The sequence below is a fragment of the Lottia gigantea genome, assembly GCF_000327385.1.
Source record: "Lottia gigantea unplaced genomic scaffold LOTGIsca_8, whole genome shotgun sequence".
Taxonomy (NCBI): Eukaryota; Metazoa; Mollusca; class Gastropoda; family Lottiidae; genus Lottia; species Lottia gigantea.
The window spans coordinates 3,222,522-3,294,610 of record NW_008710662.1 but is presented as its reverse complement, the minus strand read 5'-3'; the positions used below and the strand labels follow the sequence as shown (position 1 = coordinate 3,294,610).

The window sequence follows — 72,089 nt, the reverse complement described above, 5'->3', positions numbered from 1 at the left end:
AGTGAATAATCTTGCATTTTTATATTGTCTATTGTATTGACATTTACGTCTGGATGAAAAAGACTAGTGTTCGTATATTATGAGAACTTCCTGTTTAAAAAAAAAACACATAGATGTTATAAAAGATGCTAATATCAAGCTCGTTTTGAGAGTTCTGTTGGTTTTACAGCAATATGGAAGTTACAATCAGGAACATTATTTTCTAACTAGTTGGTTTTTGGTTTTTGGGAGCCGCGGTGGCCCAGTAAGTTAGACGCTTGCTCGCTAACCTGAAGGTCCAGGGTTCAATCCCCGCATAGGTCGAGATAATTCATTCGGATTTTTCAACCCGGTTTCCCCCTGTCAGTGATGCAGGTAAGAGTGACTGACATTTAAAAAAAAGCGTTTAGTCGTTCGGGACAATAAACCGAGGCCGACAGTTAAAATCGAAAGAGAGCAGGCTAATGCCGCTGTCCCAATTTGTTGAACTATTATGTTTAATTATTTTTTTCATATCAAAAGACAATCCCTATGTCTAAATACGTGGCAATGTTCTGATGACTTACCTGGATATCGGGACAGACATAGTGTTAGGGATAATTTGAAATAGAAACTTCATATATATCCAATTCCAACTTACTCCATAGTGATAGTGAATAATAATACCTCTTTAAGGTAGGCTTAATAAAACTTGCATTTGTTCCTTTCATGTATTATATTACAATATTATATTATATTATATTACAAATACTAAAAGTCTGAATAAGAAATAAATGGGTCTGACAAAAAGTGGTTGGGTACCTTGGACTGGTAGATTCCCAATTTTACCATTATATATGGTCGGATTTCAATTAGATTAACCAGACAATAGCAGACTATGGAGTACATATTTCAGATCTACTAAATCAAAATTAACAACAGTTATAAGGCTTAATTGAGTATGAAAGTTTTAAGTATATATAACGTTCACTAGTTGATAGATGGAAAAAGTTCACGATCAACGTTTTTAAGTACAAATGATTGAGTCTTACATTCTAAATTTATCTGTAAGACAATATCTGTAATACTTCAAATATAAATCGAAACGTGACATGTATCAATTTATATCTTTCAAGTATTATTTACACAGTCGTAATCATTAAAGATTTCAAATCTGTGTTGTATCAAATATTGTAACTATTAGTGCATCGTAGTGCAGCTCAAATTTTAGGGAGAGCATTTAGACTTTTGGTGCTGATGGTCATGGTGACAAGGTATTTATCAGAGACTTTCACTCGAGGCAAGACGTCCATTTAGATTTAGATACATATAGACATGTTAAACGGACATATTATTCTGAATATAGCACACAACTCATAACTAATGTTTATACCTCAAACACAACGACGGAACGTCGAATTGCCAGTTTAACAATCATGCTAATCCCGGAGGTAGACAAGCTGTACAACTTCTTTACTGTTTTTATTCTGGTTTTTCATGCCATTGGGAACGCTAGCATAACCCTGCCTTAAAGAATTCTAAATTCTACTAATCTAATAGCAGATTGGCGTGTTATATACATAAATAATTGATATTTCTTAAATTAACACCAATAAGATCTTAATTAGTTTACGTGACAAATGTCTATATTGTTTCCTCTGTTATTCTAGATGGAAGTGGATAAACTTGATAGCATGCAGTGCTATAACATAGTGTTTATCTTTCGACATATTTACTACATAAATCAGGATATAGTAGATGTCACGCATTCTGTAAGTCTGGTGGAATAACCAAGAAAACGTATATAATTGTATATATTGTCATTCTCTAATACTTTAATCTTTGTCTGAGAAGCTGATATAGGTTGATTAGAATGATATTGCTAGAAATAGATAGAGAAAGTATCTCTCACGAGCTAGCATTGTCAAGTCGTTTTATGAAGTATGTAACAGTTCGGCGAAAGTGAGAAACGTGTATATATCAAACATTAATGCATCTTGTGAAAACATGACCAATTTTATGTCTAATGCATTATCAATTGTACTATCCTTTAGGTTTTTTAGTACATCACACCATTGACTAAATCTGTTTTTGGCACGTTAGTTGAATAGAAATTTTCCATTGGGTCCAAGGCGACAAGATATGAAAAAAAAATTGATTTATTTCCACCACAACTTTCAATACATCATGCATGAAAGTAAATTACAGCTTCTTATTATAAAATCCATTGGTTTTTTAAAAGATTCATAGCTAGAAAAATGAAATGAAATGAATGGAGTTTTACGTCCTACTCTTCTGCACCTTGTGGGCTAATGAAGACGGGCAACACCATGCAGGTTGCCATGAGGGAAATTTTGCCAGGACAGCGGCATTAGCCTGCTCTTTTTCGATTTCCAACTGTCGAGGGATCTTTAACGTGCACAGTCTGTAGCACACGAGGCCTCGGTTTATTGTCCCATCCGAACGACTAGACGCTTTTTCCATGTCAGCCCCTCTTACCTGCATCACTGACAGGGGGAAACCGGGTTGAAAAATCCGAAGGTATTATCTCGACCTGTGCCGGGATTGAACCCTGGACCTTCAGGTTAGCGAGCAAGCGTCTAACTCGCTGAGCCACCGCGGCTCCCAGATTCATAGCTAGGAATCCAAACCTATTACATTGAAATTAACGGAAGAGATTCACCGAATCAGATTAGAAAGAAGCAATTTAAACTTAAGATTCTAAATCCCTCGATACATCACTCCTTTGATTTCACTAACTGAAGCCAAATTAACATTTCTGTATAAATTTCTTATAACTCTAATTCGTACAGTATATTCTTGTAAACAATCAGGTGACCTTTGATTAATCAGTTCCAAACCTTTCAATGGAAATTGTTATCAAAATGTACTAAGTTATTGCACCTCACGGACCATCACTGGCTGTTGTCCGATTTTATCGTTGAGCAATAAACAATAAATTAATTGATCATTCTAGATATATTTGAATTTCTCTTCTCTTCTATTATACCAGTACATGAATAATGCTTTGTATACATACAATAATTCCTCGTTTGGTTATTATTGCCAACATAATGACCGTAGCATGTTGTTCCTCTTTGCAACAAGGACTATGGACTTAGTAAAGATTTACACGTGTGTCTGGAACAGATACGAACTGAAAGTCTACAATTTGCCCAAGCTACACGGTACTGTTTCTACTTCGTTTCCTGAATCACAGATTGACTGATCAAAAAATACAACAGAATTAGAATCATTTTCATAGTTTTTGGTTATACTTAAGTCGAAGCATATTATATCAAGGCCGCATACCTTATTCGTCATTATCTTAGAAACGTACAGTAAAATTGAATTTATCTAAAAGGCTGATTTAACAAAAACAGCAAACTGACAATGGCATCGAGTGTGTAACATGTCCAGGAATCAGTACATATTGCTTTTCAAACTAATGTGTCATGATGTCACAGGTGCATTTCCTTAAAGTTTTCTTTTCTTTCAGTATAATTTGCCTGATATCATCATGTTTTTAAATATTTTTATTCAATTAGATACAACTTTAATATCTATTATATTAATCTTTTTCTTATAAATGACGTCAATTAGAACATCCTTCTTCGTCATTTCAATATGTTGCCAGATAAAAACTACAAAAACAGATGTTTGATTAATTTCTCTTGGACAAAAACTTTTAAATTTTAGATGGTTCTTCTGTTATTGTTTGTTTTGGTACAACCTTGAGCCATTTATTTAGAATACTCAAAAACAACGGTATTGTTATTTATTAGACATGGCTCGAAGTAAAACTGTTGGAGTATTCTTTTCTTTTCCGGTTGAATTGGTCAATGGACACTACTTCTGTTAGTTTCTAAGGCGTGATATGCGGATGAGATAGACACGTTAAATGTCACTTTTGGAGTTGCTCCGACCCAAGCTTGGGTCGCTAGTTTCTAAAAATTCATTCAATGTCCTTCAAGACATCACTGGGTATTTTACGATGCCCCACAAGGTACAACAAAAAAACCGAGGGTATGATTTTCCCTTCCTGGTATAAATCATTAAGTTAAGTCTGATTAATATGGCTTCCATCATTTAAATTTGTGTTGTAAACCAACTGAATGTCTATCTAGAGTGTACGATGTTGTGTATTGCTCCATTGGTTAGCGTTATTCGATTGTCTTGAATTCCTTTGCTTTGATAAGAAATTTGATCGTCGTGACCTCTCATCTTTAGCTTCATGGGGAAGTCAAAAGGCTTTGGATTATCATTACTACAGTCGAGTCGGTTCACAGTGGGTGATTATATTGCAGAAACGACTGTTTCCAAGAGTTTTATAAATGTACATGACTGGTACACATGACCTCAAACTTATTATTTGTTAACAATGTAAATACTTGTCCGTTGAGTTCTTTTGATGGTTTAAAATTGACGCTTTGTCCTCTAGTACATGTAATTGTCTTGTTAACTAGTAAAAAAAAAAAGTACAAATTTTTTCATATCCAACGCAGAAAGAGAAAAATTCTAGGGTTTCTATATTTCTTTCGTTCCTACTTCACGAGAATCTTTCATACATCAACTGTCTTTTTTTCTCTCTTGAGTTGATTAAGAAAAATAATTCCATTACAAACAACGCGTATAGAATAAGAATTGATTAGAATAGATGTTTGATCAGAGATGGAGAGAAGTAAAATATTTTTAATATTTCACTCAGATTTACTAGATAACATGACGTATGAAGTAATCTTTCTTTATGTGATGGGAATGTCAAATTTTCATTAAGGTGTAAAATATATTATTAATTTACTATGCTTCCTTGACAAGTTAAAGTATCCTTTTCACATGACGCAATGAATATTGATTCTAATGTAGACATTTATAAGGGCTGACTTGGGAGTAATAGTGCTACATTAGAGGAATAATGAAGCATTAAAACACCACGTCATAACCTATATTGATTAGTAGCCAGAAGGATATGGCAACAGTTAAAAGCCTTCCAAATCACTACGGAGACTCACCATTCCCTGTTTTTTTTTCAAACCTAATATTACAACGACTTATTTAATGATAATCCATTAAATTTGATATAAATATTTTTTATAGTATGTCATTTACACGTCATTACCCTTCTTTTATCCTCTTGTGTACGTCATTATTACCACCACAACTGCAGTCTGGAATAAGTTAAACCAGAAAACTTAAAAGCATTTTCTTACATAGATCGAAGGCATTATAGTTTAAAAACTCATCTGAAATTTCCAAGATAAGTGTGTTTTTCAGAAAACTACGAATGAGCTGTAATGAGCATCGTAATAACAGTTGTCGGTTACTATGTTGTTAGTGTTTCTGATGTTGTCTTGAACTGGAATAGCCTTGATAAGTAGTTTTTCTTCTATAGTCCCATCTTTTTAGGTACTGTCATTCCATAGCTCGCAACACAGTCGAGTTGTTTTCGTATGGTCAGCGACACAGAGTATTTTAATTGGTCCACATAATCATAATAACTTTCACAATCGTATTTGATAATCAAACATTTTATTCTGTGTTAAATGCCTATAATCCTGTTTGTACCAAGATTTGTCGTGAAATGTCTCGAGGTGTTACCAGTAGTTTGAGCAGTTGGCATGCACTTCAATGTTTGTTTTCTTTACATCGACTCAATAATAATCGACGAAACGAGTGTGATCTTATTCTGTGGAGAGTAAGAGTGAATGACAATGATGTGATAAACCATTCTAGACACATCTTCGTCTATTTTTCGAAGTATTTTCGTCATTAATCTTCCCACAGAGGTTATCTCTACCAATTAATCCTACCAGCTTTTCATTCAATTTCTCGTGAAATATTTGATAGCTTGTATTATTGAATACCCATGCAACAATCACCAAGTTATATATTCCCTTTAAAGTTAATATATGTCAATTTAATGTGATAACAATAAAGTAAAAATAATATTGACACTGCTAAAAAATAAAGTGGATTTTAAACTGAATGCAGAAAGTGGAAAAGTAAATAGAAGCACTTCAATAAATTTCGTTAAAAAGAATTGAAAGAGGGCGGCAAAAACTATTTGAAATAACTCAATCTGGCGACCCACTAGTTACAATACCGAACCAGGGACAAATAGCTTTTTTGCCTCGTGGATCGATAAACGTTTACATGCTATAAAATCTCAACAAAACTAGTGTAATAGAGGAACGTCAAACTTTGTAAAGATTTTTAGACTAAATTAAGTTACAGTCTTATTTGGTTAAAAAGTCTTTAGATAAACCTACTCTAGCTTGATATTGTTGTTTTTTTAATGTGTTTAAGTTAAACCATTGATCAACAACACGGAATGGTTTGGGGCTTCGTTACGATACAGGAACTGGCTTAGAAGAAAATAATCATCTTCACAGTTTGACATAAGCTTTAAGCGTTAAAACTAGTTCCGATTTAAACAATTTAGACGATGAAATTTATCAGGAGATGCCTTAGGCTTGAGCATTTCATTGCAATGGATCCAAATGTGGCATTTAGGCTAGTATTGATTTTATTTAAATGCCAAAAGTTGGATCTAAAAGTCAAATCTATAAACCGAGAAGGGCAGTTAGTGTTAAGTCACATTTCGAATGTATATACGTATTTTAGTATCGAAATGTAACTACTTATAAATCAATTAGAAGAATACATTTGGAAATTGATGTTCAATAACTGATTTAATGGTGCATATGTCATTTGGACAGTAATACACACAACGTTTCAACAAATTCTATGGTCATAATCACGTGATGATCTTCATTATTTTAAGTCAGATATCCATTCTGGTATACTCTATTTTAAAGTAATTATTAAATTTTGCCACATATATTCATCAACATACAAGATGTTATTTATTATTTGTTTATTGTAAATGTGGTGATGTGATCAATGTTTAGGAATTAATAAGTTTTCTGAATGACATAAGACTTGTATATAGTATTAGAAACAAATTCTTAGTATTAAATGAAGAAGTGCATTTTGGTCAATGTGTAGGGCTCAGAAAGTCGGATATATGTTGTCTCTTCAGAGCTTTCAGCAAATAGTTTGATTAATAACCCATGTGTTTAAGTAAACTTTATATATAATAGGCTTACAGATTGTTCCCGACTATAAATCACAATACTTTGATATTAATGATAAAGTTTAGTTTGACAACAACCTGTACATTGACATTGGTAATAAAGAGATAATTGTGTCTCTAATTGGACATGTTTAACTTCAATAGAACAATTCGATTGTAATCATAAAAACATTCCATGTCGAGCAAAAACATGGAAAATAAAAAAACCTCTTCATTTTTTCATCATATGGTAAATTGGTTCATCATTTCGTTAATTTTCCTGTTTACATTACATCTGATCATTCGATTAGAATAGTGTTAGATATCGATTATATAAAGGGTAATCTTACATATAATCATTAAACCAATTCATATCATATTCTACAACATTGAACGAATTCGAGATTCTCGAGATATTGACCAACTGACAGGAAACACGAGGAACCGTTACAGAACTACAAATTATGCAAAATTCATACAAGGTATCTAAAAGAACTATCGTTCCAAGTTTAATCCATCCGACCATATTTGTAGTCAATTGCATTAATAAAGTATGTATTAAATTTAACAACTTCGATTTCAGCTACTATACATAGTTTTTGAAGTTTCATCAAATCTGTACCATAACAGAAGTGTTTTGCGGATTCAAAATCCATGTATGACATTTCCGTGTGGAGACATATAATTAAGTAACTAAAAAAAGCTTCCCTTTACTGCATTAACTTGTTGTGATCTATATAAAACTACTGTAATTGAGATGGATAGGTATTATGTAAAATGTGAAATAGACACGCGAATCTTATAAGACGAAGTTGAATGATTGAGAATAAGTCTGCTCTTCCATGTTCCACTGTCTCAATCATATAACCCCGAAATTTTTCCGTCAACAAAGTCAATTAAACTATAATGTAATTTTAGGGCAATCAAACATATATTTTAAGAAATATGACCAATAGTTATCTCTTCGTGTGATGCAACCTGCATCGTTTGTAAGTTTGTAAATTTTGCCATATGTCAGCTACTGCAACACGTTGTGTTTTAGAGCTCCTTTTGATGATCAGAAATCAAATTTCATGCAGAAAATGTTTTCATTGATATTTTTAGTGATTACTGTTTGAAGTTTTGTGAAATTTTAGGAGTATCGTCTGTGGCTGGTTGAGACTGAATGTTATTTCTAGTATTAAATTGTTACTTGAGAAGATTTAAACACTAGAGACTTGTTGAAGCTCTTGCCGATAAATATTTAGAATGGAACTGGCATGTTAAAACCTTACATCTATTCCAGTTTATTCCCACAGGGTTGATGTACAATGAATTCGCAGTAAATGTCAATTCAATTGATACGGAGCGATCAGATAATTTGAAAAGAAACCCCCCAGATGGTATGGTCAACATCTCTATGTAATCACCATAATTAAGGGTGATTGAACGGATAGTCTTGAAGAGTAAAGTAAGTGTAATTCGTACCCTCTTGTTTTGTAAATATGTTTAATGAAGGTTGTAAGAGGAAAGATAAGGAAGTAGAGACCACTTTACATACATACTAACAATTAGTGTATAGACAATCAAATAGAAATCCGTTTATAGACCCCGATAGATTACTCCGACCATTATTAATTGGTGTTGTTCTCAGGCATTGTAACCTATCTGAAATCAGGCTATATACACAAACACCAACCACCATCAAAGATAACAATATAGGACAATATTGATAAAATAAAAGTAAGTTTATCTTATATAGGTATGTAGTCCGAAACATCTTCCTCTATTCCAGCCTCTGATTGATATTTTGACAGAAATACAATACCCTATTAAATGGAGATTTTTCACACCTCCAAATATGCGTTTTATAATATATTAAATTACCTTGAAGATGATTGTAAATATGTATTGGGCATCATCCTAAATTTATCAGTTATGCTTTTTCGGATTAGTATATCATATTATAATATCATATAGCTTTCTACATGTGGACATCGGGATCGAGACGAGTATTTTTTGGAAAGGTGCGAAGACGTTGGCTCATCTTTTTCTTCGGATATAAGAGAGGTTTAGTAAGACTTAAACGCGGCTCATCTTTGATAGATTAGTAAGAAAGCTGACGTTACTGTTTCGAAATTAGAAAAATATCTGAACTAGCGTCTAGAATTCGCCGCTGCAATGCGGCAATTCTTATAGTAATTGCACTTTCACATTTGTTCACATTTTATATCCAATTGCGTGCTAATATTGGTTAAATCTTACGGTTATTTTGTATTATTTAACGACTTTGTGTCAGTTTACTTTTATTCTGTCGGTTTACCTTAGAAAATTGTAGCTTTGGCAAATCACGAATGAGCTATGTTCCATATAAGTGAAGACCAAGCAAAGCTTCCGTACACTTTAATATTTGACTATAAAACAACCTTTTCTGCTTAACCGGGCTGAAGCGGTATAACTTCTTATATTATTTTTAATCGAATTTTGTGGAATTACTTATTTAAGTAAAATTTTAATACGAACACCGATTTTGATCAGTCTGTATATTCGACAGGGTCAAGAGCAACAATGTTGTTTAATTTGATCCAAAAGACGACATTTTCATATAGTTTCTTAAGCATCAATAAGTTAGTATTATTTGCACATTAATTTATTTGGCAGACGTGAATAAATTAAATGGATTGTGTATAATGTGATCAATCCTTTTTGTTGCTTTCCAGCGATTGTGATCTCACATTTATTGCATTTTTAAGTGCATTTTATATTAAAATGGCTCCGATCTTTGATACAGTAAAGAAAATTAAGTATGAAACTTAAATCACATAGCAAAAGCATTCTAATAAATTGGACTTTCTAGTACAACCAAAAACCCATCGATTGATATTCGCATTAGAGTATTACCTGTAATAGCGACATTCTTGGATTCAGTGTTTCTGTCTTAGCAAATTTAACTTCGAAATTATATATTTTCCTTATGTTTTTCTGTTTTAAGTGAGCCAATTCTCTACTACAACCATCTTTAATATTCTAGATACTACTTAATGGGTCAGCATCACAACCATTCATTTTGTTTTCATGATCGTGCAATGCATTTAAAGCTACAATTTCGAAATTTAATCAAATCATATTAATTTATGATGAGATTGATTTCAAAATCTTTTCTTTCATAAAAAAACACTGCTGTCAATATCATGTTGGAACTTAGCTAGTTGAATGTTTCTAACTTCCTGTGAAACTGAAGCTGGTAATCCATACGTTAAGATAGGAGATAAAAGGGATCTAATATTCTTCCACTTGTCACCAGAGAACACTTTCTTGTGTTATATTTGAAGAAACGTATTGGAAGCAAAGAGTTATAACTGTCTAAATCTAATTGATTTTGTTTGTTTTCTCATAAAATGTTCAGTTTGTTATTAACTTTGTTTAGTTTATCACATATTTAATAAGATTCCATTGTTTGCTGCTGATGTTTTTTAGAAAATGTCAAGGTAACATACATTCATATATAAGAGGTAATATTAGTTGTATTGTAGGTAGGTAAATGACAAGTTAACGTTCGCTTCCAGCGGATGCTGATATCGCAAACTAGGTAGTTGTTGGTAGTCGTAGTAGTTTGTAGTTGGATTGGTTCAAATCGGATGATTCTGCGTTGTTGATGATTCGTGAGATCTGGTCGGGTCGAATGACATGGCAGTGAAACTTGGCCCTGGATGGTGTAGCGTTAGTTACTCCTTCAATCTTCCAAACTCGTTCTGATCATTGTAATTCTTGTTGATTGGTAGTCGAATGATAGTCGTTGGTTTGGTTTGATTTGGTTAGATTATCTAATAACTGTTGAATACTAGAAGACCTGAAAAAAAAAGAAAAAAAGAAAGAATGTGAGAAAAGAGGAGAACAAAATAAATAAAAGGTGTGCTCTGATGTTTCTGCAGTGAAACATGTTAAATTGATAACATTCTGTATGGTGAGTGGTATGCCGTTGGTTTCCAGGTACTCTACCAGTGGCTTACGAGGTGGTATCAGCTAAGTGCATTGAATGTTTTGTATTGAAAAATAAATACACAAAATACCGACCCGACCCGACACAACATGCTTTGATGAATAAGTACATACACCTTTTTAGTAAATATTCAGTTCCATTAACATGTATACAGATATGAAATTGTAAGAAGTAAAGTATTTCTCTTATATCGATGGAAATAATCGACCTTCCAGCACAACCGGTGATTTTTTAAAGATAAAAAACTAAGCTAGAAAACAAGGAAATTAGATAATATGATCTTAATAAAATGTTTTTGATGATATTTCGATGAACATTTTCTCAACCGAAGAAAATTTATAATGCTTAGATAATGGTAATCGTTTCCTAAGAAATTATGTTCACGTTCTATATTTATGAATCAAATTAAGCCACAGGGCCTAGATTTTTGTCCAATCCAATCATTTTAAATGCCTTTATGTTAGCCCTCTTGCCTAGTTTTAAAGCCAGAAAAAATTAACATGACTTATTCAGGGATCGAACCCAGGACCCTCAGATTTGAGAGTGTTTGAAACATTTAATCGGAAAATCCGAAAACGATAAAACCGTGACTTCCATGCTGTGTCAAATTGTCAAGTCGCAGTCCGATACTACCTGTCGTTCTTACATAAAAAATAATAGAAATAAACTTAGTCGACCATAACGTAAGACAACAGAAGTCGAATTTTAGAAAGGTCATACACATTCTAACCAAGCCTTTAAATCACATGCTTATATTTGCAAAAGCTAAATCAGGCGATTAACCAAGATGGAAGCGCCCTGGAGAAAAAAGTAATGTCAAAATGTCGATTCTGAGACTTATTTGTCAATTCACACACACACAACATTGTGGTGTTGTAATTATGAAGACGTTGAATACGTTCACTTCATGAAATTGAGATGCCACCATGTTTATGTCTGAACGTCACATGGTCCCTGTGTAGAAAAGGAATTCTGTTCAAGTTCCTGTCGGTCAACTAAGTTCGTGATCCGATTTGGGTAACTAGGTCAGACGCATGTTTTCGATACTATCTTAAATTACATAGCGTACATTCCAACATATCATGTCAGATCTGACGTTATTTTCTGATAGAGAGAAATCAAATTTTACTCTCAGCATTTGCTCATGAAATGTTTCCATTGACTAGTTATTCATGTTGCTTTCCCACTGGAATATGAGGTATTTTTTGTACATAGCAATTTCCGTTCTATCGTCCTTTCAATTCATAGATGAATCAAAAGTGTTAAACGAAACGACATTCTTCTAAAGAATATATTTCCGTACATATGAGAACTTTCTTGATTTTCTGAATCGTAAAATATCCCAGTTTTGGATATGGTTACCTATAAGACGGTTATTGTGTGAAAAGAAAGGGTAGGGTATATTTTCATTAAAAAATGGTGTATTTTAAGTTGTTTATTTTGAATTTTCAAATTATGATCAATATGACACAAATATTAAATTATATTAAAAAAATATGATATATCATTTTAATTGGTTATACTTCAATGATTTCAATATATTATTTAGTTAAATTACAACAACTGAGTAATATAACGTAATACTCTATAAATACATTGTTTACTTCATTGATATTTGGCAATCAGTTTCGTATGAATTTAGATATCAACTAAAAAAAATACTACTGAAAGTCTTGGATTGTCTTTGCGTTGATGAAAATGTTAATCACTTGCAAAGTTATTATTTGTAAACATGATTTTACAGAGGGGAAGGAAGTGTATCTATTTCAAATGTAAAGTCACCGAACCTTATATTTCTATGGAACCGTATTATATATCATAGTATATCATTTAAAAACGAGTTTTATGAACTAGTCATTTCCTTGAGTAGCGAGTTAGTAGATATATCTGTTTAAGAATATGTTACAAACAGCTTATTGTTTTGTAGGCGTTCTTCATGGATAACGGTATAACAGTTCTCTCAATCCGTTTTATCTAAAATAGTTTAAATACAATAGCTGTGTTGATTCTTCACACAGAACCGCCCAGCAAATTAGGCTATCGATCATTAATTTTAATATTTCCATTTATTGAACAGCTGTTGAAGTTGATCAAACATTGACTGTTTCTTACTACATATTTATATTTTCAGAAAGAAGTTTGTATGCGAATCGGTGGACCAAAGACTTGAAGCACTGAGGAAGTTCGTATATCTCAAGAATTGAACTCCAAAAATGAATAATAGCACGACATTCACATCGGGGAGTTGTGGTGGAACGTCATGTGTTCGGAACATGACAGAATCGGACGAAAGGATTCTTCAGTTCGAGTTTATTGTTCGAGTAACTGTTCCTACTATATTCGGTGTGATATTTTTGTTGGGCTTAGTGGGAAACATAGTGGTGATTCTAGTAGTGATTGGTGATAAACACATGCGAAATACGACCAATATCTTAATTCTGAATCTCGCCATAGCAGATCTATTTTTTATAGTTTTCTGTGTACCATTTACTGCTTCTGGATATGCCATTCCGTTTTGGCCGTTTGGTAATATTTGGTGCAAAGTTGTACAGTACATGATTAACGTATGCGCGTACGCTAGTGTATATACCTTAGTGCTGATGTCTCTGGACAGATACTTAGCTGTGGTACATGCTATACGTTCAATGAGATACCGCACGGAACGCAATACATCTATTGCTGTTATTTTAACCTGGGTGGTAATATCAGTATGTAACATACCATTATTATTGATGTATGAAGAATATCCTTATGAACATTTTAATGAAAAGAGATCGGCTTGTTTAAACGTTGAAGAACTTAAAAATGCAAACGTTGGACGAATGTTTTATGGGGTCTTCTTTGCGTTTGGATACATTTTACCATTAGGAGCTGTCTGCGTTATGTATGGTTTGATGTTGAAAAGATTACTCTATGGCATAGTACCCGGCGGCAATCAGTCAGCGGAAAGCGTCCGCGCCAAGAAACGAGTTACGCGTATGGTTATCATTGTTGTTGTTCTGTTTGCAGTTTGTTGGTTACCTATACAAGTTATACTCGTTATTCAAAAATTCGGAACATATCCAACCGATATTTTCTATATAGGACTACAAATGGCATCTAACTGCTTAGCTTACATGAACAGTTGCGTCAATCCAATATTATATGCCTTTTTATCTGAAAACTTTCGAAGAAGTTTTAGAAAAGTTTTGTGTTGTTTTAGTCCTCAAATTAGGAAGAATACATATGAAAGAGCTAGCACTCGAATTGTGGATGAAAAAACCAAGAATACGACTGTTCCTGGTAAACTTAACAATGAAAATAACGTTTGATATTATCACGAAAGATCTGTTATGTATGCATATGTTTCTTATGAATGGCCAGTAGTTCGAGTCAGGCAACGAGTTGGAGATATGTCAACGAATATCCAATGTACGATAAAATACAATGAAAATTAATTTATATGTTGCAGTTATTGATCAAAATACGTATATGTGACAATGAAAAATTTCGTATTATAAAATGCGTAATTGCTCATTCGATCGTTGTCACTGCATGAGGCTCTAATAACTTTAATAGCCAGCAAATTGGTTCTGTATTTACTTCGCTTTAGATGCAGAAAGTGTTAATCTCAATACTAGCTTCGCCGATCAGTTCAAGAATGTGTTATGGTCCTAATATTCTCAGTCCATTTCTTAGTTTACTAAAATCTGTTCGCATGCAACTGAAATCCATCGATTTAAGCAATTAAAGAGCCAGTGAGATATTATGTAAATCTGAAATATGCATTTTGTTGTAAAATAATATTAAAACGTGCTGAAAAAGTGACACCGTATCGTGATTCGCTGTTTTATCACCAAATGATCTTTTTATGATGTTGATATTTTGAATTAAGAGATTAACAATGTTACCATATTGATAACAGAACGTTCGCAGTAGGTATGTTGTCATGTTACTGTTGACATTAATTATTGCTAAGAACGTATCGTCAAATCAGAAATCTATTATTTATTTTATCTCGAATGAAAGCACAATACCGCCTCAACACTTTCAAATCAGATATTAAAAGTGTCTCGTCAAGTCCATACCAGGACGCTTACAAGTCAAACAAAATTTCGAAAAACATCGCACCGGTGATCCTGTTCTGAAAAACCATTAAGTCTGTCACAGCATCTGTTCTGTTTGTTACTGAAAAATAAAATAAATTATAAGAGCTACAGACACACTGTAAAAATGTTACAAACAATTAAGTAATAATTTATATCATGAATATTCATTGAGTCATGGGTCGTGAATTGTGTAGAATATGTACACAGTGGAACATTAGAGTTTATTCTGTGCTATTTTTGTTTGTGTTGTAAAAATGAATTCGTGACATCCTAGGTTATGGTAATAAAATATGTATATTTCAAACTGTAATGATCAATTTCAAGTTGGTGATAATTGGATGTTATTAAACCACTATTGCCCATTTGCACCAATTTTTTTTTTCTCTCGTAACCAAATTTTCAGATTTTTCAAGGCAAGTCTCTATGAAATTTTGAGGAATGATTGGGTTGGTGACATAGTACTCCAATTTCGCACACTATTTAACTCGGGGGAATGCGGTTGTATGTTTGGTATTTAATGCCAATCCAATGTCAACAATCACGAGTAGCCGATGCCCCTTACATGCATATAAATGTAATACCGAGAGTAAGATCTTGTCTATCCAATCTGTCGTAACTAGATAAGGCTTCTTTGTGCTGCTGGCATGTTCTTAACATTTATGAGAACAAATCAAAGTTCATGTTGAGGAGTGGAAATCGTTTAAACTTAGCTGCTCTGTTGCTTTACCTTTCAGTGAATTACATGCATATGCTCGACATTACAGTGAAATACATGCGTATGCTTGTCCTTACATTGAATTACATGCGTATGTTTGTCATTAAAGTGAATTACATGCGTATCCTTGATGTTAAAATGAATTACATGCGCATGCTTGATATTATGCAGTGAAATATGCTTACATTACAGTGAAGTACATGCGGATGCTTGGTCTTCATTGAATTACATGCGTGTGTTTGACATTAAAGTAAAATACATGCGTATGGTTGACCTTACATTTAATTACATATGTATGCTTGATATTATGTCGTGAAATATGCTTAAATTACAGTCAAATACATGCGTATGTTTGACATTACAGTGAAGTGCATGCGTATTCTTTACTTTAGAATTTAGTACGCGTATGCTTGACCTTACAGTTAAATATATGCGCATGCTTGACCTTGCATATTATGCTTACATTGCAGTGAAAAAATGCGTATGCGTTACATTACAGTGAAATACGTTCATTAGCTTGGCCTTCCAAAGTGTCATTCATGCTTATGTTGAATACATACGTATGGCGAAATGTCTGCTATTCCAATTGCTTCTATCTTCTTGCACTCGCAATATGCTATATTAAACTGCTTTGGAGATTATGAACAAAATGAGGGATAAGTTACAAATCGTGTAGTTATTTCGAATGCTTCTGAAGCATGTAATAATTATAATTACTTATGAATCAAGTATGTTCAATTATTCATTACGTTAAATTATTCATTGATATCAATCTATATCAAATATACATTAGTACTTAACTATGTCCGACTCGTTTCATGCCCAAATGAGCACATTTCGGATCAAATATTATGTATATGTTTCTCTTTAACATTTTGATATTGCGAAGAGTTGCAAACACATTTAGTTTTGTAAGAATAGTATTTAGGTTTCCTTTAGCCTTATACAAATGTACACCAATTAATGTATAGTGTGGATATGAAATTTTGAAATAATTGCAATTGACAGGAGGACTAATATGAACTGTGTACTATCAATAGTACACCAATGAATCTTTAGCGCTAAAATTGGAGGTTGAACTGTCGGATACACATCCAATGTAGTTCTTCGTGGTTCTACACCCTGTCATCAATAAATCATGTTCACGAACATGAACAAGTAAGGTGTGTCGTTTTGTTTTAGTTGGAGTGAACATTGGTTGACACAAATGAAAAAAGAAAGGCTTAATATGAACAATAGACACAAAAACAAGATATCACGAATCTGAATTGACCCAAAATTAAAATGTCGCGAGAGGAAATTGACTGAGGTTTTATAGATTCTACAAAGCAGGTGGTAAACATCTTGGCACTGCTAACAACTTAAATTATACCGAATATTGATTAGCCTTAATAGACAATTCGATAAATTCAATATTATCACATTCCTTGGGGGTTTGCTGTCGCGTCAACTGGTTTTAAAATTTGAGAAAAGAACGAAGTTAAAGTTAATTTTAGTTCGGCTTAAGAAATAAAATTAGTTTAACGTCCCACTCTTCGGCTTCAGATTGGGAAAACGGGACTGTCAGGGGAAATTTTGCCAGAAAAGTGTCTACTCTTACAACTTATATTGCAGCCTGTCTCACATGAGACCTTGGTTTCTAACAAATTGGACCAGGGAAGTTTCATCTGAAAATTAACTTGTGTTCTTTGATTGAAAAGGTCGTTCATTGAACACGAAGAAAACTCTTTTCTATAATAAGATTACCTGGAAATGTCGCATAAATTTGGTTCAGATAACATTTATTTCATATTATTTACCACGAAATTTATCAAAACATATGTTGAACATGTAGGACAAGAGCGTCAAATTGTACGAAGTTAATCAGCCATAACGATATTAAAACTTGAATAACAATTAAATTTTCTCAACTGTAAAAAAATGATTTTTCACACTGTGGTATGAGCCAAACTAACTTACCTTGAATGCTGTGCTAACTCTCTGCAACACAGCACGGTAATTTATGGCAGCCATTGTTTGACGATATCATGTCTTGATGGCCACGTAGTTCTGCTAGTTCAAACACCATTGAGGCTGATCACTAGGGATTTAAAATGCTAATTATAGAACCGAAAGTCACAATCTACCACCAGTGGGTGGTACAATTATCCCAAAGAGTACAAACCTGTGGACTATACTATAATTAGAGGACAAACCAGTGGCATCATACCGCATGTTAAGAAACTTGCCCGAAAATCAACACTTTACATCCGAGGTAAATGAAGCTTTACGCGAATAATTGTCTAATTGGTATGATCACCAACCTCATTGCCCGTATGTAAGTTCCCGCTGAAAAAAGAAGAGTCAATTTGGATTAAAAAAATTTCAGTCGACAGTCCGTGATTTCAAACGCTATGGATCAGGGGCGTATCTAGAAAATTCCTGAGTGGAGGGCTATAAATTGGAGGTGTCTCTCCGAGGCGAGGGCGGAAAGTGAATGAGGCCGGGGGAATGGGGTCGGCTAGGAGCCACCGAAAATCAGATGGCCCGAGATGAATTTTGAACATTTAGAGGGCTTAACTTTTACTGGCCTGGGCACACCCCCTAAATACACCACTGGTATGGACATGTAACTGGAACATAATTAAATAGTATTGTACAGAGTATGTAGTTTAACAACAAATGTTTAAACCTTCGAAGAGTTGGCGCTTAACTATCTACATCCATAGTGCCATAAGAATCTTCAAGGTCCTTTAAAGTCAAATTATATAAAATCAATAACGAGATTTTGAGTATCAACAACTTGAGATGGGAGTATATAGTGGGACAAGTAAGTTTAAATCAATTACGACTTCGCCACAGATATTATTTCCGCTTCTTCCTTTCTCAGTCATAGAAATTCTCAAGTGGAATGTTGACTTTTGATCAAATTAACATTTTAGTTGTTCGTTGGAGAATAATTTGAAGTAATTTAATCATCTCATATCGTATTTTTTCCAAACCAATACTTTCCAAATGCAGTTAAGTGGTTACCCTGATTCTAAATTTCGTGAAATTGAATATCAAAATCAACGGACCTATTATCAAAACCATTCATCAAGTAAGAACGATATAATATATGCAATCAATGCATGGAATATGAATTTGATCCTAAACTGATTTTCCTAATTTCTCTTGCATATTCCAATTGTGTCAAACACATTACCAGTTTCGAGTACGACTAACGCCAGAAGATTAATCTAAATTAATTCATGATAGTCTCTATCTCACTGGCCATATTTGACATTAAATTTTACTTAATATTTCGACCATCCTTGAAAGGCTCATTCCTTCAATATTTACGCCCACGGAGATTCTTTTCTATTTTTTGGTCCGTAGTGTTGGTTTGTACAAAGATGGGCACTGTCCTTTTCCAGAGACTTTTTTTTCTGACTTTGATTTGACACATCAATGACAAATTGAATCAACCGTCTCATGATTTTTACATTTTTGGTCTGTATGTGCATTATATGGCACGTATTTTCGTAATGATATACCAGAACACTGCTCAGTGTGGTGTTATAATAAAAAAAGCGATGGCCCATCGTAATACGACCACCATCGTAATGGCAAGAGCTATCAATAAATGAAATATTTTGAGAAAAACATTTACGGTTCAAGACCTTTTTTTGTCTTCTGGAGTTTTACAAGCTAAAGATTGAACATGGGCAATAACCCTAAAAAAAATTTCGATTTTAGTGATTCAACCAAGTTTCTCAAAAATCTGTAGAGAATTGCGCCTTAAATGTGATTTCAAGAACAAGGCAGTAACTCATATTAAATACATTTTAGGGTTTGTTGGTACATCATTTGGAAATAAGTAACAATTTCACAACATATCGTCTAAGAATTGTGCCTTCTAGACCTTTCACAAGTTAAAAATTGAATGCGTTTGCAAGAACAAGGGCAAGTATTCATATCAAATATTTTTCGATTTGATTTTCAATAGGGTTTATTCTTATGTGATATCAAGCATTGACACCAAAATTTATCAATATCCATCAGGAAACCAGATCTCTATTGTGTCCACAACAATTGTGGACATGCAGACAGGCAGGGACGACGGCTATATACGCCCCCATTAATGTGTAGGCGTTTAGAAGGAGAATATCATGTCAGACGTACACAACGATAAAAAAACACAAGAAGAATGCAATAACTGACAGCAACAACGTGAGCAAGCTCTTGGAATGGTACTCATCGCAAGAACCTTCGGGTGTAATCGTAACAAACGTTTCAAGCAGACAGGACAGAAAGGCCTAGAACGGGATGACCATACCGCGTGATGACCTGTATTTGCGTATCTTGCATTGCTGGAAATTTTTTCCGACGGTGGTCGTCTGTCGTCATCAGTAAGCTGATGCGCTAGGTCACAGGGTTAATCGTGTCCAGGCGACTCCGAAGTCAAGGAATCAGTGCTTGCTTAAAGGCGATACAGATTATTGTACGACGATGATAACGGCCAGACTGGTTGAGGTTAGATTTCAGTAATAAAAGTCGATTCTGTTTTTTCAGAGATGATGGGAGGCAAAGAGTTTATCGCCGAGCTGCCATGGAGGCATATTTCACTCTTTGAATGGCTATCTTTTTAAATATTATAAGTCTCTTTGAATCTGAACTTTTCCTCTATTGTTTCAAGCCTATCTCAAAGTCAAATTTAAGTGCCATTATAATGGTTACATCGAGATTTTCTAATATCTCACCATATATACCAACAAAGTATAATTAGAAAGTGACGAAAACTATAGTCTCAAACAGGGCAAATTTTAGTGTTTTTGAGGTTTGAAGGAGTAAAGAAAATTAAATCAATAGACTTCCAAATCATCAGTAAAACAAATTCGATAATAATTGCCCCATCTCGGGAGTAGCATCCCTTTAAGATAATGTTGGCTGCTAATTTAGTAGTCTATTGAAGATGGCACTTGAATCTTGAACACGATAGATTTATCCCTTTTCTCTGTTGACAGTAACAATATTACCGTGCTTGTTATAGGAAAAGGTCAGTTCGTATTGGAACATTACCTTGTAACTCAACTGGTCTCATCATTTTACTAACGGTTCTATTATCATCTTTACTGTATATAATAGACAACACTTTCTTCATTTTCTCAATTTTCTAGCTTCAAAACGGCGAATTACACCAGTTCTGTAGCGTCGATGGTCATCAGTTTTTACTGTCATTAAGATTTTTCTAGGTTACATGGTATCTGAAAGTTTCTGAAAAACGACAGAAAACATGGCAACATCAATCAAAAGTAGTATATTACAATTTTGCAGCTCTGAAGATACATGAACATTACCTTTGCTTTTAAACCGGTTACAGTATCTGTTCTATAGTTCTTCGGACCAAAATAGATCGATTTCAAGATACCGAAAGACCCCGTTCCGGCTTCCTATGGTTGTAATAATATCAGTTATAATTGTATTATTTCAAAAGAGTTGTAACTTTAGGAAATTCACTGTAAAGATAATTTGTTTGATGTCGAAGGTCCTTAGGAAATAGGATATCGTTAAGTTAGTACAGAAAAACCATATGGCCAAAAGTCTTTGATCGTACAAAGCTGGCTTGCAAACGCACATAATGCTATATAAGAAACGCTACTCAAGTACTACCAGCAGTATATCAAATTATAAATTGCTCATTTCGGAAGTCTTTCCACTTGGCTACTTGATAATTAATAGTTATTTACACTTCCCTCTGTGATTTTCATACCCTTTAAATCAATATTAGATTGGTATTATCAATCTTCAGAATACAAAACAACACCTTGCGAAGATATCTCGGCCCTGACTACGCACAAGGCACATAATTTATTATTAGCAATACTTTGACACAGCCTCGCACATGGTTTAGAAGCAAACATTTGTCTCAGTTGTGAAATATTTATCTTGATATCTTTTTTTATGTTGGTGATTTTACATGAGGTATCTTGTCCGTTTTCGGGAGATATTTTGTCCACTTTCAGGAGATATCTTAACAATGACAATTTTCATGAGATATAGTAACAGCGTCTTACTATACTAGGCTCATTGAATCATTTTTTTTTAAGCCAAGGAAGAAATTTATATTATTTCCCCTCCACAAGACAAATTTTGAATTTAGTTTGTCTCTTGTTCTATAAAATGAGTATCGTCTTAGAATTTATTTTAATTTCATTGTAAAATGCACCCAGTTCGTCTAGGATCCCTGCATATTGCAAAAAGATAATATTTTGCTATGTGGAATCCTCAAAAGTAATGCCGACATAGTCGCAGTGATGCGGAAGAGAAGTGGCGTCCTAGTGCGGTAAAAAAAATGGCTTTCGATTCTACAGCTAGTAGCTAGAAGTATTATGTAATGGATATTGAAAATATTAATTTGACCAAAATATTCAAGCATAATAAACTATGCGTAAATATGTCTATATTCATCAGTGTACTTACCCCTAAATTATGGAACATACATACCCTCTCTATATTTCGATACATCTTTAAAACTAAGTAATTATAAAACTACAGTTAATTATTATAAGCGTTTAGTAATAATTACAGATAGGCCTACTAAGTTTAATAAATTATTTCTTATTGCAGGGATTATATTCGATAGTTATAACACTAGGTAAGTCTACAGATGAATATTTACTTTATTGGCCAATCTAAGGCTTACATTTTATGTCCTTTTTCAAGAGGTAATGTAACAAAAACAAATAAATCTGAAGTACCATCGTATTCCAGGAAGATTTGATTTTTTTAAAATTAAATACCAATATGGTTTGAGTTTTCAAGATAGCTTGCCAGGTAATATCCGCCAACTTGCAGCTTTGATTTTGAATAAAAATATTTAGCAGTACAGTAACAATCACCAGTATGAAATACACTTCTTTTGAACTCTTTAGGGCGATACTGAATAATATTGAGTATGAGTTATTGCCCTTGTTCTTGAAAACATGTTCAATTTTCAGCTCGTGAAAGCCCCAGAAGGCAAATATTCAATCTTCAGCGCATAACTAAGTTTTGTCAAAATCCGGCAAGATTCACGCCTTTTAGTGTTCAAGAGCTAAAATTTAAAAGGGTTTTTCAAGAACTCCTATGAAACATATTTCGATTCGGTTCATCCATGGGTGATAATAAACAATTTCACAGTTTAGTCAAAAATTGAGCCTTCTAGAATGTTTAAGAGCTAAAAATTTAACACGTTCTCGAGAACTTTGGCAATAACTGATACTAAATATTTTTCGATTTTTCTGATTTTCGCTAGTTTTCATCCTTGGGTGATAACGAACACTTACGCCAAAATTCGTCAAGAATTGTGCCTTCTAGAGAGTTCACAAGCTAAAATTGAACGCGTTCTCAAGAACAGGGGCAGTATCTTCTACTAAATATTTTTCGATTTTTCTGATTTTCGATAGGCTTTATCCTTTATTACAAGCAATTGTCGACAGACGAAGCGACGGGCGGACATGGGTGACGGCAATATACGCCCCCCAATCATGTGAGCGTATGAAAAATGATTTTTTTTTCTCAAACCTTGAGTGTGCTTATAAAGTGAACTTGATTTGTTGAGGAAAGAGCTCGCTCGATGATTTCGACGTAGCTAAACCTAGATTTGGCTGAAGATGATTTCGATAACAAAAATTGTTAATATTTCATCTGGCAATCCCTAAATTAGAATCCTGATAGTAGACACAAATCAAGTAGTCTACTAATGACCCGAACCGCATAACGAAACATTAATAGTAGTAGCTTCACATGAGGAAGTATTTGCCTATATATTAAAAAGTGAGTAAGTATTCCATAAATATAGTGGTATTAGGTGTCAAAAAAGGGTAAGCATACTCTGCCTGGAGCTTCATCCGTCATATCTGCTTAATATACACAAGCAAGAAGTAAAAAGCAAAAATTACTGACATGATACAACTTTTAAAAGTTCAAGGGACGTAACTGATGAAAATATGTTTCGTTATATAAAAGGAGTTAACTGATCGCAATAATTGTTGTATTAAGAAAATTATAGCCACCCCTCTTTTAAGACAATCCCCTTTTCTTCTTCATTTGCATATTTATTTGGATTAACTCCGTCTAACTTTTCATTAACATTTTCAATATGGTCAGAATTATTTTGTGTATATGTTTTCACGAATGACTGACCAATATTTGATATTTGTTTAAATTTTATTTGTGATTTGTTTGCTTTATGAATGCGCAATCTAATTTATTATTTAGAATACAATACTACGTTCATTCGAATGCGCTGTGGATATTCTCCAGTTTCTTCTAGTTTATAGAGGATCAAGTATATTTATTTTGAAAACCACTCTCGCGTTGAGCTCTAGTCTAACAATAACAGTTCTGCTCAACCGGGTCCGAGCCCAAACATAAACACATTTTTTACTTAGGTAGTTAAGTAATCAATACAATGAAAGTCCAATCTGTAGTTCCTATAAATATCTATTCTACCTTAAAATATAATAGGCTCATGTTTGTGTTTTGAATCAGACCTAGTTAAGAAAAATTATATCTTTGCTGGACTATATTAACAGTTAGTATGACAATATAAGTATAAGGTGGATCACCCTACACCCACAACACTAATTAAGTCCCTGCGATTTCTAGAAATCTTCTTTCTCGATCCACTGTAAAAAAAGTCCGTTTTTTTTACAGAAATTTACTTGATATTTTCTGTTGATATACGTAAATTTCTGCTGATATACATACTTTCCTGTTGATTTACGGACTTTGTTCTTACATTAACAGAATGTTAGTTCCGCAATAAGGAAATATGTTATTTTACGTAAATTAATCTTTGTCGTATGTCATTTAAGAACAATTACGTTCTTTGTCAGTAAATTTACGTAAATTCTGTGTTATTATCATTTTTTTCCAAACTTGTCTGTAGATAAGCGAAGTCTGCGCATGCGTGGTCATACTGTTTTTTTGACAGGAACTTTATGTTTCCTTACGGAAAATTATAACAGGATTGCTGTTAATTTACGGAAACTGTGATTTTGCGTTATGATAGTTTCGACCTGTTAATCAAAGTAGGTATGACGTCATCGGTAAAGACACGAGGTCAGTTTACGACGTCACGCCGCCATCTTATCCCACATCAAAACTAGGCTACGTCGAAGGGATTTTTGTGAATTTCTTAAATTAAATTTAATATGGTGAGATGCATGGAGAACTTGAAATGCTGACCCGATATTCCACCACTCACTCCTGTTCTATTATCACCCTTTGTCAAAAACTGCAAAATGTTTTACTGAATTTTAAGCGTGTGGGGACAACGACAAAATGACTTAAATTTATCCTACATATGAACTAGACTAGGCTTAGCTTACTTGGTCTTGGGTAGAGTGGAAATGATCACTGAATACAAATTCACAGGTGAGTGTATTTTAATTATTGCCTAAATAAATTTGTAATGTTACCATTTTATCACTTTATACATGTGTGGTATTTGTGGTCTGAAACTTAAATCATTCTTGTCAAGAGTCATCTTTCTGTTTGGAACTCTTCTGTCTAAGAGAGTAGAAAAATTAATAATTTTTTTATGGCAATGAAGTCCTCAAATTCATTTCTCTAATTCTTCAGGTTTAGCCAACCGCAATGTAAGTTTATACCCGATTACATAAGAAAACCTCCAACGATATGAAATATCACAGGATCCATAATTTCTATTGCAATTTTATATTTGTTCATGCTGTCTGAAAACTTTTACCAAAATGTAAACAAACCCGACAAAATGGCGCCAAATTATGCATAGATCCCTCAAGTCAGTTTTCCCACCAACTTTGTTCATGTGACACTATATAAAATGTATGTACCTACTATTAATAACATTTGCAATGTCTTATCGATGTCAAACTGTGCAACCTGCTTTTAAGAAATTATTTTGTAGGTCCAACCATGACTGCTATACATAAGTGTGTCATTGCATCATGCTCTTAAATTCCATCCACTTTCTTATGCCTTTACTATTTTATTATTTTTAATTTATAATTTCTTTTTCTGTTTTTGTACATCCTCGCTTTTTCAGCCTTTTATGGTTATGATTGCACTAGAGTACAAGAATACAAGGAATGAGAATTTTGTCATTAATATTCTTGTCAATAAACCTTAACCGTTTACACTCAATGTTAGGACCCACCACGTGGGCGAGGCATTACAAAATTCGTAAACGAGGGTAAATTGGACTCTGGATTTCTCAAACTAAAAGATCCAGTGTCCTACTATTACTACACTACTACAGTACGTTAGCACAACAAATATTTTCTCATTTTAAATTTATCTTTTCAGGTATGTCACCTTTTCCCTTTCTTTAGAGTTTCTGCCATCATTTACCAGCTAAAAGTTACGGAGCATTATGAGACTTGACCTGACTTTCGAACGAGCAACAATTAACTGTGCACATCAAAAACAATTAGGCCTTATAATAATGATTAGAGTTGCATCATAAACTGTATTGTGCTGGATGATGGAGTCTTATAGCCTTGTGGAACACTAAAAAAAGTGAAGTGGACCACAGGTCCTTGAAGTTCTGTCAATATTGATAAAATATGGGCAATGTGGAGAAAAGAGTGTCAACATAAATAAAAAAAGACATTAGTTAAATCCGAATTAGTTAGATCAGAACGTTATGAAGATGTCATTAGTTATGAGAATGTCATTAAAAGATGTGTTAAAGATGTCATTTGTGATGAGTATGTATTTCAAGTTCATCATTTGTTTTTTATGCAAGAGATTGTTTTTATACGCCCACATTTTCAGTTGTATGTATAATTAAAGGTGTAGTTAACATCATTTTCTCTGATTATTTTAAATGCACAAATAATACCAATAAACACATAATGTTGAAATGTTTAGTTATTTTACAGTAAAATGAAAATGATTTCTGGCAACAGATTTATTACCTGAATATCTTTTTTAAAATTCTGTTTTTTTACAGAACTGGAAGGAAAAATTCCGGCAGCAGATTTACCAGAATATTCTTCCTATTTTTCTGTTAAATTACAGGAAGTATTAGAAAAATTCTGGCAGCAGATTTACCAGAATATCCTTCCTATTTTCTGTTAATTACAGGAAATATTATTAGTCATTCTGTAATTTAACAGATTTTGTAGTAAAAATATTTCTGTTTTTTAAAGCAAATATTTTACAAGAAATTCTGTTATATAACTGAAGGCAAAATTTAAATTCTGGTAAATCAGCTGCCGGAATTTTTTCTGTTAATCGAAGGAAATTTTTTTTACAGTCCTTTTGGTCTAGATTTGGATTAGGATGTTGCATTTTCTTTCAGATTTTGTGAGATGATTAGAGATTAACAGGCGGAAGGATAGAGATTAAGGGTAATTCTGAAAATATTCGTTTTGTGTGCAGTGACTGTCAGACGGATGTTGATAAAATGTTGTGGTCTAATTTCAATTTGACAAGCTCAAAATTTTCATGTACCTGATATATTGAATGTTTGTCAAGAAACCAAAGGTGCGGTTTTTGTCGACTGACACGGGTACATGAGGAGACAAAAACTCCAGTCGGTCCATGTCGATAATCACGTGCGGAGCACAATAACCCTAATTAATAAACCAAAACACACATACATGAAGAATGTTTTTCCAAAGATGGTTGAATGAAGAAACTCAGAACAGATTCATAATTTCCAAAAGATTGAAATAAACCACTCTGTTTGGTATCCAAGACTATTGTCCGACTATAGAGATCAAAAGTGATAAAAACTCACCAACAACTGACTGGACCGACAACACTATATCCAGTTTAGCTATTGTCCATTGAGCCAGTTAAGGGTTGAGAGTTAAACCTGGAGGGCAATATATAGTAATAACGTGTTCCTTAAATCTAACAGATGCATTATAAAACCAGATAACTATTAAATCAAATACCAAGTTTGTTTAATAAAAATGCACAATATCACAAATTGGAAAGTTTTTAACCAGAATTCTGGCAAAGATATAAAGGTTAAATTTGATGATTTTACATGGAAAGAGATAGCAAATGAATGCGAAGTCGGTTTAATAATGTGACAGGGAAACATAATGTAAGGGACACAACTCATTGATTTTGGTTCAGACTACAAATATAATACATAAACAAAGTCAGAGCCGTATATATACGGCTCTGAACAAAGTACGGTACTAACGATTGGAACCGCTTAACGTAACATTGGTCGTAGCTTCATATGAGGAAGTATATCAATCATAAGTGAGTAAGTATTTCATAATGATAAGTGGTATCGGGTGTCTAGAAGAGATAGTAAATATACCCTGGCGCCACACCCGTCATAGCTGCTTAGCATTCATAAGAAAGACAACTAGGAACGTACAAACTAAAGAATAGTGACAACATTTTTAAAAGTTCAAGGGAAGTAACTGGTGAAAATATATTTCTTTAATTTGGACATATACCGGTAATTCATTTGCCATCTGTTTGCATGTTTGTTCACGAAATTCAACCCTCTGTAACATTTTCCAGAAATCTCGTTTATAAAATTTCCTATGAAAGCCGGGCAAATACTAAGTTTCTGGACAAAAAATGAGCTGATCAATATGAAAGTAGCGCAATACATTTTATTAACATCCGCTCGACTTTCAAAAGTAGGCATGCTGATACCCAAAGATAGCTTACCAGGCAAGGTAACATAAGCCCACAACTACTTGTCAGAAATAAGGGTTATAACTCGAAAACCACTCTTAATTAGTTGTCTTAATTAGCAGGTGCTTTTAATTATAACTTGTTTGTGAAATAGTTTTACTTTCGGTTTTATATACAGAGCACCTTATTCTATACCATTTCTTGGGACAATAAAGCTCATATGGTGCTGATGTTCCATTAAAATTTTTTTCATATTGAGATAATACGCACTGTTGCATCTCTAGAAGTGAACGTATTGTAGTCCTTTCTTCAGAAGTATATTAAGAGTTATTTACCCTCTACAGGATGTTTCATGAATATGAATTCCAATTCAGAGCTAACTTGTAAAAGAATATTCGTCTAATCTAACTTGCCGAGGCTGATATCACAGGGCATGTTTGCAGAATGAACTTGACATTCGTCTAAAAAGCAGCACTTACAGATTAATTGGTCTCAATTTTTGCTTCCGCAAACGCAAAACGCAAAGTCCCAGTTTATTATCGAAATGTCAATTCTTTTTCTTTCGATTTTTCCACAGGATACAAGGCCAAGGCTTCATGAGCTGCAGCTACATTTCTACATGTGTGTAGAACTTCTGTATTGGCAACGTAGTTGTTAAATATAAATTGTAACATTTTTGCAAAACCGGAAGTGACAGAGATTAACATGTGCAAAAATTAGAAAATCGGTTCCTTAAGTCGCATATTTGGCTCGATTTTCTTCGGATTTTCATTTTTGGAATCTACATAAAATAATAACTGACAAGATAGCAGTTAGAAAATTTTGACAAAAAAAATAAAAGCTTTTTGTCCGATATTTATTTTTTGTGGAGAGCTAGATTACTAAAGTAAACAAAATGGTACAGTCAAATTTGTAACATTTTCGGATTCTTAATGTTCTTTCCAGTGATATAAAACAATTTTTTTAATGCAAATTTGAAACTCCTGATTTTTTTAAATTCTGAGCGTGTTTTAACAATATTTTTGCTTTATTGAGCTTGTTGAATGTATATCTTGATATATGATTTTAAAATCTAGAAGCTTGAAATTTACGAGACATTTTGAATATTGAGGTGGGCGTGGCACATCCGGGTTAAATGAAGTATTTTTATATTTTTTGAAAGGGTCATAACTTGCATAGATTACATTTGTTCAAAAAAGGACTTTTGCACTCAATTTCCTGTTCGGCTTAGTTTTACTTTTGTTGTACAATAATAGGAACAGGAGCTTGAAGTTAGTAGGATCGAAGGTAATTGGCCTTGGCTGTCTATTGGTCCTTTCATATTTGATGTCCGGTTTTATACCGTTTGCATTTTCAAAGTTTTATAGCTGATATCTCGTGACCTTTACCTTTTTCAACCTTCCCCTTAAGTTTAATGACCTTGGCAATCTGCTGATAATTTCATATTGGGATTCTGACGTATACGTCCGGTTTCATAACCTTCCTAAAATGACATTTTTTGCAAATTTTGACTGTTTTAACACGTGACGTAATTAACCTAGAAGGTTGATTTTTTCAGAGTCTTTTGCAGTAAGCCACATTAGCAAAGTCCTATTCTGTGCCAAGTATGGCTCTAGTTTTATTTCAACTTATAAAAAAAACAACATAGGACCCGAACAACAGAGATCGAAACCAAATGGATTAATTACTTGAAAATTTGTGTTTGCAACATCCCGTGTCTGCGTCTGATCTAGCTGTACATTAAAAGGAAAGTTGCATGTACATGTATTATATTAGTAAACGTTGGCATCACCGGTCGCCCGATGTATCAATGCAATTACTAAGGAATCTGAAATCACGTAGACTTCTATGCCTTAATGAAGTTTCTTAAAAACGTATACATATTTAATAATGGGCATGGATTCATAATTTTTACAAAATCTTACCAAATCTTACCATTCTCAATAGAATAGCCGTCTTGAAGTGCCATATAGTGATGCATTGTAATACACTTACTATTGTCGTATTTTCATTTACGTTTTGGTTTTATAAATATTTGATTGATCAGGTTATTAGCAACTCCTTGGTGAAATCAATAAAATGCTCAAACAATGTTATATATACAACAGGGTGGACCAATGATAAAATATCAATATTTATTTTGGATAAGATCACAATTAGAACGAGTAATCCTGTCAGCAATCCTAACCTAGAGCTTACGACTAGGATATACTTAAGTAGAATAATGGTGGTATTTCTGTAAAATTAATGAAACAAAGTAATAAGAAATAGGGAAATATTGTTGGTCATTGGGGAGTTCATATGACAAAGAAATCTTCTCAAGGGACATCTTAACAGACATAAACACCATTATTATTGCTTCGGCACGTTAAACTGGGGTTATTAAAATGTCAGGCGAAATCAAAATGACAATACTTTGACACCAAATTTACTTGAAATAATCTAACAATATTATTAGTAGGCATTGATTGGTAGTGCCTTGTAACATCTTCGTCACATTCAATACAACCATCACACAATGTTTTACACGTAAGGTCTTCAGAGACAACATTAATGACATATTTCAATAGCATTGTCTACATAGCAAATATGGACATTATACAGCATATTAAATGTTTCTGCATTAATGAATTCAAATGATAACTCACTTGCCTCATTTTAAATGCCTAACATGGCGTACATTATATAACCCTTCGACAATTCAAGTGCTCTTTATATTAACATAACAATAACTTGCTGATGTGTTATGACATCTGTACGTACACACTCAGATCTTTTGTATCTTTCAATATTATGCTTTTAGTTGATTATATTTCAGAACTGCACGTTTTAATATGGAAATTGATATTTTAGACGTCTCATCAAGAAGTATAATTTAAACGTATTCGATATAGATTTCTATGTGCATTATAGTGACTATTTGTTACAACATGGCAGACTATTTCTGTCAAAAGTTTTTTGTGACCAATAGTAGTATAATTTAGGGGTGTTTATTATAGTCTGGTCACTTTAATGATATTCTTGTCATGAGGTAAAACAAAACAAAACCCTAAATCCAAAACAAAATATAGGCAATACATAAGTTTAGCCTCTTGAACTTTTCGCATTATTTCAATAGTTATGGGTATCAGGGGCCTGGTTTTCGACTATCTTATGACTATCATACGACATGTAATAGAATGTAAATCAAAGCTGTCTTACGATAGTCATACCTGAGATGCTCTTATGACTGTCATAAGTGATAACATTTACTATATAAAAAATTATAGGAAATAAAATTTATAGTTATTACTTACAAAATATATTATCAACATTATTAAAATCGTGGTTTGATCATTTGTTTGAATTTAGTTTGTATATTTATTATACTTTTACATTCTCGAACTCCGTGTTAATTTATTATCTTACATGATGTGTTTGTTATCTAATTGTGAATACTTTTAAGATGTGAGACATCGAGTACATGTAACCGCTTAACGAAATGCTCGTGCAAATACTTTGAGAAAGTACTATATAAGGATAGAAATAATACATTTATATTTATTATACATAATCATGAGTAAGAGAAGAAGTCCGAATTTTACATCGCAGGAGATTCAAATTTTGATAGACGAAGTGGAGAAGATTAGGTCCTTACTTTTCAGCCGACACAGCAATGTAGTTACAAACAGTGCTAAAAATAAAACTTCATATTTGAATCGCAAACTGCCTGAACATTAATAGAATGGTAGCTTTTTCTATTTACATAAAGATGTTCATCCTCTGTTGGAGCTTTTATACGTATGTGTGTACCATCAATACACTGGGAAAGTCTGTTTTTGATAATATGAAAATTTTGAGCTACTAAAATTGAAAGTAGACTACTACCGAAAGTAGACTACTACTGATCAAATTCCAAATCTAGAACAAAATTTACTCAAGAATAGGCATGCAAAAACCCCAAAGGGAGAGAGAAACTAGATTTATGACAAATAGCCTGGACTACAAGCATAAGATGTTTTAGAGGAGTGAGTCCTATTTTAACGATTCAGGGGAGGGAACTGATGACACAAGTTACATTATGATTATGTTTAAAATTATTTTTCGACTTCGACAACACTCTTGAATTGACCACTTTCAACCCGGTTTCCCCCTATCAGGCATGCAGGTTATAGAGGCTGACATAGAAAAAGTGTCTAGTCGTTCAGGTCGGACAATAAGCCGAGGCACCGAGTGCTACAGGCTGTGCACGTAAAAGATCCCTTGATAGTTGGAAATCTAAAAAGAGCAGACTAATGCCGCTGTCCTTGTCCTATGTAGGACATAAAACTCCATTCACTTCTTTTCATAGAACCTCCTTCTATTACAGTTTTGTGTCTCTATCAACAGGATATGAAAATACATGTTGAATTTTGTTGAGTTAGTGACTCACTATGAGTGCATTTTGGTGACATTGTACACGGGGTTAGCCAAGTTGATTAGGTTTTGTATGTTTTAAACGATACAACTTCTGAAACGTTCTCGAATGATATATTATCGAGCATTTCTTCTTGTTTTGAAGGAAATTTCTGAAAATGTAACTTCTTCATCACTATTGAACAAGTAGATACATTTTTAATGTACTTTAAAACTTGGATTACAACATCTTGTTTACCATTGTCTTAATCTGGTCTAAAATAGTCTTGACATTTCATGCAATACTTAAAACATCAAATAATTTTATTGTTTATGAAAACAAGAGTAAAAGCTAAAAATGAAATCTAATATAAAAATAACTAAACAGTTAAACACGTTCCACATTGTTTTCTCAACCCTTCAACTCTCTTGAGCTCTTTTTCTATTTGATTAAAAGGATGTTTTTGTTTTTATCACACCATACTTTCTACCTCGAACCAGACGAAATAACTGACTCAAAACAGAAAACTGGAATGATGAATTAAAAAAAAATACTCCATAGAGGGAATTTTATTATCCAGAAATAACCATGATTGTAATGTCAAATGCCCAGAATAATCGCATATTGTCTATGGTATTTTTTCATATTTTAGAAGAAGAAAATCTTCCCGTGTACAGCGATCAGACATTCTAACTTAAACTGTTACTTATATGCCAAATTTCAAACGGCACATATCAAATTTATCTGATTTTGTGACGTCACAACTCCTTACCATTATCATCTTTAAATGTGATAGCATTTAAAAGAGTTTCTACTTCTTTTGTGAAGTTCATTAGATATCTCAGAAACTTACTAATATAACGCATTTCCATCTTGTGAATATTGACTTTTGGATGCCTCTCGACTATGCACCATCATTAAAATGTTTTTGAGATTCTTAGTCTGAAATATTTCCATGGATATTACATCCATGTCGACAATAATGGATGAGTCCTTTTTCAGAGAGAATATATGCTTTACATATAAAATAGAACGTAACAACAGGACACGTATTCAATCTACCCTGGCTTTTAGAAATCTTGATAATGGTGGTAGAAAATATGTTTTGATTCATCTAGATTAATATGACATTTGAAAGTTAAATACCATGTGCGATTCTGTCTGCTTCATTCCTTTTAGAGTACAAATTGAAAACTACTGCCATTCATTTTCTCAAAATATGACATGCATCAATTATGACTTTAGTAGATAATGATAATATGAATTTAAGTAGGAATAAGCATTCCAATTGATATGATGTATATTTTAATGGTTATTAGGGTAAAATGATATTTGTATATTAATAATTAGAGAAATGTAGAACAGGATATCATTTGAACATTCCAGATGATCGCCAATGTTCTTTATTAACAATATTATTCTGGATTTACATATAATGTTGTATTCAATATATTATGTTCATATGAATAGTGTAATGTACTGGTGTAATGACTTTAAAATAAAATATAGTTGATATTGATATATATTTATTGGTATTAATAATTTAATCAAATCAACTCTGTTCTATTTGTCTATTGTGGTCTCTCTAGGGACTAATACTACTATCGTATCTTTTGCCGTTAACTGTTTCATGATACTTAAGGGACATGGAAATATGAAAACGCAATTATCATTGAATTGGATTTAGATGTTTTTTTGTATAATGCATAAAAAAATACATAGTAATATGACTTGTCTGTACCGATTAGAGTCTTTGACTCACGAATCATTTCACTGCCAAATTGGCCTTCACCTCAGTTTTCGTAAATTAATATGGTCGTGGGTGTCACGGCAACTAGCTAAAACTAGCAATGATGTGGCCTCAGTATGTAAAACATAAGGGTTAATGTAATTATTTAAAACTTACAATATTAAACTGCGACACCAAATCTCTAACTATATCTCGCGGCTACTATGAGTCCATGATTCTGACCGATATCTGGATTGAGGATTCAGTGCACTGACTACTGAAAATTCGACTGAAATCCACATTTGGATGTCTTCAGTATATTGTGTCGATTCGTCTATCTCTAACTTACTCTGAAGAAGACGAAAACAGGCCACAGGGAATTTTACTGTCTTAGTTATATAAAAGGTGCAGATCAGAATTTCCCAAGTATATTTTATTTTTTTTTATATGGAATTAACAAGGCGCCACGAACTTAGGCCAAACTGTCTGTATAAAGGCTCTGTTGGGGTCCAGGCCAGATATTGTGGAGCTTGTTTTATCTTAAATTTATATCAGTAAAATATATCAAATGGATTCTCATGTGGGTTCATTTTTATATGTCAAGCGTTCCTTTGTAATATTTCGTGTAGATTTTGAATTATTCACTAATCATACGGCGTTAAGCGGGAAAAGTACTTGTAAGAGTTAAATGAGGAAAGATATTGATAATACGTGGATATGGATAAAAACAAAGTAAACTTGAGGAAAGAAATCACGAGTATTAGAATCCGCATCATTACCATTGTCATCTACTTCTTTACAAATCATTAAAAATTGAAGACAAGAATCCCTGGGGTTGATCAATATAAATTGCAGAATTATTCTAGTATCAGTATTAAGGCAGATGTCTGAAACACCCGTTATTAGTGATATAATCGACTTTCTTATTTCTTTATAATTACTACTAAGTCTCGATTATAATGTCAGTTATAAGTTAAGATCATCCAAAATATTTGTTACTTTCAAAGAGATTGTGCCTGGAGTTAAGATGCTCCTGCATTGTTACCAAATTTAAAGTAATAGAATCCTTTAGGTATAAGATGATAACCTTCTTCTGATATATTAAAATGTCATATTTAAATTGACGTAATAGGTTTAAAATAATGCCTTTAGCCTTGGTGCAGCTGGACTATTACATCTAACAAGCTTATCATAGAAGACAACAAAATTGTATTAATATGTGTAAATGGCTTTGACTAAGACAAATTAAGCTACTTTTTTTCTGTAGGTGGTGCTTGATACGCATATGATAAATAATGACTTATCCCTTAATCGGCTTACAGAAATAAATCCCCTACTCATTTAAGACACCAATAAACCCATCGTACCGTATAGCTTGGTCACATTTCTGAAACTAGTACTTACTGTATTATTCTGTATCTTCTTTTTGTGTGTAGGCAGTACTTACCAGCACCGTGAAAACGATGGCGATACTATAATTTGAAACCTTTTAATCTATAGTGTTATGCTTTAACAATTATAAATCTCTATTGACGTCATGCCTTTGTTCTGGCGGGATTCAATATTTCATAGAATCACTTTCTTTTAAAATCCTAGGGATATTTTACATTAAATCCGACCGTTATGTTATATGAAATCTTAAGGTAATTATCTTTACTATCAGTTCACTGCTGGTCGGCTGAATCGACCACGTTTGTAGAAACGAGTTGCACACCTTCGCCCGAAAACGTCGTACCCGAGCGATGCGTTTTGTCCTCCATTTTAAATTGTCGTTTCGATTGAGTATTATGGGACACTAGCCCGGCGGTCCTTACTGTTACCGACTAACAGTACTCTTATGCATTTGGTGAAAGGGAGAGAATGGAATATTAATTGTCAAACTCACTGGTTGATGAACTTACCGTGTCTTGACTGCACTAGTTGCGCCCCTCAGTTAACAGCAAATTAGTCTTTCTCGCTTTATAAGTCAGATAAAACACCTTCCCTCGGGATCTTAGTGATATCAAAAACTATTTCCATCGGAAAATTGTTCTGAATGTGTCGTGTTTTATTCTTTTATCTTTTTATCAATTGTTATTGTTGTTTATTTATGACTAATCTTAGGGAGTTATAGATATCAGGTTTTATCATATCATATATATATACCTGTTGTTCTGCTTTCTATCATTAATATTTTGTGCTTGATAAAGATTCCTGAATGTAAATTGAAACGTTTCAAAAATTAAAGAAGGAATAGTATATCCACATTAGTGTTCTTATTCATTTAATATATATCTAGATGTCAATGAATGACAAAGACAGTTTTTCTTTAGCTCATTGTTCAGCTGGTGTTTTTGTGTCAAATTGTGCAAGCTTCATAAATTGGGACTTTGAACCTTCCGATCGTAGGAGGTTTTTGATTTCTATTCCTTCAAACGTAATTGAATAATATTGATTCAGTTAATTTAAATACTCGAATAGCTTTATAGAAGAGGTTTTTGTTTAAAATGGAAGGGTTAAATGATGGATTGGTAGAAAATTTAGATTGATGAAAGCAATGATTTATATTGCTTGATCTTGTGAACTGCTCCCACAAACTCTTATAAATTCTTTCTTGATATCTGTTGTTCATCTGACAATGTTTAAGAAAGCTGTACTTATTGTAGAACATTTCAACATATTATTAATTTAGAATGGCAAAGTTATCAACGATTAGTTCACACATCATGACCCAATTTTAGATTAAAATGGTGATAAAGCAATCTGATAAATCACCCAGATTAGGACCTTACGCGATTATGATGGAAGTAAAATGAAAATAAAAACGGTTATTTTTTTATACATTGATGTGACCACGACATCACCTACTATTTCTATTTGTTTTTTAACAATATGTGGACTGCCAGTCAGTCAGATGGGAGTACAAGATATTATTTTAACATTATCTGTATCCGTGTAAGTGTATAAAATCCACGTTGGCATCCAAAATGGCCACTGAACACGAATAATGTGATGCCATTGCAAATGAAGTGTCTAAATATATATATTCTGAGATAAGAAATTAAAAGAATTGTTTATTTATGTTATATATATGATCTACATGCCAAATTCCAAAATGGCCACCACACATCTGAAATTGTTTAAAAGGTTGACACCTATGCCTACACTAATTGCTTTTTTACATTTATATTAAGAAAATATCTTATCAGATTATTGTTGAGACTTGATTCTGAGAGTCAATATTGAAATTATTGCAACTGACCAAAAGGTATTGAACAAATCTACATTATAAGCCTTAATAAGATTAAAGGTTTCTAAATGCTGGTTAATTTTAAGTCACAATTATATAATTGATTTCAGGTATTGTAGACATATTCATTGACTTCAGTGCCGCCTTAATCTGTCTTTATCTCATGTAATATGATAACTTGATATCTCAAGATTACACAAGTCAGTTTTGACTGTAACCCTTGATCCGGCTATCCGATATTCCCACTACACATTTTTATTTGGATTGATTCATAATAACTATTGAGGCGAGTTATTATGTATATTGATGTTATTAATTGATAAGATATACTGATATGAAAGACGATTGCTCACTGGCATCATCAAAAAATGCAAATGTGTTATATTATTAAGTTTGCATAGTCGTTTGACATTCTGATCCGACCATTACATGTCAAATGGCATGCTGATCATAGCTAAATTCAATACAGATCACCTTGGTATTAACCAACATACACCTAACCTGGCACTTTGGTGCGGTAATCAGGTAAAATCATCCGATCATCACGACAGTCGGTAGACGTCACCCTTTATGTCTTATATAAACCAGAAATGAAAACTAACATGAAATTGATAGGAATCATCTTTACATTACAGGCCAACGAACGACCAGCGGATGGACCAGATTCGGTAGACGTATAAAAATTGAAATCTGACATTAACGTCTGTTTTCGTCAACTAATATAAATGTTTATAGTTGAAAGTATTTGTCATCTCCAGCGAAGGTTATTAAACTACATATATCGAAATGCTGGATTGCGTGTTTAAATGACAGATTTCTTCACCTTAATAGTTCATCTAATTCCCATTCGACCGACAAAAGTAATTGGGTGTGTGTCGTCGGCAACATGGTTAAGAACGCGATTCTTTGTATTTTTTCCAATTATTTTCTGCTCATAATAAAACTCATAAGCGAATAATGCGTGTTAGTAATAACTGGAGAGAAATCGTTGAAGTGTTTTTTTTTCTGATTTTAGATATTTTTTTTTTCAATTTCTTTCCCTAAACAACTCTGACTGTTAGATAATAGAATTCCTAAAGTACTTTTGTGGCGTCCTGGCAATTTTCAGCTAAAACCAACTTCAGTAACGTCTTTTGAAATTGATTGTGGACTGTTAATGTGACTCAAGACTGTCCGTCAGTCAACATTGGTTTTTGTATCAAGGTCTATCCTGGTTTGATTTCGTTATACGCCCAAAAAGCATCGAAATGTTGCGATCTATGTTTGGGTATCATGCATATTTATTTTTGGTTATTAACATTTTCGTTACTTTACTTTGAACATATAAACAATATTTTACTTTATGATAAATTTGGTCGTCATATTTTCAATCGGTGAAATGCTGAAATTGTACAGACAACTAGCATCTCATTTCGTTTTTATGTTTTATGTTTCAAACAGAAAGCTGATTTCGTTTTCATATAAAGTAATATCTGTAACCGGAAAATTATATTAAAGGAAACAAGAACAGACATATCAAATAATTTAATGTTTCTTTACACTAAATATCAATACCATTAAAAGATGTATTCTGATGGAAATATATACTAACTTCAGAACAGAAAAGCTTCAAAAGAAATATTGGTTTGTGTAATATTGTTTCCTTTGATAGTATCTTGAACATTATTCACTATTATCGACAATTTCTTGGCAATATAAACAAATCATAACTTCTTACCAATATTTCTTGCTTTATAGAGGAAATTATTTTAACCATTTATTTCCTGTCGAGTAAATATAATTCTCTGGTTACAATATTAGTCCGAAACACTCGTGTAGTTGGGGAGTAGTTAAAATGTATTTATCTATTTAAGTCAGACACTGATATTGAAAGATTATATTTTTTGCGCGTACGTCATAAGCAGAAAATCAGTCCATCTCGAATCAACATACCTGTGCTAAATAATGTCTAATGTTTTAAAGAAAACAGCAATACTAGTTAAATACAAATGAGATCCATTTAATGATGCGAATAAAAGTTTTAAGAGTGAACTATTCTCATTCACCATAACATTGCCAAATCGAACCCGTGTCTGGTTCCTGACTGAAATAATAATGTGTTTTACAGATTGAGATTGAATTGTTACTCAGACTAATATATTTGTGTTGCTAAACTATCACAAAAATATTACGAACTTTTATCTATCTTATATTCTGAAGACAAAAAAGGTTAGTTTATTAGAAAGATGGGAAAATAGAAAGCTATAAAAATGTAATAATTTATTGAACTCTTAAAAACTGTGGAAAGATCAGCATATTCAAATACAATAGGAATGGCAACCAAAACCATTATATATACAAGTACACATCCAATCTGAATCATTTACAACATGTAACAATGACCAACCATTAGTGGTTGAAGGTAAATGGTGATTTTTGAAGATGTAAAGGAAATTTTGATAAATATAAAATATTCAATAGTTTGATTAACACCAAATCCTTGATGTGGTAACATCTTCAAACAATACTTGATATGGTAACATCTTAATGATAAACACTCGATAACACTAACGTTATAGGGATAAATACTTGATATTATGCTATCTTAATATAATTTCGTAATAATGAGTAGGCCTACCCAAGCAACTAACGTGGTAATAATTAATGCTTGATATACTAACGTCGTAATGAAAACTTCTTGATATGGTAACATCTTAATATTTAACATCTGAAGACCTGATATGGTAACATCTCACCACTTGATATGGTATCATCTTACTACTTGATATGGTAACATCTTACCACTTGATATGGTAACATCTTACCACTTGATATGGTAACATCTTAATACTTAACATCTGAAGACCTGATATGGTAACATCTTAATACTTACTACTTGATATGGTATCATCTAACTACTTGATATGGTATCATCTAACTACTAACTACTTGATATGGTAACATCTTACAACTTGATACGGTAACATCTTACCACTTGATATGGTAACATCTTACTACTTTATATGACACTCAATGCAGTAACGTTATAAAGACAAATACTTCAAAATGTTAACGTCGTAATGATAAATATTTGATAAGGAAACATATCAATAAATACTGGATATGGTAATATCTTAATGATAAATAATTGATATGGTAATATCTTAATGATAAATAATTGATATGGTAATATCTTAATGATAAATAATTGATATGGTAATATCTTAATGATAAATACTTATTATGATAACATCTTAATGATAAATACTTGATATGGTAATATCTTAATGATAAATACTTATTATGATAACATCTTAATGATAAATACTTGATATGGTAACATCTTAATGATAAATAATACTTGATATGGTAATATCTTAATGATAAATAATACTTGATATGGTAATATCTTAATGATAAATACTTGATATGGTAACATCTTAATGATAAATACTTGATATGGTAACATCTTAATGATAAATAATACTTGATATGGTAATATCTTAATGATAAATACTTGATATGGTAACATCTTAATGATAAATAATACTTGATATGGTAATATCTTAATGATAAATAATTGATATGGTAATATCTTAATGATAAATACTTATTATGATAACATCTTAATGATAAATACTTGATATGGTAACATCTTAATGATAAATACTTGATATGGTAACATCTTAATGATAAATACTTGATATGGTAATATCTTAATGATAAATAATACTTGATATGGTAATATCTTAATGATAAATACTTGATATGGTAATATCTTAATGATAAATACTTGATATGGTAACATCTTAATGATAAATAATACTTGATATGGTAATATCTTAATGATAAATAATTGATATGGTAATATCTTAATGATAAATAATTAATATGGTAATATCTTAATGATAAATACTTGATATGATAACATCTTAATGATAAATACTTGATATGGTAATATCTTAATGATAAATACTTGATATGGTAACATCTTAATGATAAATACTTGATATGGTAACATTTGGTAACATCTTAATGATAAATAATTGATATGGTAACATCTTAATGATAAATACTTGATATGGTAACATCTTAATGATAAATACTTGATATGGTAACATCTTAATGATAAATACTTGATATGGTAACATCTTACTAATAAATACATCGTGTAACAAATACTTGATATAGTAACATCTGAATAATACATAACTGATAAACACTTCATATGGTAACATCTAAACAATACTGTATATGATACATCTTAATATGGTAATAATGCAACAATGAATAGTTATTATGGTAACGTTGATAAATAAATACTTGATATGGTAAACATATTTACGGTGCATACTTGACATATCAACAATGTGGCATGGATACTTGATTACATAAAACTTAATATCTTAACAATGCATACTTGATTTTAAAACATCTTAAAAGTGCATTCTTGACACGCTTACATCTTAACAATGCATACTACATAGGTCAAAATTATTAAAAACTTAATATTTCTCCGTCACTGAAATTGCATTATTTGTTATTGTTACATCTAAGCATAGATAAGGGGATATGTTTACACGAAATTGATCCTTCGAGATAATTATACATTTGTATACCACCTCCTTCCGGAAAGTATAATGAACAGAATAATCTAAAAAGCATTTTAAATGATAATATTGGAAATTAAATAAAAATAACTGTTCAACATTTCAACTGTGAACATATACTTGACGTACTGACGGTGTATCCTAGATCCATTAACAGTTTTCTGAAAAAGTGTTGATAAATCTGATGCCAGTAAAGCTTGTGTCAAATAGAATGAATTATCACGAGAATTGTATTGATAGATTTTATGGATCAGATTTCAATGGTATGTAGTTAGTATTTCTCATGGGTCTCGTTTATTTCAATAATAAGTGAATCTATATATTATCATATAACATAACTATTAATCATGCTTCAAACGCTTTCACTTTGATGTAGATAATGGAAGCTTGTAAAAACATTAATAAAATATACCGGGAAACAAACAGAAAACAAGGGCCCTGTTATGACATTGCCATTATAAGATCGAACAACATGAACGTTAGGTTTAAATTATTAAATAAACGTTAGAAGTGTTAAGCTCTGAAAGCACTGGCGATTTATATCAGATATCAACAGTATTCATTCTACAATTAAAGGCTTGATGTTCTCTGTACTAATATTGGCCGATTGTTATTCTTCATGGATTTTTAATGTAATAAATGATGTTTGTGTGACAACGGTAATAATCTCACCCGACTGTGATAGGAAACAGATCTTATATCTAATCAATTATTTTCCAAGCATGTAATAATTTTCTTCTTCACTAAGTATACGTAACCTATTACTCTCACTGTCTTTTTGACATAATTCATTTCCTTTTCCTGCTCCTGTTAATAATCGAGCCACAATTGGCTCAATGGCGAGGTAATTTTTTCAAATACAACGTTCATGGCAAGAGATAATTATACTCGCAACGAGAAGTTTAAGTTCTGAAATTCGAAACATTCCAGACGTAACCATTTTTACACAATCTACGAATTAAAGATAAAACAAATGTGTTGAATTATGTATAATAAGAATTCGGTATGAAACAATACAATGTATAAAGCGAATTAAACCGGAACTTCTATACTGAGACTGGATATTTTAAAAGAACTATTCTGAAAAATCTCTACAAGAATACGAAGGAACTTATTAGATCCGATCAATGGATTATGTTTCAAATCATTTGTTATATAAAATGAAGGTTGTTTGAACAATGTGGTCAAGTTTTGATTAGTCTGTGGGACTATGCCATGAATGTAATGGAATTTGTTTTGTATGTCTGAACACAATTGTCTTGGGAATCGCACTTGGCTGAGTATATAGTAAGATTAATACAAAATGGTTGTTTGGTTGAAACTTTATTATTATTTTTTCTCGATCAGTGTCGATGTATATTGGAAATTATATAAAGGAGCAGTTCGCTTAATTCATGTGATAGAGTAGTTTTTGAAACAATGAATTAGTCAAAAAAAATTGTTTGGCACACTCTCGAAGATAGTTATCATCAACTACAAAGTAAATGCTTAGATCTTGTATGTTGTAGAACGTTCAGTTTACTCATCATATTATCTGTCAAGTGTTCCTCAATTACAATAAAACACTCTGTATTTAATTCATATGGAAAATGACAGTTTTTTTTTTTAATTTTTAATATCAAATGTGTCAGAATTATCCACTTAATGCTCTAAAGCTAAGCTACGATTGCAACATGGCTATCACTATTACTGCAAAAAATTATTCATTACAGAGACAGATTCAGCTTTACGGAAACTGCCAAGGGTTTCCGATTGGGGCACAGCCGGTCTCGATTTAAATTTTCCGAAGTTCTTAATGCATGGAAACGGAAACATTCTAAATTATGATTGTTTTCACAAACTACTCATTTTATTTTTCGATATTGTCTTATGGAACCTATGTGAATATGTACATTCCACTTCCCGTAATGATATAAAAGCATCGCCATCTTTGAAGCTGAGCCGCGGTGGCTCAGTGAGTTTAGATGCTTGCTCGTTAATCTGAAGGTCCAGGATTCAATCCCGGGATAGGTTGAGATGATACCTTTAGATTTTTCAGGTTTCCCCCTAGGGGTCAGTTCTGCAGACATGGATGGAAAAGACGTCTTGTCGTTCGGATCGGACAATAAACAGAGGCCCCGTGTGCTACAGGCTGTGCACGTTTAAGATCCCTCGACAGTTTAAAATCGAAAAAGAGCAGAATAAAAACTCAATGCCACCTCACAAGGAGTTGCCCATCTTAGCTCACATGGTGCAAATTAGTAGGATGTAAAACTCCACCCATTTCGTTTTATCTTTGAAGCTGAATTTAATCAAAAGAAAAATTGCTACCATACAACTTGACTGTACGGTTGGAAATTTATTGATATTTTTTGAAGACTATATGATCAAAATGTTTACTTTTATTAAAAGACTGATTTAACCTTTGTTGTCTTTTTGTACAATTTGTGACTGCAAATTCAGATTTTATAGTGCAATGAAACCAAGATAAAGTACAGTATTATCCAGACTAGATCATTTTATGGTAATGTCTTACGATAGAGGCAACAAGGTTGACGAATTTTTTATGGAAAACATTTAAAAGTTCCATTTAATAATAGCAATTACTGATCTTATCAGTGCCAGAACGCCTGCGATTGGAATTAAAGGCAATCAACCTTGAGAATAAAGACTATAGATGTATAAATATATGATGACAGGTGACAAGAAATGGTTTTTTTTTTCTGATCATAATAACATGTCAATATTTATAATTGTATGGACTATTGTCAAGCTCTAGAATAAACTGTTCTGAAGTATGATATGCACATCTTTTTATGAAATAGAAATGGTGAGTTGTCGTTTCTGGCTTGAATATCGTATGAACGACAGACATGGACTTTCAGTATCAAAAACCGTGGTAACACAGTGAACTTTATGGAATTACAGACCGTGCCACCATATTTGAAAAATCTTTGAAAACGTAATGAGTCACAATGTTTATTATGCTTTTATGAAGGAATGTATTTACTTCAAAATTGTTCAGATGTTTCTCGAAGTTGGTTTTTAAAACCAGTATGTAACGAACGATTGTATTGTCATTCATTGGCAATTCTACTTAATAATCAAATGTATAATTTGCAGTTGAACATGCCCAGATAGACAGATTTATAAACATTTTAATATCGACATTCATGCAAGCAAGCTGAACTTAATTCTATTCTCGATTGTCACAAGCTAACATTACGTTGTCATTCTCGTAAAATGATATTTACCTAATGGAACGTCTTGGTTGAATGTTTTCTTAGAAAAAGGATTAAATTTGTCCAATATACTGTCTAGATCACCTTGATATATCGATATTTAATAAGCTTATGTAAAGATTGAGAGTTGAATGTGACAGAGTATGAGTAAATAGATACGTCATTGATGACCTTATTGCATATTTAGAGCACGGCTGCCATCTTTAGGATATCATTTTATAGAATATTACCTTGAACTATGTTAGAGATTGACGGCTATTGTTCATTGTGTAAACATTGGTTAATACCTAAAATTGTTGATCAGTTATCAAGACCTGATGGCATAAATACATCGTTTAACCGGCTTATCAACCTACAAATCAAATGCGTTGACTAACAGGTAGCTTGCCCAGCAAGCAAGCACCTTAAATGTTTTATCTTTCCTTTTCACAGCAGCCTTGTTTTGTTATCCAAATCAGTTACAACTGCAGGTTCTCTAGTATTTTAAATATTCAAAATTAAATATTTAAATTCATTTGATGAGATGAAAGAAATAGAATTACAGTAGTAACCATTGCATGATGAACCTGTAGTGGGTTAGAAAAATAAACCTTTGTGAACGGTTTAGAACCTACTGATGTCATGATTATTAAAGATCAGAAAATAATCAGTAACAAATATCTGTAAAACGGCACAAAGAAAATCGTGTAAGAAGTGGTCCTTGTACAAAGATCGGCTTTAATAAAAATAATTATAAGAAGTTTGAAAACATCACAAGCCTTGCGGCATTTTGTTGAGATTGTGTTGAACATCATAACCAATACGTCAAAATCCACATTCTATATTCAGTAATTATGATCATGTGCGTGATCTAGTATCTGAATAAGACACAGCTGGAAGGAAAGACTCGTCAGTTGATGCTGATTTGTTCGATATGTGACAATTACAGCCATTTAATTAACCCCAACTTTCTGTATATAATTATAATATTATATTTACATTGGTTGCTAAATTGTAATATTAAAGTCACGAGTATGAAATTAATAAATGAATAAACACTGCAAACGGTTTTCTCTTACTTTTGTCTTTTTTGTCATCAAATCTGTACAACTACATACATACATCATATTCTGGTAATGTTCTATAATGAAACATGTTTAGTTCTGAGAAAAATGTACCTCATGATAACAGATCGATTTGGTAAGTAGTTATAACTCGCCTGTTCGTCACAGATTATTAAAAGGGAATACGCTGTATTTGCATAAATTGTTATCTGCTGATACGAACACCTTTATAGGTGTCAGTGGGTCATTTATGACTTCCATTTGCGTATTTTCACATTTCTGCCAGATCCTGTAGTTGCTTTAGATATAGAATTGCTTAAACTTATACATAATTGCAACTACAAGACTTTTGGAATTGAAATGCTACGGTACACACAAAAACTTATTTTCAATTCTAACCCAAGAACCTATCGTCAAATTTTATCTTTGAAACGTGAACGATTAAAGCACCACAATATAGCTATATCGGGATTTAAAACAACTTCTGAGACTATATTCATTTAAAAATATTCTGGATATTCATAGGCACATCAGGACAAAGTGACAATGTCATCTGAAGTAAACGATAGTGAAAAACAAGCAATACATAAACAAAGAAATAGCCTATGAGTATACATTCGTCAAGTGAAGGACTGGTGTTCCCATCTATTCGTATCAACCTTATCCAAACCACTTTATGGGAATTTAAAGTTTAGTTATCAAAGAACACAAATATTTTTGTAGCTGTTATTGGCTCCTGGGATTTTCTTTACCAGACATGTATAAGAATTATATATTCTAATTATCAATAGGTGTGCAGACAAAAGATTAATGACTTCCTTTTAAAGAAAGAAAGTGTTCTTTCATCGCAAGATAACCTAAATATGGCTGGCTTGGAAACCTTTATTTCTTGTTGATACATGTCGGAGTGACATAGGAAAATATTAGTTTGTGCTACAGACACGTTCAAGACAATTAGACTTTAAAGGGGTTATCAAGTTCGCACTGTTGTTCTTTAACATTTTAAGGAGCTTTTGAAAACTATAACAAATTTTTTAAACAGTTAATCCTGATATACCCAAAAGCTAAATTACTCGTTTACTTGGTTCTTTTACCACTTCCTGTAGTACTATACTCAAAGTTTAATAATGATTTAGAGAAAAAACAATATCGGTGCAGAATATTATGATGAATGCAGAGAGATACATGTTTTTGTCCAATACGGAAAGAGATTTAAATATCCTTAAAAGCATAATGACAATAGAAATGAAGAAATGGCAATTATTGCTCTTGAGACACATCTGTTCAACACAAATTAACGAAAGAAAATAAACTAATTTGTTCACAAATGGTGTCATATTTAATGAAAATTATGAAGCAATATTGTCTTTTTTCTGTAAAAGTAACTTTTAAGACAAATGTGATGATTTATTTATACCGCATTTTGAGGGTTACTTTATTACTTAAAGGTCAACTAAATGACCTTAACTATGAATGTTAAAAAACATAAAATTATTAGAAAGCTTCTGCTATGCAAATAAATTTGCTCAGTTGATGTAAAATGAATTATAAAAGTTTTCATTTAACAAAATGAAAAGTACAGAATTAATTGTACATGAATCAAACTCGGGTCCTGTGAGACATTAAGCATTGATCTGAGATTTAGCAGGTATACCCAGCGTATGAAAAAAATAATTGAATACATTGCCGTACGTCAAATAAGACTAGACGTAGGTAAGTTTTGTATATGTTTACATATATGTTCTGGGCGAATATAGAACTTACTTGTGTTTTTCACATACATTTATCGAAAAATTGCACAGAAGCAATTTCCCCTAAATCCGTTCAAGCAAGACAAATCTGTTAATCAAAATCTCGTACAAAGTATAGCAAATCACAGTCGTTAGTTCCAATTCAAAACTATGCAAGATAATTTTATGTATACGTGCAATTCCTTATGAATACTCTATATATACGACCAAAATGAAATCAACATCGAAAGTTCCACGGTTTTAAAGAAATTTTAATACGCCGCCCTACCGCGCTAAATCATCATGGTGTGAAAGTGCCTTTATGTAACGATATATCTCTCATAGTACATGCACAACATAAATATAGGGTTACATATTAACAACATTATTTTGATGCATTGATTTATTTTTGATTAATTACTTTCACATTACTATTGAATCAATATCCATTTCTGTTACTATCTATATTTCTATATTCGTTTGTATTCTTGCGTATATCGCCAAACATAGTCTTTGACAAGTACATCGATAGGCCATACATGTCAGATAACTTCAAATAATAGCCTGTAAAGTCAGTGCTATATGCCTATATAAATCCAATATCTCCTTTCCCATGTCACATCAAACACGCCAAACATCCATCAGAATTTTATGGAGTGAGCATGAGATTGAGAAAACAAAGTTTCATTCTAAACTAAATATTGTAAATCGGTGCCAATTTATTCTAGCCACCGCCAATATCGATAGGGACCACCTATTTTTGGTACTATCGTACTGTCATATGTGGCAATAATTGAAAGTTTTTACCTGTAGTGAGCAAGTGATAATTGTGAACAGACGGACAGAATAGTGAGAAAATATACACTATAGTGAGATAATAGGAATTCTGAACCCGTTTTGCCATAATATTTAGGCGATGGTCTATAGAAATATAATAAAAATGGTAAACTATACCAGTTTGATATATTGGTAATCTAATAAGCAAATGATTACGAGTTTGAATTGTCACTTGAAAGACATTAAGTTATACAGATATTTGTTTTGAAGGTAATTACAACTTTATTACAATACAATATTCACAAATAAATGTGGACTTAAAATTCCACTAAAATTCAACTAAATTATACTGTGAAAGTAGGCCTTAAAAACATCCTCACTTGCAATTATTGTTCTGGATCTTATTTTTCAGGGTGAGCTTTGTTTGAATCTGCAATTGATCTCAACCAGCAGGTTAGAACGACTAGATTTCTTTGTCTCAACTAGATTCTTATCTCCTGTAGATATTAGATCAAATACACAGCCTGGAATGTATTGACTATATACTTTCTCGTTTCCTCGTTGCAGTTATCTTAATTTTCTTTTTTTATATATACCTTTGACACGCTTGTGCTTAAAGCTGAAACTTTATAGAGTTATGAATTCATGATATACATGTAAAAGGTTGTAATATATTAAAATACTTTCCACTGTAATTCTGGTTATTGACGATAACTGTTTTTTATAAGCCTACAGGGAAATGTGGACGTATATTTCCGTCGCCCCTGTTCGTCCGTCCACATTTCTTGTATGCACGATAGAGGCTACAGCTTTAATCTGATCTTGATGAAATTTGGTATGCATGTATATATGGATGAGATCTGGTCAAGTTCGAAATTGGTAATAATCAGATGAAAGGTTTCAGACTTATTGCCCTTGACTTAGTAAAATCGTGTTAAATTTGGCTTGTATATTTTTATCCGATCTTTATGAAACTTAGCATGCTTGCTATTGATAAGACCGCAGTCAAGTTTAAATTTGGTAACAATCGAATGAATGATTTCAGGGTTAGTAACCTTGACTTAGAAAAAACACGTCAAATTTGGCTTCTAGGCACGCTATAAACTATCGTAATGAAACTTGGTATCCATGTATGTATTGATGAGACCTCGGTCAAGTTTGAATTTGGTCATAATCGGATAGATGGTGTTAGAGTTGTTGCACTTAACTTATTAAAAACGCTTCAAATTTGGCATGTAGTCATGATACAGGGCGCAGTTTTTATCTGATCTCGATATATGCATGTATAAATTGATGAGATCTCAGGTTCAAAAATGGTAATAATTGGATGAATGGTTTTTTAGTTAAGGCCCTTGAATTAATTCAGTGCGTCAAATTTGGCTTGTAGGCCTGATAGAGACTACATTTTTTTATCCGATCTTGATGAAACTTGGTATGAGAGCTTAGTAAAAGTTGCAATTAGTAAAAATCGAATAATTGGTTTCATATTTAAACCACTACAGACATTGTTATCATCTCTGACAGCTGGTAGTGGGCGTATGTTACGTTGCCTGGCAAGCTATCTTCTTGTAAGGTATGAATGTTCAAAGGGTTCAGATAAATGAAGTAAGTACGAACGTTCCAAACCGCAAAACTAATCCCAAAATCCCAAAAATATACTGGCAAACCATTGGTAGCAGCTGATGAACTTTTCACATATGGAAATATATCAATCATAAATGAGTAAGTATTTCATATAAAAGTGGTATCAGATGCTAGTTAACATCGCTAATAATGATTATTTTGATGTATTTATTTATCTTGGCCAGAGTTACATCAGTAAGAACGAATATAAACCACCGAACCAATGAAAATTGGTGTAATTGAAGTTGGATCATATTTCACTAATATCAATAAATAGAAGATTTAGCAATATGTTTGGTTATCATGTCAAACAATTCCAATACTATTTTATATCATATTTACTGAAATAGGTTTTGGTTTACTAATTACACAATACAAAAGGGCTTATTTGCAAAAAAACACATAAATACTAAACAAAATAATACTTAGGACGCGGTGTCAAATATTTTGAGTATATTGGCTCTCTTTCTATAATTAAACACTGCGATTTTGGGTGAGAATAGAACCAAATAATTTAATTAGAATACTGCACCTGTACAGTTAGACCATACAACCATTGTACTTCTTCACAATGATAATTGCAATAGTTACATAAAAGATTATTTGTATTATTAAGTACTAATGAAATGGGTCAAACTGGTACAGTTCACTGATAATACCCGGAATAGATCTATTGATCAGCTAAAGGACTATTTTTGTTGAATTTAAATACCAAATAATTTTTATTAGCTATTTCAGCATATTGAATATAAATCATACCAATTAGATTGATATTAGTTTGAGAATCTATTCATGGTTTAGATTGTTTGAAGCATGGTGTTTTGGCGTTAGTATCCCAAAGGCATATTTTGCTGTCCCTTCTTTTCATTTAGAAACATGGAGTGACAACAGTTTAAAGTAAAGTTCCATCTTTCTTTCATTTTCGTCTTGTCGTGAAGTATTAAATACTGTTTTGTTGGACCAGTAAAGTATGTAACTATACTATATTCTTGATTATAATTACACATAAATACAAGGCTGCTTTACACATCATCTGAGTTCAAAGTATAAAGTCAAACCAGTTGTTTCATTTAATATTGGCTACAATTAATGTTTTATACTTGCAATTCTATTATTAATACAAGTAATCAGTATGTTACTATTGCTTTGCACTTTAATCAAACAATTTTCAATCAAATAATACGTACATACTTCGTTTCCTTCAATTGATATTGATTCAAACCTGTTCCAAGGTTTTGTTAAATGATGTATTGATTAAAATCATAAGTCAAGCGTTATTACACTCTTGACAAGTTCTTTACGAACAGTTCAAACTCAATTGATACACAAAAATAAATCATATATTTCATCTTACGTGATTTCTAGCTTGAATGAAGATGACAAAACCATCAAATCACCCAATCTTTTTTTATTGATCCTTATAAAGCCAGTTATAGCAACAATAATCATTATCCAGACCAATTTGCAGCCATGCAGTTGGTAACCATTGCTTAAGAGGGTGAAAGTTATTAGTAAAGAAATAGGCACTGGGGTAGAAATGTGTTAAATTAGTTGTAAGAAATCGATATGTATAAAGAAACAATCGTAAATAAAAGAAAACGGTGTATGAGATTTTGTAGACAAAACGGAAGATTCAAATATATCTTGGAAAGACATTTATTATTTTACAAGAATTGAAAAGTTGACATGGTATTTTATAGAATGCCATTTCTTGACGCCGATTATATTAATACGAATGCTTTCAATAATAGACTAGTGATAAGCAGAATAACAATATTTGTGATTTATCTATGATCCTGTTTATTGCGTGTCCCATAAATACTGCTAGTTAGCTAAATGATGTTATAAAACCAACTTGAATCAATAGATAGTCAGGGCTTTTATCCCCGATTTGATACAAGACTCTTACGTCGTACTTAATTTCATTTAGATTTTCTATTCCTCTCACCAACTAATATAGCTTTTAACACGTTTTCGGGGAAAAGATTTGTGGTGAAACTAGACGGGTCAATATAGTAATGTCTGGTTAAGAACAAGTTAATCAACTAACCATAATATAGATTGCCGTACATTTCCATAACAAACTAGAAAAAAAACAGATACCAAAACCTAATTGTCAATCGAAATGGACCTACTGAGTGGCTTTCAACACATTCTTTGATCGTCATCATTATATATCTATTGTTTGATATAATAATATTACATTGAGTATGAGAAATATGTCTGCAAGACAATTAACTTTGACTTTTACGATCAATGTATGTTAATTCAGCAAAAATCTATATATCAGTTAGAAACAAGAATTATGCAAGCCTTCAGGTTGTCTACAATATTATGTATTTTTGCTACAAAGATTATCTCAGCTGCCAATACAAAATCATACTGATGTTTTTTGTTAAACGTGATTTGACTTGCGATCATGACAGTTAATGCAAGCCAATACCTTCCAAAGGTTTTGTATATAAAAATCCGTACAAAAGACAATTTCGTCAATCAAATATCACGTCCAAAGAGAGTAAAAGTTGTATAGTAGTGGACACATCCAAAGAGAAAAATTGTAATTCAGATTTAAAAGCTATGACGGATTAAAATATCTGTGTACTTTAAATTGCAGAATATCTCTAAATCCCAATGTTTTAACGAATTAGTGATATGTTATAGATTGTTAAACTCTAAAATAATTCTCCTACGATGTGGAAAATGTTTATTATAGTAATTGAAACATATTACCATTACCTTTCCGCTAAAACAATTTCCTTACAAAACCCAGTTACATTTCATTCTACTGCTGACTGCTGTTTGTCCATCTACAAGCAGAGTTAAAGTTCCCTTCAGTGACCCATTTCGGTCATGAATTGCGATGGATTCGAAGATTTGAAATTCAATTATATTGTCTTGTGCGTCTCAGAGCTCAATGCTGATGGCGAAACAGATTTTGGTTAAATAGCAATGTACTCGATTTCTTTTAAATGTACACATTATCACTTTAAAAAGAAGATTGACAATCAACACAGTAAGATTCAAACGCTGTGGACAAAAAACTCTTTGCCGACATTTTTTTTAGAATTCGTTGTTCAGAAATTCTTTAAATTTAAATTGCAAAAAAACTGCAAAGTTTGGAATGTGAATACCTCTCAAGAAGTAAATGAAACATTGGGTGATTTGTTTGAAATAATAATGGGTAGAATGAGTATATTACACTACTTGTTAAATAAAATAGCTTGCTTGTGTAAAGGTTCCATGTGCCAAAAAATGTGTATCCTTTGACTATTGAAAATCGAAAAAGAGCAGGCTTATGCCGATATCCTGGCTTAATCTGCACATTGCATTGAGTTGCCCGTCTTCTTTAGACTATTAAATTCAGACAATTTTATTTTCTTTTTATGTATTAAGGTTCATCATCTTGGTTCTTGGACCTTTGTTTTAATCGAATACAACTCATCAGTGTTTTAGATTCATTTATTCTGTACTTTCAAACTGTTGTTTTTAAACTATAAATTCATTAATTCCTTACTGATGAAATGAATTTCAATTGCAGATTTTTTATATTTTCCAGTTAGTTTGATTTAGTTGATTCTCAATACATTTTTTTGCATATTATTTAATTTCAGTGTATCGAATTTAATATCATTATGAAATTGATTTCTATTCATCAACATTGGCAAACCAATTCATTCAATGAATTCAAAGTATTTTGTTACACCTGAACGACGTTTCATTTTTTTTATAATGAAATTTTAATAGTGTTCATTATTTCTCTTTGTAACTTTATGCCGTTATTTTCATACGCCCACATCAAATGTGGGGCGTAAATTGTCGTCATACATGCCCGTCCGTTGGTCCATCCGTCCACAATTGTTCATAAACATTCTCAATTCTTGACTGATTTTAACATGTACACACTCTAGAAGGTTCAATTATTGACAGATTTCAACGAAACTTGGCAAGAATATAATTAGTATGAGTTATTGCAGCTCTTCGATAGGGTTCTTGAAAATGTGTTCAATTTTAAGGTCGTAAACGCTCTAGAAGGTTGAATTATGGACAGATTTTAACAAAACCTTGTGTGAGTGTTTGTTATCAACCAGGAATAAACCCTATTGAAAATCCGGACAATCGAAAAATATTAAGTATGAGTTATTGCCCTTGTTCTTGAAAACGCGTTAAATTTTTAGCTCGTAAACACTCTAGAAGGCACAATTCTTGACAAATTTTAACAAAACTTGGTGTGAGTATTTGTAATCACCCAAGGATGAACCCTATCTAAAATCAGAAGAATCAAAAATATTCAGTATGGGTTATTTCCCTTGATCTTGAGAACGCATTCAATTTTTAGCTCATAAACACTTTATAAAGCACAATTCTCGACAGATTATGACGAAACTTAGTGTGAGTGTTTGTAATTGCCCAAGGATAAACCCTTTTGAAAATCAGAAGAATTGAAAAATATTTAATATCAGTTATTGCCTTGTTCTTTGAAGCTTGTTCAATGTCTAGCTTGTAAACACTCTAGAAGCAAAGTTCTTGACTAATTTCGAAGAAATTTGGTGAAATTGTTTATTATCACCAATGGATGCACCCTATCGAAAATCAAAAAATCAACAAAAAAGGTTTTTATAGGAGTTATTGACCTCGTTCTTGAAAACGCTTTCAAATTTTAGCTCTTAAACACTAAAAGGCACAATTCTTGCTTTTATTATTCAGTATCGCCAAAAATAGTTCAAAAGAAGTGATTGACTGAAGGTTGAATATTTCATACTGGTGATTGTTACTGTACTGCTAAATATTTTTATTCAAAATCAAAGCTGCTAGTGGGCGTATATTACCTTGCCTGGCAAGCTATTTATTGTTTATGAATTATTGAAGAGCGATAAAACTTTTATCAACTAATATGTTCTATACATATGTGAATTGTAGTTGTGATTACAATTTCAAAAAAAGGAAACCTTTTTTTTGCACCTGATAGTGATGATTACTATCACTGGTCACTGAGAGGGATCGGACATGTGTCTCTATTCTTTCTAAATTTAGACTTAGTTTAAAAGCAATGCTAATGATGCTTTTCATACGCCAACATGGGCATATTGCCGTTCCCTGTCCAGCTATTAACATTTGTAACATTTGTAGTTCCTAATATTTCTGTTGAAATATTAGCCAACCTCTTTTGTTGTCCGGTGCCTCTGGGTCAATATATGTTGTGAAATTCTATGGTGCAGACCAGTCTGTTTTAATGTTAGTCAAAGCCTAATTGAAACATTTCATTGTAGGTCAGACTTCTCGCCAATATCTTCATGTGATTAAAATGATTAATAGATCAATATTTTTTACTGTGAGCACATGCAAATAATAAAATGCTTGAGCTCACTTATGTTTCAAAAAAGCATTCTTTACATTCATTATATTCAATGAATTCTTTGAATAGACTTCAAACTTTAGGCAAGCGTGTGTAATTAATGCTCATTAAATTATATTCTTGATGAGTTACCATCTTTTTGATATAATAACAAAAGTAGAACTGTGCCCCATTTTTTTTTTGCATAATGTATATTTGAATATAATTTAGTGAAATATTATTTGTGAATAAAATAATGTTTACACACAAAATAAAATCAACAAAAGGTCTTTTCTTACTTCGTAGTCGATATTCTGAAGTAGAAGACTGAAAAAATAACCGTGTATATTTCTAACCCACCTTTCGATTCTACTAGACATTCATAACACAGTACACTCAAAAGGTACTTAGAAAATGTTGGCGGCCAAATAGCTAGCTTCAATTAACTTACCGTCTAGAAGACTGCTCGATGGAATTGAAGTCTCAAATTAACTTTTTACAGTTAACCCATAATTACGTAATGTTGCTAAAGTCTTTATATGTGAAAGCACGAAAAATAAACTTTCGAGCAATTTCATAGTAAAACTTATATAAGGTTTTATGTGTTTATTAACAACTATCAGAGGGGAATAAAGTAGATATATGTTTTTATAAAGTGTTGCAGCGCCATATTGTCTTGAAATAACCAACTTTTCCCCTGAACACTAAAAACACTGTCATATATATTTATGAGTAAAACCACTTAAAAGTCTGTGAAGATCCGTTACTTTCGTTCCAAGTATGTAGCATGTAGAGGTGGAAAATAACAGATATTTCAGATAAGATCATAATCCCTGGCCCTGGGTACATACTGTATCCCTTAACAATATAGTAAGAAAATAAATCTAATACTCTTTTCATTTGAAGCTCCCTTCTTTTTAATTTAGCATGTGGATTCTTCTGAAGAATCGTGTAAAAAGATACTCAATTTTTACATTTAACAAGTATTTCTTCAACGTCATCTACCTTATGCTAATGGCATTTTTTTTTGTGTGTGTGTTTTCTCGTCACTGTCGATCACGTATTGCCCGTTTTCATGCTAGAAGCGTTATCGTAACACACTTGGACAAGACTTTTGGTTAACGGAATTGTTTTGCTTGTACGGATTTTTATTGTTAATTTAGAGTCAATATACTATCTTGAATTGAAAATGACATACTCTTGAGAGTAAGAAATAAAATTAGGAAACAACAGATTCGACATATAAAACGGATTATAGTGACCTGTTTTCTGTTAAACTGTACGACATTAGTGAACTGACTGATTTCATAACGTCTTTATCATTGGCCTCAATATTTCCGAGTCACTGGCCATCTCATACTAGTCTCGATGGAAATGATGCTCGAGAAATCTTTTCCATTTTGTACCAAGAGTTAATATGACTATCTCATGGATATGCTACTCTCCAATGCCACATGATATGTTTGTTATGTCTGTAATGTTATCACGACAACGTGATGATGATGATGTCAAGTACTAATCACGACATCGTGATGATGGCGATGTCAAGTATTAATCACGATAACGTGATGATGATGATTTCAAGTACTAATCGCGACAACGTGTTGATAATCATGACAAGTACTAATCAATAAGTACTAGGTACTGCAAGAATTTGTCATAGCGTCGGCACTTTGTCTTTCGTGATATTTGATTGCGATTGATTGGAACATATCTTTGTTTCTTTGTATTCTAATGTGTTACAATGGAAGAAATAGAAAATAATCCAGTGTCTACCTTCAAAATCGGACGTAGCCTGAATTCGTTTTCTCAATAAACATCAGTGCTCCCGTGTGTCTGGCGTCATAGTTGCCATTAGTTGACTTGTTTGATATACTTTAACTAATGCTCGTCCGCCGGATCACATTTTCTCACAAGTACTCTAGAATCTACAGTGTTTAACCCATTTTGATTACATAGGTGAATGAATGGACATGAAATAAATATCAAATTTGAAATTAGATGCCTTGGAAATGTTTAACGCTTAAAGGGATTGTAAAGAGGTTTTCTCTATATCGGAGGCAATGATAGCATCAATTTGCACCATTTCAATTTTCATCAGACGTCTGTGGTTCAAGCACTTAGTTTGTGTGGAATTGCAGGAATCACAACATCCGATTGAAAATTGAAACGGTGCAAATTGATGCTTTCAGTGTCCCCGACACACTCAACATTTTACTAAACCTCTCTACCATCCCTTTTACATCCGTTTATGAGTTCATGTAACCAGGTTGAATTCCTCACTTAAGTGTAAGCCAAACCCCGAATTTCGAAGCGATCCACTATATAAATCTGTGCGTCGAATCACCGTTGGAAGTGTTCAGTCCTATTTCATACAGGTCTGATCCTTGCATCCAATTAGTTGACAAAACTTGAGAAAACAAAGGCAGTATCTTATATCCATAGATTCAAATTAGTTGTATTCTGTTCAGCTGTCTGGCATTTACATACACTGCAAATAACAAATTAGCTATTGTTGATTGGGCTCATATGGTAGAACTAATTGACAGAAGAAAATGGTCATTCAAGCAATTATTGAGCTTGTTGTGAAATATTTAATTGTTTACAAGTTAGCTACTTCAATTAATAAATTTGATACTCTGCTTTCTTTTCAAGAAGCGTTGAACATTTAGCTTTCATTATTAATAATGGTCTTTTTTGGTTTTGGATTAAATTTATAGCATACGCTTACAGAAAAAGCTTGGTCGAATGGAATTATGAGTGAAGATGACTTATTCAAGGTCATCCGACTTTTCACACGCCAAATCAAGATCAGAACCCACAGACGCCATTTGCTCGACGTAACCAAGCACATAGCGTCATGAAAGAACCAACGCTCTAGCCGACTGTGCAAAAGAACCTCGTATATGCAAAGCTACAAATGCAGCCGTTGTAAATGGATACGAATAATCTGGGAAAGACAAATGTAAAGAGGTTTGGCCAAAGACCAGCAGTTAGAAAGGGTCATTATCTGAAAACCTAAGTTGTTAGCCTATCCTTGTAAAATATACGCCTACTTGTTTCTTTCTTTCTTTTCTAAAAATTTTACAAGCATTTTTGGTAAATCACCTATTAAAGTGACATTTGCCCCCATTGTCTAGATAATTCTTAATACTTGGCATCAATGACAGCCGGTGGCAATACACAAAAAGTATGTATGATTGGCTTTGTTATGTTTTTTAATGTTGAAATTCATCCATGGTTTTATGGTGAAATGATAAATGTCAACAAAGGTCAATAACTAATTACATTACGACTTTATTTTATTACAGATATGATCTCTTATATCAGCTTTTTAACTTTTGCAAAATCCATTATTTTCTTTTCTATTTCATCATGTTTAATGGAACTGTAGTGTTTGTACTGTACTGGAAACAATGTAACATTATGATCAAGATAATTTAAAATTTGCCTCATTGCTAGTGTTCTCACTGTCGTACGATCCGTTTGAAACTCCATGATTGGTTCGGAGCTGATCGTAGAATTTCGATCAGGTCGTTCTTAAACGATTTTCTGTGCTCTTTTCAAGTTAGGTTAATTTCGCGTGTCATGATCGTTCTGTTCCTTATCTTTGATACACTCTCTAACGTTCATAAAGGAAAGTCCCTGATTGTGTCTCGAGCTGACACGAACCCCACGATACTCTCTAATGGGATAATCACGATTAAGGCCGAGGTTTCAAAGCGTGATATTGGGAACCTAGCATTACTTCTTGGTGTTTCCATAGACATACCAAATGCAGAAATGTAAGAAGTAAAACAGGCTTCCTTGTTTCTACTAATCCTTAGTACCTAGTCAAGTTCGGCTTTATTCACTTTGTCATTTGGCCCGATGAAACAAATTGCAGCTAGGAGCTTGTTCTGCCACAGTTATAGTGTCACTTTGACACAACAAATTTATTTCCAACATTGTGGCTAATCGAATTTGAATAGTGGCTTGAGGAATATATATTTTAACATTTATTCTGCCGATGGAAAAAGTATTGAAAATTCTTCCTTGAATATTATGGAAATGTATCAAGCAGTTTAATGAACCCATTGTTTCTTCCCTTTAGAACTTAATTGAATAGGTCGCTAATGGACCAAAAACGTATCCAGACGATCTCACACCAAGATAATATAGCTCAGACAAGAATTTTAAAATGTACGAGTTAAAAATGGTCTCTATGTAGTTAACGTATGAGAATGTCAATTTATATTGTATTCAGTGATTTATATCTAAAATTAAATTAACTTTAAAATTCTATAAAAAAAAAAAACTAATTGTAAATCTTAATAGCCAATATATTCTCATGTATCCGTTGGTTTGATGAAAAAACAACAACTTCTTCGTTATATACTGATCATTCACGACCAATTTGTTAAGAGGGCTCAGGTATCAATAATGGATACTTACATATATGAACGGTGACATTAAAGACATTCTTGTAGCCTGGATGAGTGACAACAAAACCAATGACTGGACAGTTGGCTTTAAGGTTACACAACAACAGAATAACTGTTCACACCGCATGTCTGTATAAACCTACACTCTGAAGATGATCTACTAGCTATCTGCCGCCAACAATCCCAGACTACAACACTCTCTGCTACCACGCATACCACTACTGAAGTGCCACTAACTACCATGCCTTCCACTATCGACGGTCCATTCGCCACCACGTCTACCTCAACCGACGGGCCACTAGCTACCATGTCTACCACAACCGACGGCCCACTACCTACTTCCACTACCAATAAGCCTACATGTACTTCCAAACTGGAACGGCAATAGACAATATTCGAGCAGAGAAAAGGGCCCGGGATTCTCAATTGGCACAAGCGGAAAGAATGGTCAGAAGATCACGCGTAGAACTAAAGAGTAGGCTTGCTATTCCTATACCTATGGTTGATAGGGGTAACCCAAGAAACGTCCGTGGTGTGATTCTTGATTGTGAGGAACAAAACATAGTCTCGAATAATTAGCTAAAAATATGCCAAAAATCAATTTAATGTATGTCCACAAAAGCTCCTGACTTATTGTGACGTTAATCAGCCATTTCATGAAAAGCCTGAAATATTTAGCTATTTCATGAAATGTGTGAGTGAATCAGTCATTTCATGAAAAAGCTAAAATTTAGAGTCATCACATCAAATGGCTGATTTCAAGGATTGACCGTAACATATATAGGTTATAGGGAAGAGATGAAAGAAAACATCATTAAAAAGCTGCTTTGCTCTGTATTCTTTATTTAGTATTGGCGCACTTTTCCAATGCCATGTATATAGGGCAAAGACACGAGCCTTTTGAATATCGTGTTGAAAGTCGTTAATGTGCAAACATTACATTTTAATTGTAATTTCACACTTTATTGTTCAGGGATGAATTGGCTTGTCTCATTTCGTCAAATACCAGTTATGACATTATTCCACATGCCGATAAATTCAATTTCTTTAACATTGGACTGCTACCTTATTGCTGCTCTTAAAATGTATCAACTTATATAAACATTTTAACACAGGTAGGTAAGGATGTTTCGTGGCATCAACTTCGATTATCTGCAAATCTGCGACCATATTTCTGGAAGTCACAAGAATATGACCTATATTAGAATGTAGATATTGTAGAATAAATTGATGGAACAGATTCAATAGAAGTGTTTTTCATTATCTATTGTATAGTCCTTGGTACGTGGTAATAAATCATTCACATCAGTAAATTAAATAGTGACACAAAACGCTGACAACATATTATTTTCTAAATAAGTCACAGTTTTTATTTGGCTTTTGTCAGAGTTAATACTCACATTAATTGATTAATATTAAGTCCGAAACACGAATATTTTCTAACTCAAAAACGTTGGTGACAAATTTATTAATTATCTTTGACGTGTGAAATTTGGTATATGACTTTATCAAGACTTATTCAAATAACAAAGTTAAAGGGCTCCAAACTACTCACTTCCATATTAAATATCTTGGCATTTACAAAATGAATATCAAGTTTTTTTACATGGAACAATAAGGATGTCCGGGAAATAACAGAATGATTTTCGGATTAATTGACAGCATAAAAGAGAATAATTTAAGCGTAGTATTATGGTGATTTCCAATGAGTATTTGACTGTTATAAATTGAAAAGTGTCTCTAAAAAGCTACTGTGTAATTATGCATATACATTTCAATCGATGTAGCTATTAGTTTTTTCTATCAATTCATTTAGTGTTTTGTTACAGCAAATTACATCATTAAAATACATAGACTGTTTCTAAAACATAATCAGAGACAAAGAGTTAATATTGATGAACGAATTCATGGGTAAATGATAAAGACTGGTGCGTAAAGAGCGAGAAATTATTGCTGAATTAATGTATTTTTTTACTTTTCACACCATAATAGTGTTTGTTCATTATTTTTCTATAAATATGTAAATTTTCATTTTACACAATAATAGTGTTTGCTCATTTTTTCTATAAATACTTAATTTTAGTCCAATATTTACGGTCTTTTGAAAAGTAGTGATTAATTACACAGATCGCTGTATAATACATGTGACTTACTTTCTTTGTGATATGGTTTCAATTTCTAGATGGTATTTTAATGTCTTCGTTAAGATTAATATAGATTTAGTGTCGTCCATTGAAATGGTGTCTGCTTTTCTGCTTCTGATTTGGTTAATGTAAGCAATGTCATGTAGTGTTCAATGAGGTGTAGCAGAATAAGCCTACTCAAAGTTCGTTAACGTAAAAAAGCCTTTAATCAGGAGGGCAACATACTAAAATGAACTCCGACCACCAACATCATTTGAGTTGCACCAACCTTTATAAGTGTACAGCGCCATACTATCTATTGAAGGAAGTGCTATCAATAGGTTTTGAGAAAATTTATATCTTAAAGCGAAAAACTTTAATTAGGAAAACAACATACTAAATGGGGCGTTTACGGCTCGGACAACCATTTTTGTGCACATCATCATCCTTTCCTATCCACCAACAGAAGTGATCTCAATGCGGACAATTTAGTTTAAAGTACAGTCATTTGGTTCTGCATTTACGTTATAAATGTCAGATGGTATTAACTTGCTTATATTCTAACAAGTTAAATCTCGTTCAGAGACATAATAAAATACATCCTGGTTGATAATACAGACTATAAACATTTTTAAATGTATTTAGATTGAATACAGGCAACGAGAATACAACAACAACTGTATCTTGATTATAACTCATTATGTTCTTCAATGACAATCCTTTTAATCGTTTAAGTTTACTTGTTTATATCAAAGGCTTTGTCAGGAGAGAGTGTTGTTATTATTCACCCATTTGAGAATCATAGATCGACCATGAATATAAAAAGTATTGGCCATGGTCCTAAAGAAGCCAATTTAATGATAACCAGTTTGTCAACTTTTGAAATGTGTGTGTAAAAATGGAGTTGCACGTTCCCCTTATAAATGTTCATAATCTGGCATTGCCATTTAGTCAAGTAGAGCGTATAAATATATATATATATACACATATATATACAAATTATACCTTTATTATAGTTGACGTGAAGATTGGATTCCCCAGGTCGTAACAGTTCACCTTATCCTTGCTTTAACCTCTCTCTTAAAATAATTATATACACATTTATTAAGTCTGTTAAACGATACGTTCGACGACCTTAACAAAATAATTTTATCCACCAGTTGGTCTCAAAACTATGATCCACTGCTACTGTCTTCAAAAATTCGTTGTTAAATCTAAATTTGTTGATTTTTTAAAGGTAAAGATGAATCTCGATTGGAAAACAGTTCTGTGTTGTAAGTGTACATAGGAAACATTTTGGCAGACAAATGTCCACTTTAAAAACAAATTTCAAGCATATCATTTATGCTCATTTTTATATAGTTTATTACCGCAAAGACATTCTAAGACTAAAAGTATTATTTAGAGACAGATATTTCAATCATTTACAAAATGAATGTTTCATGTGCGCAGCTGGTATGTGTGATTCAGGTAGACATGTACATAACTCATGTCGTATAGCTCAATTATCATCCTAACAGGAAAAATGTAGTTAAACTTTTAACACTTAATGTTCTTTATGTCTGGGTTTTGTGTTAATTTGTCAAAGAAAGGGATATGCAGCGTGAATTATTATTGACCAGCATATGACCTCAAATTATACTTTTTGTAAAGTAAGATCAGGTTAAGTAGGCTTCCTATCAACCTTCTAGAAAAATTTCTAGAAAATTATATTGATGGAAAACGAGATCAATCCTATTTAAACAATTCTGCCATTATTATGCTGTCTTGTATGACAATTATTGTCATAGGAATGGTTATAATAATACGATACGTCAAGCCATAAATAACCGCACGTATGTTTCTTCTGTGTTTCTGATGTCAACAAGCCAGAAGCAGTTTTCCTTATGTGGCGTTCGAACCTCTTAATTGTACTATATTAATGGCCACGACAATGTATAGATCTTGGTTACAGAAGTATTTAGCTAAAATCTACATAAGAAACAATTACACAGCACCACAAGAACTCTTGATTAGTCATTTCAGGACATTTTGTTCCTGAAAAATATGTTATTATCAAATAGAACAACAATCAAAACCAATATAGCTCAAATAGAATCATAAAATACCATATATACTTAGTCACTTTGTTATACCATTTGATGGGATATCAATGAGAATTACAAAAAACAAATCTGTGACCATATACTATGGAATTTGTTTTCTCATTTATTTCAATGAAAGTGCATGAAAGAAAGCAAGAACAATATGATATTCACTAGAAACTCATTTACGTCTGTGGTTGTCTCCGGGATATTGGATATACCATTTACAACAGACACCCTTAACTTGGTAAAAACTGTGACGAATACAAGCTGACAATATGTGAAAAGTGTGAAGAGACGATGTCATGTGAAAAACAAATAAAAGAAGAAAACATAGACGACATCAATGAATCCATTTTGCTGAAATACAAAGGTCAACAATTGTATTAGTCTAACACAATTTAGTGAAAGATAATCGTGAACAGTAGGCCTAAAATAGAGTGATGATTTTGTCTTATAACATATTCTGTAAAGGTTACTTATTTCCAAACTAAAAAGACTAATTTTAATCTAAGTTTAAGGGAACGTGCTGTAATATGCCAGCAGCATGTTAGTAATTAATTAGATGAAAAGCTCGAACGTCAGTAAACCGTTGTGTTGTGTTGATAGACTCGATGCCAAGAGCTGTTTTAGTCGTGATAATGATGAAGAAATAATTGGAAGAATAGCCTTAACTAGCGTCTCAATATATTTCTAACCTCTGACCTTCTTCCCAATTACAAGTATTGTAATACTTAAAACAAATTAAGTTTCTCCTACAGCAACCCATTTTTATTTCAAATTAGAAGATTAGATGAAATGGAATAGTTCTTCGACTGATATCATGAATAAGATGAACTATGTTCGATGGCTAGAAGACCTAAGATGATGATCAGTGAAAATTCTCTTCTGTAAATCAAAGAGAGCAAGGCGCACAGAAAGAACTCGAGGACCACTTCAGTATAACTTGATTCCTGAAATATATTTACATTTTGTCGCTTGAATTGCCAATATCCTATCTTATGGTCGGTTTTTGCAATAAACCATGGACCAAAATACCTATCTGAAAATAAATTAATATAGCAGACATATTTTTCATGTTTGATTTAGGAAATATATCAAAGTCAGCAATATGAAAGCTTATCTTGAGTGATATAGGTTACACTGTAATATGTGGTGCGTGAAGCGAAGGTAATGAGATAATTTAGGACGTCATTATTTCGCTTCGAGACAAGTTAATAAGATTTCCATTATGAATTCTAGTGGTTGCTTAGTTTACTAAATATATTTCTTGCCAGCCAACTTTTATGAAGGAATTTATTATACGACTGAAAGCAGCCATAAACATATAAATGAACTCGAAACATTTAGAAATCAAATTTCTATTGTTACCAATAGAAGAATTGAGCAATCATTGATCACCAAAGAGTGTCACTACCACCTGCGACCAATTACATTGACGGGAGAGTTGCTGAAGTATAGTCTGAAAAGTCCTTTGATGGTCATGTTTTGATCTAGGTCTGCCAGATGAGCATTTTGACCGAATTTCATGGAGATTCTCTATGCCTTGGCAATTTTCTACTAGATAATGTGTACATGTTTGGTGGGTTGGTAACACTAAAGGAGGGATACAATGGTCTGGCTTGTCATATGCGGTAAACAACAATTAATGATACACGCGCGCGCGAAGCGGACAATGCTTATGATACAGCTGATGGTGCTTCTCTTTGAAGGAGTTCACTACTATACAACTCTTAGTCCCAAGTTTGCCATTGTTTAGAAGAGATTTATGACTGACGGGATTGTCTTACTTCGGATTCTTTTTTACTCGCATTGTACATCATAGTGGTCAATCATAAAATATTAGTTGGATTTTGACTTGTTATTTTGTGTACATTTAAATTTAATGATAAACATTCTGGTTTGACGTCAAGAATGTTTTAACAATGATTCATTATCTTCTGATTAATGAGAACTGTTCTAATTTTTATTGTTGAAAATGTGACAATTTACGTGGAACAAAAATAGCACAATTGGCTCTACAAGTGTACACAGAGAAAATGAGATGGCTTAAACATCATCTGAAATCATTGTTCGCGGTATTTGGAACACATGACTTTAAGCTTGGCAAATATAACTCAATTTTAAAAAATGTTGCATAATACAGAAACATCACCTTGAAAGCAACGTAATAATATAGCTTGCCAGGCAAGATAACATACGCCCACAGATAGCTTTGATTGTAAGTATTATGAAATTCGATATATTTACCATCTTCATAATGACATTGACACACAAAAATCAAAAGAATCTAAGAATGTAAAGAATTGTACTTGTAGAGCACAAGTTGCACAATATAGCTAATAGAGTAAAATTTCAAGTCAGACAGGATATTTTGGTGAAAAATTATCCGTTCATCACAAAAATCGATAGGGATCATCTTCATAATGACATTGACACACAAAATCAAAATCAAAAGAATCTGTAAAAAGTGTAGCTTGTAGAGTGAGCACGAGTTGCACAATATAGCTAATAGAGTAAAACGTCAAGTCAGACAGGATATTTCCGTGAAAAATTATTCGATCATCACGAAAATCAATAGGGATCATCTTCATAATAACATTGGCACACAAAAAAAAAATCAAAAGAATCCGTAAAGAACTGTAGCCTGTAGAGTGAGCACGAGTTGCACAATATAGCTAATAGAGTAAACGTCAAGTCAGACAGGATATTTCCGTGAAAAATTATCCGATCATCACGAAAATCAATAGGGATCATCTTCATAATGACATTGACACACAAAAAAAAATCAAAAGAATCTGTAAAAAATTGTAGCCTGTAGAGTGAGCACGAGTGCACAATATAGCTAATAGAGAAAAACGTCAAGTCAGATACGATATTTCGGTGAAAAATTATCCGATCATCACGAAAATCAATAGGGATTATCTTCATAACAACATTGGCACACAAAATAAAAATCAAAAGAATCCATAAAGAACTGTAGCCTGTAGAGTGAGCACGAGCCAAATGTGAACGGACGGGCGTTGACACCGACGGACCGACGGACGGACCGACGGACCGATTACAATATACGCCCATCTTACGTGTGGACGTATAAAAATACCAGTAGCTTTTGCTCCATATAAAATTCAATGAAAAAATATATTTTGTGTTTCTCAATAATAAACAAGAAAAAGGCGGAAAGTAGGTTTTGTATTAAAAAATAAAGACATGAAAATATCATACAGTTAATTTTTTTTAATATCATTGAACATTAGAACAATTTCATTAAATTTTTTACCCATGAACTAAATTGAACATCTTTTTTCCCCATCTTTAATACACACAGCATGTATCACACGTGGCTTTGGTTAATTGTCACATCCGAACGACCAGACGCTTTTTTCGACTCAACTACATGCACTTAAGATTTAACACTGTAGCCTATTTTTTTATATGCACATTTAGCAATTGTCATGTTGAACCAGCGAAAATTGTCGTTGCAAGGTTTCGAGTCATAAAGAAACACTATATTTCTGCATCACAATTGTCAACATCTTTGCTTTACAAGGTCATAAAGCTAAGTTGGAGGCATTTGTGTTATATTTCAAATATGCAATTCGACGTCTCGTATCTTAATGGTTCGTGTTTACTGTTTGATATTAAGAAACACAACACGTAATCTCAATCTAATTTACTTTGTCAAATAGATTTAAATAGTTAGTCAAATCGATAATTCTCTGTTCTATTGAAATTTGAACATAGCGTATATACCTTTCAAAACGTCCTTCGAGTGTAATTTGAAACTTGTTTTCTGAGCATAATTACACTTTAATTTTAAAGATTAATTTTAAATTTTGCCCTCAATTATCGACAATTTAACAGTTGAAAATGTGTACCTAAGTGATACTGATTAACTCAAGTGACCTGAAGCCACACTTTTCACTTTTAAAATTCTTTCCTTTTGCAAATTATTTTCAAAATGAACATACGTATAAATGTTTTATTTTTTAAAACATGTCCCTTATGCCACTTTGAAAGAGAATGTAAGAATTAAAAGTGGAATTATTATCAGTTTATTACGTAGTGAAATTCTCAAAGGATATATGTTCAACAATTAATTTAATTAAAGTGAGTGATTTATTATTGTAGAAATAAATAATTTAAGACACTTAGTGTTTAGTTTTTAACGACAAAAAGCCTTTAAGTTAATGAATGTGAAATGGAATTGACAGAAAATATACCAGAAAATAGAAGCTGAGTTGCTATTAGAATAAAATAGGAAACGACACATCTTAATCTGTATCTTTATGACCGACCACACGAAGATTTATAATGGTGATTAAATTTTTGCGAGGTTCTAGGTTAGTGTCGAATCTACGGGTTTTATTTGTAATATCTGTCAACTGGGCGTATCCAGTGCTGAAATACGTAAATCAGTTTGGTTATTTCAGCTCATATATAAAGGATTTATTAGGTTGGCACAGGGTTCATGCACCCATCGAATTTTATAGGTTTATCATAGGTTTTATACATTATTGACGATATAGTACATGATGATGGAAACAAAGATAATAGTCTCAATTATGGTATTTTAGTGTCCTTACAGACAATAAATTCTAACAAATTATCCCGTTTATGGGTTCTCATCTTAGCTTATCTCGCAATTAAGAATTTTATTTGTAGACAGAAAATTATTGACTCTAAGCATTAAAAGTACTGAGAAAGTTTTGACTGTAAGAAGTTATTTTGTCCATATTAAGATTCATGTTCATGTGCAACTTTTAACAATAATATCGAAACATTTAAATGAGAAATAAGGCAGTAAATGGAAAATAACACTGTTGGTACACATGCTTATCTTATAAAAACTCACTTCCTATCTTTCGTCGGCCAGTAAGCGACACCAAATTCTCCATGCCCTAATCGAGTCTATAGCCTTGCAAAGTCACCTCTGTCAGAGAAATTCCAAAGCATTTTTTGGGGTATAAATTTGAGGCTCATGGTTGACTGGGAGAGAATATTGCACTTCAATTAATTTTCAAAAAGTCTCGGTTAGCAGTTCAATTATTCATGTTCGATTTACAAAGCTTCAGATCTCGGGGGTTTGACTTATGTCTACATATCAGAAAGACTAAATGCTTCTACCTCTCTGTGCAAAAGATCTAGATTAATCAATGATCAAATTAATTTAATTTGATTTAAAATGTTAAAAGTCATTTGTCAGACTGAAACAAATGGATTTTCTTCCAATGGGATCAACAGCTTGTTGTATGGCAAAACGAGTGGCAATCATATTTAGATATCAATTACCACATGTCAATGTAACATATTAACTTATCGGTACTACTTTGAAGAAATAAGCCATCTAGATGTCATTGGGTTGTCATTCTATCATGTCATCAGTAGCTCATGGGAAATCCGAACAAGTGATTTCAATTTACTACTATGGAATCATGTACAAGCTGTGCTTGATAAAACAATAGACCTATTGGCACAGGAAATCTTTGATCGTGTTATACAATGAATTGAATTGTTAAATAGTATAGTCAACATGTAGGAAACCAGTAACAATCATATACTGGATGACAGTGTTAAAAGGACAGATTCGGGTCATGAATATATTATGTAAATAGCTTTTAGAAGTAGGCCTACTAGTAATGTACGAAAATTGCATACTTCCTTAAAACAACCTAAACGAGGAATTTCTATTTCTATATATGTCTTCTCTGTTGGCAGAGTTCAAACGTGGATAATTCTGGACACACATAGATTTCAATACGGTGAACACTATTACTGATAAACTAAGTTATATACTTCTAGTCTACAGGATTTTGTACCTGTCTCCTTAATGATCTTCCAATCATAGAACGAATGGTTATGGAACTCTCAGAAGTTTCTTTTTTCAGTCGAAAGACTGTTCAGAATAATGGTCCCTGGTCTTAAAAAGCTAAAGCTAAAAATGTATCAAGTATGAAATGCGAAATGGTTCATGAGGCGATTTTTATACGCCCACATGAAATGGGGAGCGTATATTGCCGTCACCCATCCGTCCGTCGGTCGACAATTGCTCGTAAACACTCTTGAAAGCACAATTCTTGAAGGATTTTGTCAAAACTTTGTGTGTGTTCGTAATAACCCAAGGATGAACCCTATTGAAAATCAGTAGAATCGAAAAATATTAAGTATGCATTATTGCCCTTGTTCTTCAAAACACGTTAGAAGGCACAATTCTTGACGGATTTAGACGAAACTTGGCATGAGTGTTTGTTATCACCTAAGGAAAACCCCTATTGAAAAATCGAAAAATATTTAGTATGAGTTATTGCCCTTGTTCTTGAAAACGCGTTCAATTTTTAGTACGTAAACACTCCAGAAGAGACAATTCTAGATGGATTTTGACAAATCTTGGTGTGAGTATTAGTAATCACCCAAGGATAACCCTATTGAAAATTAGACAAATCGAAAAATATTTAGTATGAGTTATTGGCCTTGTTCTTGAAAACGCGTCCATTTTTTAAAACGTAAACACTCTAGAAGACACAATTCTTGACAGATTTTGACGAAACTTGGTATGAGTGTATGTAATCACCCAAGGATAAACCCTATCAAAAATTAGAAAAATGGAAAAATATTTAGTTTGAATTATTGCCCTTGTTCTTATAAACAAGTTCAAGTTTAGGTCTGTAAACGCTCTAGAAGGCTTGACAGATTTTGATGAAACTTGCTAATATTATTTCGTACCGCCTCAAATAGTTCAAAAGAAGTGTATGACTGAAGGTTGAATATTTCATATACTGGTGATTGATATTGTACTGGCAAATATTTTTCTTTAAAATCAAAGCTGCCAGTGGGCGTATATTACCTTGCCTGACAAGCTATCTTTGTTTTTATTGTCGCTGTAGTGTTACATAACAAGGTCATTTGGACCCAGCAATCCAGTCTGTTATTTTAATATGAAGAAGCGAAGAACCTATCGTTCGTCTTCAAGGACTCAAGCAAATTTCATTTAAGATTAATGTTACAATTCAGGAAGTGTATGTCATGTCTAAAATTATCCCTTGTATTTTGTTTCCTACTTCATGACCTAGGCCAGTGTTTTTTGGAGAATACTATACATGTATCTCACTCTAACAATATCCTGTGCTTTCGTAATATGAAATACACACAGCTTTCACAACCTCCAGGCCCTAAAACAACAGATGTAATTTTTGTAGTACACAATTTCACGTAGACCACACAACACTGTTCTAATTCTTCCGAAAATTTTTTGTTAATGCTGACGGTCGTGTGATTATTTTTTATTTCAATTTATAGCTTGGTATTTTGTTTCTGTAAGACAGGATAGTATTAATAGTCTAGTAGCGATTCTATGACAGAATCCCTAGACACAATTCTAAAATTGTTAAAAGA

General features: G+C 32.6%; 2 protein-coding genes across 2 annotated transcripts; one reads left to right on the top strand and one right to left on the bottom strand.

Moving 5' to 3' along the window:
* Window positions 1-13,285: 13,285 nt before the first annotated feature.
* On the top strand, window positions 13,286-14,323 carry LOTGIDRAFT_108200 (hypothetical protein; the record flags this gene model as incomplete). Its single annotated transcript, XM_009067024.1, has 1 exon — window positions 13,286-14,323. One exon carries the CDS (start codon window positions 13,286-13,288, stop codon window positions 14,321-14,323), a length of 1,038 nt encoding a protein of 345 aa, XP_009065272.1.
* A 26,974-nt stretch (window positions 14,324-41,297) lies between these two features.
* Window positions 41,298-41,741, bottom strand: LOTGIDRAFT_97717 (hypothetical protein; the record flags this gene model as incomplete). The annotated part of the gene is made up of 1 exon (XM_009067023.1): window positions 41,298-41,741. A coding segment is annotated over one exon (444 nt), but the record flags the coding sequence as incomplete, so codon positions are not given.
* Between the last annotated feature and the right edge of the window lie 30,348 nt (window positions 41,742-72,089).